This window comes from Nicotiana tabacum, chromosome 3 (assembly GCF_000715075.1).
Source record: "Nicotiana tabacum cultivar K326 chromosome 3, ASM71507v2, whole genome shotgun sequence".
NCBI lineage: Eukaryota > Viridiplantae > Streptophyta > Magnoliopsida > Solanales > Solanaceae > Nicotiana > Nicotiana tabacum.
This window is the reverse complement of record NC_134082.1, coordinates 132,154,397-132,226,485: the sequence shown is the minus strand read 5'-3', so window position 1 is coordinate 132,226,485 and position 72,089 is coordinate 132,154,397. Positions and strand designations below refer to the sequence as shown.

The 72,089-nt window shown below is 39.1% G+C and overlaps 2 protein-coding genes across 2 annotated transcripts; one reads left to right on the top strand and one right to left on the bottom strand.

Annotated features, from left to right (window-relative positions):
* Positions 1–44,902: 44,902 nt before the first annotated feature.
* Positions 44,903–47,860, top strand: LOC107821203 (lipid phosphate phosphatase epsilon 2, chloroplastic-like). The gene is made up of 4 exons (XM_075249943.1): positions 44,903–45,474; positions 46,329–46,554; positions 47,368–47,441; positions 47,551–47,860. The coding sequence occupies exons 1-4, from the start codon at positions 45,193–45,195 to the stop codon at positions 47,641–47,643; spliced, it is 675 nt and encodes a 224-aa protein (XP_075106044.1). The 5' UTR covers positions 44,903–45,192; the 3' UTR covers positions 47,644–47,860.
* Positions 47,861–49,874: 2,014 nt separating this feature from the next.
* LOC107821202 (galactinol synthase 2) lies at positions 49,875–51,097 on the bottom strand. Its single transcript, NM_001326075.1, has 3 exons — positions 50,768–51,097; positions 50,363–50,683; positions 49,875–50,225 (listed from the first exon to the last, which is right to left on the bottom strand). Exons 1-3 carry the CDS (start codon positions 51,095–51,097, stop codon positions 49,875–49,877), a joined length of 1,002 nt encoding a protein of 333 aa, NP_001313004.1.
* Positions 51,098–72,089: the final 20,992 nt, after the last annotated feature.

Below are 72,089 nucleotides of genomic sequence, written 5' to 3'. Positions count from 1 at the left end.
ATTCTTCCAATCAACAACAATGGAGACCCTAAGGCAATTGGGGCAATCAACAACAACAAAGGAATAGTAATTGGGGGAACAACAACCAAAATTCCAATTGGGGCAATCAGAACAATCAGGGTGGTTGGAACAATGGCAATCAAAGAAATCGGGGGCAAGGCTTTCAAAGGCCCCCAATGTATCAACAACCAAACAATCCACCCCCATTTCCATCCCAAGGTCCTAGTTCTTCCAACAATGAAATGGTGATAATTGAAATGATGTTTGAATAGATGATGAAAAAGAATGCAGACTCTGATGCTCAGTTGGCTTCCCATAATACTTCAATCAGAAACTTGGAGGTTCAATTAGGACAAATCTCACAATCCTTGAATACTCACCCTAAGGGGGCTCTACAGAGTGATACGGTAGTTAACCCGAAGGGTGGGAACAATCATGTTATGGCGGTAACTACAAGAAGTGGAAGAGGCGGTGATGTGAATCCCTCCAACCAAAAAGAAATTTTGAGTGATGAAGTTGAGTTGCAAGAAGATGAGATTCCTTTGGTGGTTGAAAATGTGATTGATGAGAACGTGAATGAGGAAATGAGGATTGATATTTAAGATGCCGAGGTGGAGACTCAGAAGCAGAAAAATGATAATTAATTTAAGAAGTTTATTGACATGATGAAGAGCTTATCCATTAATGTGCCTTTGGTGGAGGCTCTAGAGCAAATACCGGGTTATGCTAAATTTATGAAGGACTTGGTGACAAAGAAAAGATCCATGGATTGTGAAATTATCAAGATGACCCACCAAGTTAGTGCAATAGTGCACTCAATGGCCCCGAAGCTAGAAGATCTCGGTGCTTCCAACATTCCTTGCACCATTGGGAGTGCAGACTTTGCAAAAGCTCTATGTGATTTGGGGAAAAGTATCAACTTGATGCCCTACTCAGTTTTCAAGACTTTGGGTATTACGCAACGAGGCCGACTTCCAAGAGATTGCAAATGGCGGATAGAACTATGAAGAGACCATTGGGTATCATTGATGATGTTCTTATCCGGGTGGACAAATTTATCTTCCCAGCTAATTTTGTGATCTTGGACTATGAGGTAGATTATGAGGTTCCAATCATATTGGAAAGACCTTTCCTTGCTACTAGGAAGGCCTTGGTTGATGTAGAAGTAGGGGGACTCACCTTCTAGGTGGGTGATGAGAAAGTGGTCTTTAATATGTGCAAGTCAATGAAGTAGCCCAACAGTTCTGAGGTGTGCTCCTTTGTGGACCTTGTCACAGCAGTGACAGTTGATGACACTAGTGCAATGATCAATGTGGAGGACCCTCTAGAGGCAGTATTGTTGAATCTTGATATAAATGAGGATGAAGGCCGAGTGGAGTGTGTGAATGCTTTACGTGGAATGGGCTCTTACTCTTAGGAGCCTAGAAAACACTCTTTGGATCTTGAGAATAGGAAGACGCTACCAACAAAACCTTCAATCGAGGAACCTCCAGTGTTGGAGTTGAAGCTGTTGCCTCCACACCTCAGGTATGAATTCTTAGGCCCTAGTTCAACTTTGCCAGTTATTCTTTCTTCTTCTCTTACTAACATGCAGGTTGATGCCACATTGGTGGTGCTTCAAAAGTGGAAGAAGGAAATTGGATGGACCTTAGCTAATATTCGGGGGATAAGCCCTGCCTTCTGTATGCACAAGATTATTTTGGAAGATGATGCAAAACCCTCCTTGGAACATCAAAGAAGGTTGAATGAGGCAATGCGAGAAGTTGTGAAAAAGGAGGTGATTAAGTGGTTGGATGTCGGGGTTGTGTACCTCATCTCTGATAGCTCTTAGACTTAGCCGGTGTAATATGTGCCAAAGAAGGGTGGCATGACCATGGTTGCAAATTCACAAAATGAGTTGATTCCCACCAGGACCGTCACCAGGTGGAGGGTGTGCATGGACTATCACAAGTTGAATAAAGTGACCCGCAAGGATCACTTTCCATTGCCTTTTCTTGATCAGATGTTAGGTCGACTTGCTGGGCGTGCCTTCTACTATTTCTTGGATGGGTATTCTGGATACAACCAAATCTTGATTGCTCCGGAAGATCAGGAAAAGACCACATTCACTTGTCCATATGGCACCTTTGCCTTTTCTAGGATGCCTTTTAGGTTGTGTAATGCACTGACTACATTCCAGCGGTGTATGATGGCCATTTTAACCGATATGGTGGAAGATATCTTGGAGGTGTTCATGGACGACTTTAGTGTTGTGGGTGATTCGTTTGATCGATGTTTGAAAAATCTTGATAGAATGTTGGCCCATTGTGAAGAAACTAATCTTGTTCTTAATTAGGAGAAATGCCACTTCATGGTTGAGGAGGGCATAGTTCTTGGGCATAAAATTTCAAATCATGGTATAGAGGTGGACAAAGCAAAAATTGATGTGATTTCAATGCACCCTCCCCCTACTTCTGTCAAGGGAGTTAGAAGTTTTCTTGGGCATGCGGGGTTCTACCGGAGATTTATCAAAGACTTTTCGAAGGTAGTGAATCCTTATGCAAGTTATTGGAAAAAGATGTCAAGTTCATGTTCGATGAGAAATGTATGCAAGCCTTTGAACTTCTCAAGCATAAGTTGACCACCACTCCTATTATTACTGCACCCAATTGCAGCTTGCCTTTCGAGCTCATGTGTGATGAGAGCGATGTTGCGGTTGGGGCAGTTTTGGGTCAAAGAGTGAATAAAATGTTTCATCCGGTGTACTATGCAAGCAAGACAATGAATGATGCTCAAGTGAACTACACGATAACTGAAAAAGAGCTTTTGGCTATTGTGTTCGCGATGGAGAAATTTTGGCTATATCTCATGGGTGCCAAGGTCATAGTTCATACCGATCATGTCGTACTTCGGTACTTGATGACGAAGAAGGATTCCAAAGCTAGACTGATGCGATGGGTCTTGTTACTTCAACAGTTTGATTTAGATATTGTGGATCGGAAGGGTAGTGAAAACCAAGTGGCGGACCACTTGTCTCGCTTGGAGGAGGAGGGGAGGCCTCGTGATGGTCTAGAGATCAATGATTCATTTCCCGACGAACAACTCCTTTTTGTGTCGATGCATGTTATGCCATAGTTTGCTAACGTTGCTAATTTCCTTATGACTGGTATAATCCTGTGTGAGCTCTCTTCTAACTAAAAGAAGAAGCTCAAACGGGATAGTTTGGATTTCTATTGGGATGAGTCGTGCTTGTTCAAGATCTGTACAGATGGTGTGATCCAAAGGTGTGTCCCGGAGGAGGAGCAATTGAGTATCTTAGAGACTTGTCATTCCTCTCCCTATGGTGGCCATCATGGCGGGGTGAGAACAGCTTCAAAAGTTCTTAGTTGTGGGTTTTATTGGCCAACTTTGTACGAAGATGCAAGTGAACTTGTGAAGAGATATGACGAATGTCAAAGAGCGGGTGGAATTTTGAAGAAAGATGAGATGCCTCTCAATACCATTCTTGAAGTTGATATTTTTGATGTAAGGGGCATTGATTTTATAGGCCCATTTGTTAGCTCGTGCGGGAACACATACATTCTTGTGGCGGTTGACTATGTTTCAAAGTGGGTTAAAGACGTGGCTTTACCCAACAATGAGGCCCCGAGTGTTGTTGCATTTCTCAAGAAGAGCATTTTTATATGGTTTGGCACTACTCGTGCAATCATAAGTGATGGGGGTCTCATTTTTGTAATAGAGCTTTTGACACTTTGCTTACAAAGTATGGTGTCAATCACAAAGTTTCTACTCCTTATCATCCTCAAGCGAGTGGCCAAGTTGAAGTCTCAAACAGGGAAATCAAGAGTATATTGTCAAAGATGTTCAATGCAAATAGGACTGATTAGTCAAACAACTTGGATAATTCTCTATGGGCTTATAGGACTGCTTACAAAACTCTGATTGGTATGTCTCTGTATCGGTTGGTGTTTAGTAAAGCTTGTCATCTACCGGTTGAGTTAGAGCACAAGGCCATGTGGGTTTTGAGGAAGTTTAATCTTGAATGGGATGTGGCAGCAAATCTTCGTGTGGAGCAGCTTAATGAACTTGATGAATTCCGATTCCATGCCCACTCCAGTTCATCCTTGTACAAGGACAAGATGAACTACCTTCATGATAAATATGCTCGTGGCAAGGAGTTTAAAGTGGGTGATTTGGTTCTCTTGTTCAACTCTCGGTTACGTCTGTTTCCGAAAAAGCTTAAGTCGAAATGGAGTGGACCTTTTGAAGTGGTGTTTGTGACTCAGTTTGGTGCACTTGACTTGAAAAACAAAAATGGGGATATTTTCAGAGTTAATGGGCATAGGGTCAAGCACTATCTGGGCAAGATTGATGACAGCCACGTGGTAGCACTGCTCCATCTAAGGTGATTTGATGGTAACCTGCGTTGTGCTGCGACATTAAATCAAGCGCTTCTTGGGAGGCAACCCATATGTCTTTCATTTTGTTTTTCTTTGCTTTTATTTGTAGTAGACCATTTGCTTTTAGACTAACTGGTTGTGAGATGTTGTAGGATTATTTTGATGCAATGCAGGACTAAGTTGGAAAAAATGCACACTCTTTGAAGTTTGCACTACGGCCGCATTGTATTTTGTGCGGCCGCAAAGGCCTTAGTGTGGGGGCAACAATTCAATGTGGACCGCAGAGTTAATTGGTCAAAAATGAGGAGTCTCTGAAGTTTGCCACCGCGGCCGCAATGCATTTTGTGAGGTCCGCGGTGGACCACTGCGGCCCGCATTGCATTTCTTGCGGTCCGCAGTGGACATCTCCCAGTGCCTCTTGATTCTGAGTACCACGGGCCGCGGTGCCATTTTGTGCGGTCCGCGGTGGGTAGGTGAAGTGGGCCCCAAGTTCTTTTTCTATAAATAGGGCCTCAGGGCTTCATTTTGAACTTTTCGCTCTTTTGTGCACTAAATAGAAAAAAAATCATTGTTCATCACTCATACCTACTTGAATTCAACTGCTAAGTCTCATTAATCTACATTGCATCTCACTTCTAGTAATTTTAATTTTTTCCTTAGTTGTTAAACTTTGTTATTTTCTTTTAACTTTTATTTTTCTTAGTTTTTCCTCTTTTTCTTCCCGTTTTCTTTCAATTCTGTATCGTAGGTTTGTTTAATCATGCTTAGATTAGGGTTAATTAGTGACAACTAATGATTATACACCTAAGGAATTAATGATATATGATTTTAGGCTTAAATTGATCAAATATTTGAAACCCTAGGATTGGTATTACTATGTTGGGCTTACCGCGGTCCGCGGTGCTTCTCCGCAGTCCGCAATACCATTTTGTGTGGACCGCAGTGGTATCACTTCAGAAAGGTTGTAAGTTGAGGACTGCGGCCGCGGTGGATTTTGTGCGGACCTGCCTCAATGCGGACCGCAATACCATTTTGTGTGGTCCGCGGAGGCCTTTATTAGAGAGTGGGTAGTCTGACCCCTACCTCAGTGCGGACTGCAATGCATTTTGTGCGGTCTGCGGTAGCTTCTTTGTGTCCGCACTTCATTTTGTGCAGTTCGTGTTCTGCAATTCTGCTTTTCATATTCAACTGCCTACAATCTTATTCTACATTGCTTCATCTGATACTGGGATACTAACAAGAACAGAATTCATTCTCCTTGTAGATAATGGTGAAATCACGAGGCAAAGGCGATAAACAGACAGGGAAAGAAGAGTCCTCCTGGGGTAGGGGATGAGGCATGATTAGATTGACCCCACAAGCCTCGCAAGACATCAAGGATACCAGAAAAATCATAAGGGCTGCTGATAGAGTTGTTTCCCAGTCGGGAAGTGAGTATATGCCCTCCCGGGAGGCATCCGACTTCGACTCTGTGCAAGAATATGTTCCTGACTGGCCGAAGACGCCTAGATACCCTACTGCCCAAGAATCAGTTCATATTTTGTTTGAGTCGTCTAAGGGCTCAGCTGCGGGCAGTGACAATGCATATTCTACCTCACTTACAGCTTCACTATCCAGTGAGGATCTCGTAGAAAAAGAAGGAGGGGGTAAGCCCCAAGTAGGAGGGGTGGAGAGAACTAGGAACTCGGAGGCATGGAAAGACAGGTTTGTGAGTGAAGTGCCTACCACAAGTTCAGAGAATGGTGGTCGAAGAGGAAGTTAATACCTGAGCGGAAATTCATCACAAAAGACCTTTTGCCTCATAACCCCAATGTACTGAGGCAGTTCAGAGAAAGAGCATGATGGGACTATTTCATAGGCCACGTGGAGGAAGCAAATGAGCACTTGGTGAAGTAGTTTTACACGAATGTTGCCCACATCAAAAAGGGCACCACAGTGACCAAGGTGTGAAATTTGAAAGTAAAATTTGATGAAAAAACGATCAATGACTACCTGGGCTTCCCGAAGGAGAATGAGGCATTGTACTTAGAAAAGGTGGCATTGGGTGAGGCTACTCTTCCTTCTTAGTAGAGTACTTGGCAATCCCAGGTACACCCCAGCTTGGTTGACCGCGAGAGTAAAAATTCAGAGAAGGACCCTGAACATCGAAGCAAAAGGGTGGGGGACATTTGTTTGTAGCATGATAGACCTCACCACTCACGACAACTCTCTTCCTATCTCCCGGGCTATATTGGTGGCATCTATCATAGTGGGGTACCCTATCAACATCGGGAATATGATGTCCTGGGTGATTACTCGGGTGGTGAACGAAGGTGATAGATCCTACCCCTTCCCAAGTTTCCTGACCATGTATTTTGAGGATCTAGATGTAGAGAACAGAAGATTTGATGTGAAAGTGAAAGCCAAGGCACCTTTCTCCTGGTACAGCACCAAGGGTCCTGATAACCCTAAGGACCCTAAAGGCAAAGCCACTACTTCAACTGGCCAGTCTGAAGAGCCAGTAGTAGTAGTGGCTCCTACTCAGCCTTCTTCAACCATACCAGACATGGCCCCAGGACCCTCTACTTCTACAGTTCCAAATATCCCCTCATCCGCAGCATATCCTTTGACTACCCACTGCCTGAGCCAGACCCTTGCCAGTATCAACAACTGGATGCAGACAGCCACTTCTAAGCTGTCTGTACTTTCTACTTCGGTGGTAAGCCAGTCTGCACCTCCTCATCCACAAGTCCCACAGTCAGTGTAGGACACTCTCAAGGAGCTTCTAGAGAACCAGAAGAAGCTCCTAGAGAACCAGCATTTAATATTGGATGTTGTGGGTTCACACGGAAAAGCTTTGAAGGATTTGGCCAAAGAAGCGAAGAAATAGGAAGACTAAGGCATCCAAGGAGTCGGTGAAAGAGTTGAGAGTGGAGGTGGAGAGGTTGAAGGCGGATCACTTGCCTTTGGACCTTCTATTGCATAACCCGGCTCCAGCAGCCCAGCCTGAGCCAGAGTAGGAGAAAGAGAGGCCAGCCAAGAGGAAAAGGGTGATTCCCCGTACTGATGATGTTATAGAGTTGGAGGACCCGCAGGGAGGTTCCTCTAGCCAGCCCCAGATTCTAGTATAGCCCAGGACTTAGTACAGGCCCAGGTCCTAGTGGAGACACAGATTACGGGGAGCCAGTCACAGGTTCCCAAGCAGACCGAGGACCTAGGGACCCAGACTCAGGATCATATGCAGACGGAGGGCCAATAGGGAGTTTTCTTTTACTCTCTATCTTTTCTTGTGCTTATTTTGGTTAGTTAGTATTAAGGACACTGCTAGCTTTCATTTGAGGGAATAGCCCTATTTGGATGACTGTATATATGACATTACCCTTTTCTTTATGCTTTCTTTTTACTTTTGGTATGTACATAATTTTATCATTTTATTGCACTTTCCGTACTTTTTACTTTTGATTTGTATATAAAGTTACATTCTAATGTATATATTTATTCTCCCTTATGTATATTCGACTAAATCGCCTCTTGTATATATTCATTTTACTTTCCGCATTTTTTCTTTCATAGCTTCTTATTTTATTTTCGTAGCTCTTGTTTTGAATTTTTGCGTGCAATAAGCCTTTGGTTTTCTTAATGTCACGGTTGTTTCCAAAGGTGGAATTTGTGTGAACCGGGTAGCTCTTCCCGATGATGGATGGAATGACAACATTCTTAAGGGTTTGAATCTGTTTTCTTTTTGCTTTTTGTGTAAATAGTAGCTAGTGGGTAATGGTGCCTCAGGCAAAGCTTCACTTGGGCCTAACACATTTGCCTTTGATCCTATGGTCAAAAACAAATTGTTGTGTATATGATGGTGAAAGTTGTGACCTTGAGACTCTTATGTTGGCCGATAATCATCAAGTGGTTTTTCGGGACCATTGTGTTGCTCAAATCTTAGCTAAGGTTGTTGTGGGTCCTCGACTCTGTCTCTTTAGCAATCCTATAGCACTTGTGTGGTGAGAATTTGAATTGCAAGTCCAAGTCCCGAGCCATTAGTCTAGAACTTGCCCTGAATATTTGTCTAGGCGAAATCCTAAGTGTAATTTGACTTGGGATGTGATTATAGGCTCTCCTTGATCCGAATGATGTCTTGAATACTTCTATAGTCTACCAATGATAATATCCCTAGTCAACCCTTTTGAGTCATAGACCATTTTCTTTTAAAAACTACGATACAAGCCTCTACCCGTTCTAAAATACCCTCTCTTGGCACTAGCTCTTTCCTTAGTACAAGGTAAAAGCATAAGTTTGGGGGGGAGACACGAGGAATGCAACAAAGTGGTAAAAGGTACAAAATGAAGAAAAGGAATGGGCAATGAAAAAAATCAAAAAGACAAAAAGAATGATCAATGTAGAAAAAAATGAAGGGATTCCACAAAAGTAAAGAGATGAAAGGTGTGAAAAGTTGAGAAAGGAGAAAAAGGTTTGAAATGAACAAGAAAGAGTGACAGTGTGTCTCTGTAACCCCTAAGAAAGGAGTTAATGACTCAAAAAGTCAAGAGAATGTGTGCCAAAATGAAGCAAATGAAGTGCTAAAGGGAATATGGAACCTACTTAGACCAAATATTTCCTACCCCGAACCAAAAGCCTTCGCTAATTCTCCACAAAAGCCCTATATGATCTTGAGTTGAATGAAGCTTACATTAGTGGTGACTCACATAAGGGGCAAGCTTATGGTACTTAGAGCCGGACTTGTGACCTTTCTTTGAGAGAGATGAGCCTGTTTCCATTATCCTCGTTCTGAGTGCTACAATATTAAAGTGAGGTTTGCTTAGAGAGAGTTGAGGATGTATGAGTTGGGTTCCATAATGACCAAAGTAGTAGAAAAAGTTTATTTGATAGGTTGAGTCAACTCTTGATGCTCTTGTATCGCACTAAATCCATGGTGTTTAGAAGGTCGAATGTTGTTACTGATTCATTTGAATTGAGGGCAATTGTTAGTCCCAATTGATGCTAGGTGAGGTCACTTTAGGTCAGCTGAATTTTCTTGGATTTACTCTTAAGGAGGTGGGTCTTATTTTGTTTGCTTGAGGACAAGCAAAAGCTTAAGTTTGGGGGAGTTGATAAATAGGGATTATGGTTCATTTTACACTCCTTTTTACTTGAGTTTTGATTAAAAATGTATACAAAATAGTCTCAAAGGCTTACATGTTGTACTTGTTTGCAGGGTTTGGTCAAAAAGGTGACAATTAGTCAAAACCGGCTCAAAAAGGAGTGAAACGTGCACAAGTACCAAGAACAAGTACAAGCACAGTGCAACAGATCTATTGCGGCCGCATTCCATTTAGTGCAGTCCGCAGTGATGAGATTCAGAGAGTGCATATTTTGGAAACTCAAGCATTGCGGCCGCAAGGCATTTTGTGCGGACCGCAATGGCCTCATCGCGGCCGCAATCAAAATTGTGCGGTCTGCAAAGAAGGAGTTCAGAGAGTTGGGACTTTGAAGCATTAATGCTAATGCGGTTCGCGGTCTTTTTTGTACGGACCACAATTGAAGCCACCGCGGCCGCAGTGCATTTTATGCGGCCCGCGGTGGCCAAGTTCAGAGAACAGAGACCGGAAGCCAAAAAGCCTCACCACAGCCGCACTCGATTTTGTGCGGACCGCACTACCCCCGCAGGGGTATTTTTGTCCAGAAAATTCGGCCTAGTATAAATACTTTCTTTTTCCATTTTTAGGTCATCTTTTGTAATCTGACTTTGGGCTGAGCACGTGAACGGCTTTTCTTAACCATTTTGAGTAATTTTATAGTGGTTTTATCATTAAATCTTCAATTATTAGCTTGTAATTCAATCTTATGAGTTTTTCTTCATCTATTTCTTTGTTTTCTTTCATTATTACGAGTAGCTAGTCTCATTAGCTAGGGTTGTGTCTCAACCCTAGTGTGGATATTTGATGGGTCTTGAGTCTTAAGGCTTGAATGTCTATGGGTGTTTGATATTTGGACTAATTTATATTTTTCATGTTGAATTAGTGGTTGCAAACACTAATTTGTGCCTTTTTGACTTGGGTTCTTCTTGAGAAAGAGAGCTTGAGTCTAGAAAAATTAGTCCAACAAGGAATTGGGGCATATTCAAGAGATTGATAGTCCCAATTAAAGGGTTAAACCTAGAGATAGTAATACCTGACTTGAACCTAAATTGATTGCACAAATTAACATACCCAATTGGTCTTGAAAAAGTCAATTAGCGCAAAATCACTCAAACTACCGAGATGTATAGAGTGAGAAGTTTAGTGCATTGATTATATCGTAATCCCCAACATGACAACCTTGCCTTAGATTCGAGAACCCGTCAAGTAATCACCTAGGAGAAAGTCACTTCCCTAGTGCCTCTTTAACTATTTAGAACACCCTACAAGCAATCATTCGTAGTTTAATTTAGCATCTTATTAGCATAATATTAGAAGTAATCAAAAGACCAACTATGATTGAAAGTGCAATTAAGAGCAATTACGCATATCTAGTTTAGATAGAAATCCAATTCCCACTTCCAGGTACTTCGACTCAGTCCTTCCACCATTGAGGCGAGGCGACTTTCCCAGAGACTTCGAGGTATATTTGCCGCATCTGCAGACCGAGGAGTCCCTTTTCTATTCTCTCTTTAAGTATTAGCCCTTCTGTATTTTCTTTTGTTTAGACACTCTGGAGTTAGATACTTGTAGACATTCAAAGGCTTATGGTTTCATGAGATTTCGGGTTTTGGGAAATGTTGTTAGTTTCGAGAGTTGTATTGTATATACCGAGGGACATTTTAAATATTGTTTCATTTGGTTATTTTAGTTTTTAATTATTTCTTCCGCAAATTATTTATTTTCCGCATTGTTAGGCTTACCTAGTCATAAAGACTAGGTGTCATCACGACAGTTCACGGAGGGCGAACTGGGGTCGTGACAGATCACTTATTTTTTGACTATCATATCATTAGGGGTATTTGGAGAAGATTGATAAATTGAAAATGGATAAATGATTATATCTTCTTCTTTTTTGAAATGTAAAATTATCCATGTTAGAACTGGTAATTACAACAGACAATGGTAATATTTAAATTGTAAAGTCTACTCAAATCTCACGCCATGTCACTATGACAATATTTACTTAACAAATTATATTTTTTTCTTTTTGTCGGTTCTTGGAGGAGTTTTAAAGTAAAAATGGTATTAATGAAAAAACATTATGTAAAAAGTCACGAGCATAATAAGCTGATACAGACAATCTTTAGGACTATACTAAAGACCTTCATCAAAGCTTGTAATTTTTTTTATTTTAAATTTTTATTACTCATTCTATAGATGCTTTAATATATTATCTATATCATTCTAAATAAATTTATTTTAATTTTTATGGGACACACGTGTAACAAACTTGTACAGAAACTAGTGCATATATAAGAAGAAAAAAATTTGACACGTCGAGTGGTTTATTCTTTTGTCTACGCCAAATTGGACTTCGCCAGGATATCAACTGATTTAATGTAGCTCTAATTAGTTGGAAGATTTTGCAATCTCTATTGTTTGATTGATACTGAGAACTTCTGCTTGCTCCTTCACTGTCTCCTTCCCAAAAGAAAAGGACAAAAAGAGACATTTCGTCGTGTCACAAACAATCTGTACACTGCAGCGATAAAAGAAAGTGGAGGTAAAAATATATGGAAAAAAAAGCCAAAATTGTTGCTATACTATCGAAAATCAGTCACGTTTATATTCATTTCTACTTTCGATCCAAATATATGTCTACCGTTAGTAAAGTATATAAAATCGTCCTAACTCTAACAGATTTTCAACGTAGCAGTAAGACCCCTCACTTAATGTGGCAATTGGGCAAGTACCAACCCGAATTATAGAGACCCATACTCATTTTTTTTACCCATGCCCATTTCTTTGACCCCTCTCTTCCCGTTTACCTTCTTCTTGTAAAGAGGTGAAGATCAGAAAAATGAATAAACAGAAGAAAAGAAATCGATGCCTAAAAGTATCTCAAATCTGTAAACATGAACATAAAGAACTTGAGGATTTATATATTGTTGGACTTTAAGCCATTGGGCTTTAAAAGAGAAGAAGTGTGAATTGGAAATGGAAGGAAATAAAATGGAGGGAAAATGAAAATTTGAAGAAGTGAACTTTTTTCTTGCACTTTGTTCCTCATTGGTGAGGGACAATCACATTTATGTGCTTATATATAGATTCACTTCTTAAAGCTCTTAAAAGGAGTTGAAGAGAATAAACCCTCGCGCCGTCGTCGTCGCTCGCTCGGCTCGGCTTTGGCTTTGGATTTGGATTTGGATTTGGATTTGGATTTGTCAAATGATCGATAAGATTGAACGTTCAGAGGGCCTCACTGGCCGCGGTTCTGCCGCGACCGCGGTAGAATCGCGGCAGTCAGATTCAGAGAAGCTCTCTGGCCGCGGTTCGGCCGCGATCGCGGTAGAACCGCGGCAGGCCACGTATTTTCTGAAAAGGTACCTTTCCAGACACCTCTTCTGATATTTGCCTATAAATTCTGAGGCATGGCTGCATCTTCTGAACACGAAAAACACTCCAGAACTTCTTTCTTTCTGAATATACTGCATCCTAATTCGCAGTCTCTCTCTCAAATTCGTAAGTGTGATTTTGCTCCGTTCTTTGAGTTCGTTGGTATCCTGCAGTTTGTATTGCCACTGTTGCAGGAAGGTTTATTCCGTTTTATCCTGGGAGGATTTAATCTATTACCTTGGCAACGTGTGAGGGGATTAAAATTCCTTAAGGACGCACAAGAAAATTGTGGACTCGGAATATTTCTGATTCTTTACTATTTTATATATTTCATTATTCTTCTAACAGTTTCCTGAATTTTGTTTTAACTCAGTAACGTTCACAAGCTTAAGGAATTTTAATTTTTACTAATGTTTCTGTGTTGATTATTAAATTATTTTCTTTATACTTTGTTGGAGACTAAAGCCTTGTTGCTTTCTACTCCTATAATTGTTTCTGTCCAGTTTAAAGTACATAAAAACTTTGCCGGAATAATAAACGTACGGGTTTGAAGTATATAAAAACTTCACCATTGTTACGTGTTGTATGGTTGGTTTGGTATTCAGTTTGAAGATATCAAAAACTTCACTGATTAACAAGTTCTGTATTGTTTTCAACTTTACAGAAATATGACGAATGAAAACCAAACTAATGGAAGTGTTGCGGGAACGGTTGCTGCTGTTACAAGCCGTTCTACTCCTACTCATGCTATGGAACCTGCAGAAAAACCTGGAAAGTTTTCCGGGATTGACTTCAAACGTTGGCAAATGAAGATGCTCTTCTATCTTACTACGTTGAGTTTGCAACGTTTCATCAAGGAGGATCCTCCGGTCATGGCTGATAATACTCCAGATGATGAACGACTTGTTGTAACTGAAGCATGGAAACATTCTGATTTCTTGTGCAAAAACTACATATTGAGTTGTTTGGAAGATGGCTTGTACAATGTCTATAGTGTCATGGAAACTTCAAAAGCATTATGGAATGCACTAGAGAAGAAGTACAAGACTGAGGATGTCGGACTTAAGAAGTTCGTGGCTGCAAGGTTTTTGGATTTCAAGATGATTGACACTAGGTCCGTCATAACTCAAGTCCAAGAATTACAAGTCATTGTGCATGACCTCCTTGCTGAAAGTATGACCCGAATTAATAATTTTATTAATAAGATTTATCTTATTATTAATTATGAATTTATTATTGAAGGTATGGTCATAAATGAGGCCTTTCAAGTCGCTGCTTTCATTGAAAAGTTACCTCCGTTGTGGAAGGATTTTAAGAACTATCTTAAACACAAGCGGAAGGAGATGACACTAGAAGACTTGATTGTTCGTCTGAGGATAGAAGAAGACAACAAAAATTCTGAAAAGAAGTCACGTGGAAACTCGACAATAATGGGGGCAAACGTTGTTGAGGAGGCGCCACAAAATAAGAAGAGGAAGAAGGCTTCCGGACCAAAGAATTACCCAAGCAGGAAAAAGTTCAAGGGTAATTGCCACAACTGTGGAAGATCTGGGCATAAGGCCGTGGATTTTCGTGCGCCCAAGAATGATAAGAAGAAAAAGAATCAAGCTAACATGGTTGAAGATGAAATGGAAGACTTATGTGCCATGTTGTTTGAATGCAATTTGGTAGGAAATCCAAAAGAATGATGGATAGATTCTGGAGCCACCCGCCATGTTTGTGCTAACAAGGAGTTATTTTCTTCTTATGCCCCCGCAGGACCCGACGAGACAATCTTCATGGGAAATTCATCTACGGCCAAAATTGAAGGAGTTGGCAAGATTGCGTTGAAGATGACGTCGGGAAAAATAGTGACTCTAAATCAAGTCCTCCATGTTCCAGAAATTCGCAAGAATCTTGTGTCTACCTCACTTCTTGTCAAGAATGGATTCAAATGTATTTTTGTTTCTAATAGTGTTGTACTTAGTAAGAACGATGTATATGTAGGAAAAGGTTACCTAAATGAGGGCCTTTTAAGCTAAATGTAATAGCAGTTCCTATCAATAAAGTGAATATTTCTTCTTACTTACTTGAGTCAAACACTTTATGGCATTCGCGTTTAGGTCACGTAAACTTCAAAACATTGCGGAAGATGATAAATCTAGAAGTATTGCCAAAATTTGATTGCATTAATTCCAAATGTCAAATATGTGTGGAATCAAAGTATGTTAAGCATCCTTATAAGTCCGTTGAAAGGAATTAAAGTCCTTTAGACTTAATTCACACAGATATTTGCGACATGAAGTCAACACCATCTCGCGGTGGGAAAAAGTATTTTATTACTTTTATTGACGATAGCACGAGATACTGCTATGTTAATTTACTTAATAGTAAAGATGAGGCAATTAATGCTTTCAAGCAATACAAGAGTGAAGTTGAAACGCAACTAAACAAAAAAATCAAAATGATAAGAAGTGATAGGGGTGGCGAATATGAATCTCCTTTTGAAGAAATTTGTTTGGAAAATGGCATTATTCACCAAACAACTGCCCCTTACTCTCCACAATCTAATGGAATTGCGGAGAGGAAGAATCGAACATTGAAGGAGATGATGAATGCATTGCTAATAAGTTCTGGCTTACCATCGAACTTGTGGGGGAAGCTATACTTACAGCTAACCGGATAATCAATCGTGTACCTCATAGTAAAACACAGTCCATTCCTTATGAAAAGTGGAAAGGAAGGAAGCCTAGCTTGAAATACTTCAAAGTGTGGGGGTGTTTAGCTAAGGTACAAGTTCCTAAACCTAAAAGAGTTAAGATAGGTCCAAAAACGGTTGATTGTGTGTTTATTGGATATGTAACCAATAGCAAGGCATATCGTTTTCTGGTTCATAAATCAGAAAATCCTGAGATTCACATTAATACGATAATAGAATCAGATAATGCTGAATTCTTTGAAACTATTTATCCGTATAAAAAGGAAAGTGAAGTGACCTGCCAAAAGTCAAAACGACCTCGGGAGGAAATAACAGATGGTATGTCTAATGAAGAAAATCCAAGAAGAAGTAAACGTCAAAGGATATCTACTTCATTCGGTCCAGATTTTCTGACTTTTCTGTTAGAAAATGAGCCTCGTACCTTCAAGGAAGCAATGTCTTCCTCAGAAGCACAATATTGGAAAGAAGCTGTCAATAGTGAAATAGAATCCATATTGAGCAACCATACCTGGGAGTTGGCTGATCTTCCTCCGGGTAATAAAACGTTGGGTTCTAAATGGATTTTCAAGAAGAAAATGAAAGAAGATGGTACTATTGACAAATACAAGGCAAGACTTGTTGTCAAAGGATTTAGACAACGAGAAGGTCTTGACTATTTTGACACATACTCGCCGGTAACAAGAATTACATCTATTCGGATGCTAATAGCGTTATCCGCCTTGTATGGTCTTCAAATCCATCAAATGGATGTAAAAACAGCCTTCTTAAATGGTGATCTTGAGGAAGAAATTTACATGAACCAACCTGAAGGGTTTGTGGTTCCGGGAAAAGAAAAGAAGATGTGTAGACTTGTTAAGTCTCTTTATGGATTAAAACAAGCACCCAAACAATGGCATGCGAAATTTGACCAAACAATGTTGTCAAATGGTTTTAAGATTAATGAATGGGATAAGTGTGTTTACATTAAGAACGTTCAAAATCATGTAGTCATTGTTTGCTTATATGTTGATGATATGCTAATAATGAGCAAAGACATTGCCGACATTCAAGCTACTAAGCGTATGCTTGCTAGTAAGTTTGATATGAAAGACTTAGGAGTTGCCGATGTAATTCTAGGAATTAAAATCCAGAGGACTCCTCAAGGTCTAGCTTTGTCTCAATCACATTACGTGAAAATGGTACTTGAAAAATTCAAACACTTGGAATTTAGAAGTGCAAGGACTCCAATTGACTTAAATCAACATCTTATGAAGAATAAAGGCGAAAGTACGTCTCAATTGGAGTATGCTCGTGTGTTGGGAAGTCTAATGTACATCATGAACTGTACCCGACCTGATATAGCTTGTGCAATAAGTAAACTTAGTCGATTCACAAGTAATCCCAACAAGCATCACTGGGTGGCTATGAAACGAGTTCTGGGATATTTGGAGTATACCCAAGACTACGCTTTGCACTACAATAACTATCATGCGGTTATTGAAGGATATAGTGATGCTAATTGGATAACCGGTTCATCAGAAATAAAGTCCACAAGTGGATACGTGTTTACTGTTGGTGGAGGAGCAGTATCTTGGAAGTCTTCCAAACAGACATGTATCGCTCGCTCTACAATGGAATCAGAGTTTATAGCATTGGATAAAGCCGGTGAAGAAGCTGAATGGCTTCGGAATTTTTCAGAAGACATTCTGTTCTGGCTAAAACCTTTGGCTCCTATTTGCATACATTGCGATAGTGAGGCTGCAATAGGACGGGCAGGGAGCGTTATGTATAACGGAAAGTCTCGTCATATACGACGAAGACATAATACTGTTAGACAACTACTTTCTAGTGGAATTATCACTATTGATTATGTAAGATCAAAGGATAATGTTGCGGATCCACTTACAAAAGGCTTAACTAGAGAGGGAGTTGAGAAATTATCTAAGGGAATGGGACTATGGCCGAGGACAAGTCAACATGGCGGTAACTCTACCTAAAATTTTGGATGTTCCGAGATCTAGGTTCAATGAGCTCAAACAAAGTTGTGATTGACCGGTTCAACATTGTCAAAACAAAATCTTTGGTCCATTCTCGTGATGAAGACAATGTTCAGTAACAAGGATAGAACTTTACACGTTCTTTAATGATTACCTAAGTTTGATAAGGTATTTATCAAATAATGTCAATCTAAAAGATTACACGTTTAGGAATCACCTATGTAAGTGTGAAGAAGAAGTCGCTTCAATGAGAATTTTGTAAGGCCAATTCTCTACGCACTTATAATACCAGGCGGTGTTCATGGCTAAAACGAACACAACAATGAGAACCAAAAGACGGTTAAGGGTTGGTTGTGTGACATATGGCTGTCTAGGTATACACTAAAAGTTCGACGGTTCAAAGATATCAAATCTACCGATTGACCGAGTATATCCGACATATGTTCACTACGGAAAGTTCAAAGGGAAACCTACTTATCCAGATGCAATTAATCCTTACTTGCAAAATCACATAGCTTTCATCTATGATATTTCTTGATACAGCCATTCCCATTCATGTGGGGGATTGTTGGACTTTAAGCCATTGGACTTTAAAAGAGAAGAAGTGTGAATTGGAAATGGAAGGAAATAAAATGGAGAGAAAATGAAAATTTGAAGAAGTGAACTTTTGTCTTGCACTTTGTCCCTCATTGGTGAGGGACAATCACATTTGTGTGCTTATATATAGATTCACTTCTTAAAGCTCTTAAAAGGAGTTGAAGAGAATGAACCCTCGCGCCGTCGCCGTCGCTCGCTCGGCTCGGCTTCGGCTTCGGCTTCGGCTTCGGCTTCGGATTCGGATTTGTCAAATGATCGATAAGATTATTTTTGGACAAAATTTATTTAATTAATTAAATGCCAAAATCACTGCTGAACGTTCAGAGGGCCTCACTGGCCGCGGTTCTGTCGCGACCGCGGTAGAATCGCGGCAGTCAGATTCAGAAAAGCTCTCTGGCCGCGGTTCGCCGCGATCGCGGCAGGCCGCGGTAGAACCGCGGCAGGCCGCGTATTTTCTGAAAAGGCACCTTTCCAGACACCTCTTCTGATATTTGCCTATAAATTATGAGGCAAGGCTGCATCTTCCATATACGAAAAACACTCCAGAACTTCTTTCTTTCTGAATATACTGCATCCTAATTCGCAGTCTCTCTCTCAAATTCGTAAGTGTGATTTTGCTCCGTTCTTTGAGTTCGTTGGTATCCTGCAGTTTGTATTGCCACTGTTGCAGGAAGGTTTATTCCGTTTTATCCTGGGAGGATTTAATCCATTACCTTGGCAACGTGTGAGGGGATTAAAATTCCTTAAAGACGCACAAGAAAATTGTGGACTCGGAATATTTCGGATTCTTTACTATTTTATATATTTCATTATTCTTCTAACAGTTTCCTGAATTTTGTTTTAACTCCGTTCACATATATATCTAATGATGAACCATGTAAAAAGTCGCAACCACAGCCTACCCAACCCCCCGCCGGTGGCCGCCTCCTTCACCTTCATCAAAATAACCGCCGTTTCACCAGTCCACCACCTTCTTTCACCAAAGCCATCACAAATTTTAAAGCTGATCATCACCTCACTTCATCCCACCATAAAAAAGTTCTATTGCCCACTGCTCTTATTCACCATCTCCAATGGAGGCCCACCATGAAATTCAATCAAAAATCACCAGTTTCACCACTATTATATCTGCTATCAAAATCCACCATAATCTACGGAACAAAAGCACTGCGATAGACTGTAAATTGAAGATAAATTTCCAATAGATGTTGGAACAGAAAAGAGGGGTGGGGTCATTTTGAAACAGAAAAGAAAAAAAATGAGAAAATAACATGAATGGGGATGGGGTCATCCGAGTTTTGTCACTGTCCAGAGGGATGTTTCGGTGGTTGGCATTCTTAGATATTTTCTCAGCTAGAAGCTAACAGTATCGCCAAGATCCTGCAATCAAGAATCACAAAAAAATGCCAAATATTCTCACTGAACTTTTTGTACATAAGATAAGAAACCAAAAAACCATGGTTATCTTATCATCAGCCATAATTTCCCAGCTCCAAAATGAAAGAGGAAAAAAAAAACAAAGGAAGAACAAGAACCGGAAAAGAAGAACTGAGGAAGAAGAAGAAAAGTCGTCGGTTCCAGTATTTATGGATTAGTGTCATACAAACTACCATATGACTATGAGAGTAAGGTATATAAAGTGAATTAAAAGTAATTAGTATTTTAAGTAATTTGAGATAATTTTTAATTACATGGATAATTGGTTAATTATTGATTTTTAATGAGAGATTTGAATTAAGAGAAAGAGGTGGGACCCATAAAGTAGTTGGATGGTTGGGTCAAAAGAATGAAATTTGGCTTGGTATTTGCTCAGTTGGCAAATTATTATGGGTCCCGATGCCACATTGAAAATCAGTTGGGGTTAGAGACGATTTTGTATACTTTAGTAATGGTAGGCGTATATTTGGAACGAAAGTAGAAATGAGTATAAACATAACTAATTTTTTACAGTATATGGACAATTTTGGACCTTTTCCTAAAATATATTGGCATTGGGTGTTTGTGCGACACTAATAAATACATAAAATGTAGGATTTGCTAATATACATTTTTCACTTGACCGAAGTTAATTAATACTCTTTGTCCCAATTTATGTGGCACTTTTTTCTTTTTAGTTAGTGCCAAAAAAAATTAACTCTTTTTATATTTAGTTACAATTCACTGAGATGACATATAACATATGTTCAACCAAAAATGAGCACACATTGTCAAATAATTTGGAGTTTTCGTCAAAAAAATGCATTCGTGGTCATCTTTGGTAACTATATTTTCCAAATTCATCTGATTCAAACCCCATAATCATGTTCTTCATCTTTACCCAAATGCCATAGATGGCCTTTTTCTTCTTCTCATTCTTCTCCTTCTCCTTCTCCTCCTTCTCCTTCTCACTATAGATAGGCAATTTTCTTAATTTATTCAAGCTGTCATTCGTGAAATGGCATCTATCTGTGTTATGCAGGAAATGGGTTTCGTCCTTAAAAATTGCAATCCTCTTTTCAAAATCATCGTAGACATATTTATTTCTTACGTTACTGATAGTCGAGGAAATATTAAAGTAACAATTCAAAAAAGTTAGCTCAATAGCTTGATAGAACTTAAAATAAATTTTAATATCTGAAAATTATAACATCTTCGATAAATAATGTTATTGATAAAAGTTATTGAAGCTTAATGCGAAAAATTGGAATGAAAGGAATCAGAGAAAATAATGCTTCTCTCTATATAGGATAGTTGAATAAAATTCAGATTCTGTGATTGTCTCCAACTTGTTAAAACATCGATGATCTATTGTTTGTCATAAAGCAATACTTACTAAAAATTTGAATAGTAAATGATTGCACAAGATGAATTTGTTTTGAGCGCTTGGGAATATTATTTAGTTAATTCTATTTTATAATCCATGTATTGGAGGAGGAGAAAGAAAAAGTTACTTTTTCTACTTAATTGATGTTTAAAAGGTTTTAAATTTTATGATTTTGCAACTAATTATTTGCAATTATTTTTACTAAGAAAAATTTATAATTTCTTCATAACTATTAACCTTCAAATTTATCACGGTGAATATATTTTTCTGTCTTCATTCCTACATAGGAACTACATTTACCTCAAACATGTTCTAGGTATCAAGTTTTGCATAGAGAAGAGTCTTGCTTCATGTATTAACGGGAAAAATATTTTATTTTGACTTTTTTTTATTTATTAAATTGTAAAAATCCCAGCATAGAGATCGACAAATATAATATGCCTATGCAATCGAATTCACTGTCCTGACATACAATATATATGATCAATATACATTATTTTTTTAGGAATTTACTCTTTTTTTATTAATTTGTATTTTATAAATCAAAACATAGTTTCATGTATTACTTGTGTGAGTTTTAAAACTTTTATTCCTAACTGATAAGGGGTTTATGAGCAATGCGTGTGTCCTCGAAGAGTATCGTCCTGCAGACAAATGTCCCTCCTAGATTCACATTTATACTCTAGTTGGCTGCTCATAATAGGCTCGCCACAGTGGACGGGTTGAAGAGGATTAGGATACAAGTTCCTTAAGACTATTCATTCTTTAATATGGCAATTGAAATCTTTGATCACTTGTTTTTTGACTGTTATATTATTAGGGGTGTTTGGAGAAGATTGATCAATGATAATAGAGAAATGATGATATTCAAATTAAAATTTATGTACAAGTATCTTCTTCTTTTTTGAGATATAGAATTATCCATGTTAGAACTAGTAACTACGATAGACAATGGTAATATTTAAAGTTTAAAGTCTACTCAAATCTCAGATCATGTTACTAGGACAATATTTACTTAAAAATTATATTTTTTTCTTTTTGTCGGTTCTTGGAGGAGTTTTAAAGTAAAAAATGGTATTAAAGAGAAAAAAATATATAAAAAGTCACGAGCATGATAAGCTGATACAGACAACTTTTTGGGCTATACTGAAGACCTTCATCAAAGCTTGTAATTTTAAAAAAAAAATAATAATTATTACTCATTATATAGATGCTTTAATATATTATCTATATCGTTCTATAAAAATCTATTCTAATTTTTATTGGATATGCGTGTAACAAACTTGTACAAAAACTAGTGCATATATAAGAAGAAAAAATTTTGACAAGTCGAATGGTCTATTCTTTTGTCTACGCCAAATTGGACTTCGCCAGTTATCAGGATATCAACTGATTTAATGTAGCTCTAATTAGTTGGAAGATTTTGCAATCTCTATTGTTTGATTGATACTGAGAACTTATGCTTGTTTCTTCACTGTCTCATTCCCAAAAGAAAAGGACAAAAGAAAGAAATTTTGCCGTGTCACAAACAATTCGTACACTGCAGCGATAGAAAGAAAGGAGGTAAAAATATATGGGAAAAAGTCAAAATTATCCCTATACTATCGAAAATTAGTCGTGTTTCAACTTTTGATCCAAATTACACCTACAGTTAATACATTATATAAAATCGTCCTTAACCCTAACATATTTTCATCGTAGCAGTATGGACCCCTCACTTAATGTGCCAATTGAGCAAATATCAACCCCAATTATAGAGACCCATGCCCATTTCTTTGACCCCTCCCTTCCTTGTTTACACTCTTCTTGTAAAGAGTTGAAGATTAGAAAAATGAATAAACAGAAGAAAAGGAATCAAAGCCTAAAAGTATCTCAGATCTGTAAACATGAACATAAAGAACTTGAGGATTTATATATTTAATGATGAACCGTGTAAAAAAATTGTAGCCAAAACCTACCCAACTCCCGTTGGCAGCCTTCGGTGCCTTCACCTTCATAAAAAAAACCGCCATTTCACCAGTCCACCACCTTCTTTCACCAAAGCCATCACAAATTTTATAGCTGATCATCACTTCACTTCATCCCAATATAAAAAAGTTCTATTGCCCACTTCTCTTATTCACCATCTCCAATAGATACCCATCATGAAATTCAATCAAAAACCACCAATTCACCGCTATTACAGCTTCTATCAAAATCCACCATAATCTAGGGAACAAAAGTACTACGGTAGACTATAAATTGCAGATAGATTTCTAATAGATGTTGGAACAGAAAAGAGGGGTGGGGTAATGTTGAAACAGAAAAGAAAAAGAATGAGAAAAATAACATGAATGGGGATGGGGTCATCCGAGTTTTGTCACTGTCCAAAGGGATTTTCCGGTAGTCGGCATTCTCAAATATTTTCTCCACTAGAAGCTAACACTATCGCCAAGATCCTGCAATCAAGAATCACAAAAGAAAAGGCCAAATATTCCCATTAAACTTTTTGTACATAAGATAAGAAACCAAAAAACCATGGTTATCTTATCATCAGTCATAATTTCCCAGTTCCGTTTGGTTGTATGTTCTTACTTGCTGTATTTGTAAATAATAATTCTGGAGAAAAGAAAGTTAGAGTATAAACGTAAATATAAATAAAATAGTAATTAATTCGAACCCACTAAATTCACAGTGTTTTCTTAAGCAATTTAATCCTCTTCTAGTACTCAAGATTATGGATTATATCCTCCCACGATAGAACTAATTACACACTGGTGTAGCGGTACTTCAAACCCCAGTGTTTCAGCAACATAAAGTTCGGTAGCAAATCACACTTACGGTTGCTTTGTTTTTTAAGTTTAAAAACAATGCAAAATAAAGGAGGAGAACTCAGAAGTCGAATGAAAATTCTGAGAGGAAGGACTGCAATTTATAGCCAACGTTGAGTTTTAATTGAAGAAGAGATCAACAACAGGTAGATTGCTCTCAATTTTTTTTCTGTCCGTTCGTATATTTTCAGCAAGCTGCTACACATATTTATAGTGCAACCAGCTGATGAGAAATGGACCTGCTGCCATTCATTTGCCCATGGTGGAGCATGTACTAGGCTGCTATTGGAGCAATCACTTGGAGCACTTGCTATTATGGAGCAGGCACTTGGCCATGGTGGGAGAAGCACTAGGCTGCTGGAACACTTGGATTATATCCACGGATTGGAAAACATCCGTTACAAACACGGATAGAATTGTGTTAATATTCACTATTAACAAATAAGTTTGGTCCAAAAAATTAATCAATCAATCGATCATTTGACCAAATCCAAATCCAAATCCGAAGCCGAAGCCGAGCTGAGCGAGCGACGACGGCTTGCATTCTTCTTAAATCCTTAAGAGCTACAAGAAGAGCAATTGTATATATACCCACCAAAAGCCTTTTTCTCTTCCAATATGGGACAATATCTCATTGTCAAGATAGGGAAACTTAAAATTTCACTCAAAAATTCATTTTCCCTCTATTTCCCATTCACCCTCTTTTTTAGACTTTTTCTTCTTAAAAAAAAACTCAACAATCCCCCACATGAATGGGGAGTGGCTATATCATGGAAGTATGCATGAAAAACTTGTGTGATTTGCAAGCAAGGATTAATTGCATCTGGATAAGTAGGTTTCCCTTTGAACTTTCCGTAGTGAACTTATGTCGGATATACTCGGTCAATCGTTAGATTTGATATCTTTGAACTGACAAACTTTAGTGTATACCTAGACAATCATAAGTCACACAATCAACCCTTAACCGTCTTTGGTTCTCATTGTTGTATTCGTTTCAGCCATGAACACCGCCTGATTTCATAAGTGCGTAGAGAATTGGCCTTAGAAAATTCTCCTTGAAGCGGCTAACACTTCACACTTGCATAGGTGATTCCTAAACGTGTCATCCCGTAAATACACTATATATACCCCGTATCAAATTTAGAAATCATTAAAAAGCCTTAATGCTTTATCCTTGGTACTGAACATTGTCTCATCACGAGAATGGACCAAAATTTTTGGTGACAATGTTGAACCGTCATTAATGACTTTGTTTGATCTCCTTGAACCTAGATCTTGGGATCTCCAGTCTTCTAGGAAGAGTTATGATAACTAGGGATTTTGACGTGTTTCATGCTCCTTCTTGCTTACGCTTTGATTATAAATTCTTACAAAATAGTCTCAAAAGGCTCATAAGTTGTGCTTGATTGCAGGTTTGATCAACAAAGTGACGAGACGTCAAAGATCGGCTCAAAAGAAGTAAGACCTGCAGAAGTATCAAAGACAAGACAACTCAGGACAAACAGGCCTAGTGCGGCCGCACTACACTTTGTGCAGTCCGCACTAGGGAGATTCAGAGAGCTGGATTTGAAGGCATCAAAGTAGTGCGGCCGCAGTACATATTATGTAGCCCGCACTGAAGACACTGCGGTCCGCACAACCATTTTATGTGGTCTGCGGAAGCAAACTTCAGAGAGATGTCAAGTGCTAAGGTTCAAGCCTGTTCGATCCGCAGTCCATTATGCGCGGAAGGCATTGGAAGCCTCCGCGACCGCGGTCCATTCTGCGCGGTCCACGGAGCCTGGGTTCAAAGAATTGAAATTTCAGAGCCAAGAGCCTAATGCGTCCGCACACCATTTTGTGCGGTCTGCACTGACCCCGTAGGGGCATTTTTGTCCAGTTTTTTTAGCTTAGTATAAATAGAACATTTTTCCATTTTTAGGGTATCAGCTATTCTCTGAACTGAGTTGCGCTCGTGAGAAGACCATTTGTAGCCATTTTGGGCATTTTTACTTAGTTTTTATCATTGAATCTTTGTATTTACCTTAGCAATTAATTAATATGTCTTTATCTTCATCTATTTCTCTGTTTTTCTCTTCAAGCATGAGTAGCTAGACCCATTAGCTAGGGTTGTGGTCAACCTTAGTGTGGGTAATTGATGGGTATTGTGATTTAGGGCTAGATTGACTACGGGTGTTTGTTATTTGAGTCAATTTTATGGTTTAATTTATGAATTGGTGGTTGCAAACACTGGTTTGTGCTAAGTTGACTTGGCTCTTCTTGAGAAAGAGAGCCTAAGTCTCCAAAATTAACACAACAAGGAATCGGTATGGACTCAACAGGATGGATAGACCCAATTAAAGGGTTAAACCTCAAGAGAGTAATTACTCGACTTCCACCCTAGTTGCTTGAGCAAATTTGCCTACCCATTTGGTCTTGAGAAAGTCAATTGGGAAAAATCACTCTCTCTACTGAGAGGTGTGAGAGTGGGTAAAATCGTGCAGCGGTTATAACATATTTCCCCAATCATGTCAACCGTGCCTTAGAAGCAATTACCCGTCAATTTGTCACCTAGGAGGATGCCACTACCCTAGTGCCTTTTTATCCATTAGATACAACTTTTAGCAATTCTCGTTTAGCATAATCTAGTTGTATTTATAACTAGTAGTTGATAATAGTAGTTTATTAAAGAAAAACCAAAAATGATTGGAAGTGATATTTGGAACAATTACACGATCCCAATCTAAATAGATACTCGACTCCATTCCTAGCTCCCTCAGGAAATCGATCCCGACCCACAAATCAGGTAAAAGCTATTATGACCCTCTCTTCCTACTTTTTAGTAGTGCGGAGTAGGTAGCGATCACTTCTGGCGCCGTTGCCGGGGAGCTAACGGTTTTGGCTATCTATTTAGTTAGTTTTGTGTATTGTTCTTCTTTCCTTCTTTGTTACTTATTTGTTTGTGTCATTACCCAGGTACCAATATGGCTTTAAACAACGCTAATGACCCTCTTGGAAATGTGATAGCAGGGGAGGAGGTAGATGATCTTGAGCAAGATGAGGTTCCTCTTGCACCTCAAGGTCAATGGAGAGGCCGGAATACCAATGCTAATCCAAATGAAAATATTCCAGACCCTCCCATGGTTCCTCCAAGAGTGGCTCCCAGAGTATTACCGAACTAGGGCTATGCAAGTGCTATTGTCCCACCCCAAATCCGGGAGGGTAACTTTTAGATAACCAATGTGATGTTGACCTTACTTGAGCAGCGTGGGTACTTCACGGGCGCTGCAAATCAAAATGCCTACAAACATCTCAAGGGGTTCGTAGATACATGCTGGGGAAGCAAACAGACGAATGTGTCCGAGGATGCGTTGAGATTGAGACTTTTCCCGTTCTCACTTCGGGGAAAGGCATTAGATTGGCTCGAGAGACTCCCCAACCATTCCATCACAACTTGGGATGAGTTGGCGGATAAGTTTATTGCCAAATTCTTCTCACCAAGTCATATGGCGGCACTTCGGGATGAAATATTGGCCTTCAAGCAAGAGCCAACACAACCTTTGCATGAAATTTGGGAGCGGCATAGGACGATGGTGAAGGAATTCCCAAATAATGATATGACCGAGGCCATGATCCAACAAACCTTCTATTGGGGCATAAATACTACAAATCAATACATTGTGAACCAATTGGCCAGGGGCAATTTTATGAAGCTTTCTTATGATGAGGCATGTGAAGTACTTGATGAAATGGCGGACACTTCTTCATCATGGCAGAGTAGAGCAAATGTGCCTCAAGATGACCCTACGGTTATCCATTTGCACAAGGAATTACATGATCATGGGCAAGCGATAACTGAGCTTACTACTACTATGAACCAATTGGCTAAGGCATAGTTGCAACAAGTTCAGAATCCTCGCCAAGAGAATGCCATAGAGGGTGCTAGTATGCTTGTCAACAAGAGAAGGCAAAGGAGGCAACAAAATCATGGAAATTCTGAGCAATTTGTTAATGAATATGATGGGTGTCAAAATGATGGTTATGATGACCAAAGTGAAGAGGTACAATATGTCAACAACTATCAAGGCAATAGTGGCAACTCTTCAAACCAACAATGGAGACCCCAAGAAAATTGGGGCAATCAACAACAAAGTGGTGGCAATTGGAACAACAACAACCAAAACAACAATTGGGGTAATCAAAACAACAAGCAAGGCAATTAGAATGGAAATAACAACAATTGGGGCAACAACAACAATCAAGGCGGGTGGAACAACAATGGAAACCAAGGCAACCAGGGACAAGACTTTCAAAGGCCTCTAATGTACCAACAACTGAACAATCCACCCCATTTCCCTTCTCAAGGTCCTAGTTCTTCTGATAATGATATGGGCAGAATTGAAATGATGTTTGAGTAGATGATGAAGAGGAATGCGGATTCGGATGCACAGTTAGCTTCTCACAACACCTCTATCCGAAACTTGGAGGTGCAATTAGGCCAAATTTTTCAGTCATTGAATACTCGCCCGAAGGGTGCTCTACCAAGTGATACGGTAGTGAACCAAAAGGGTGGGAACAATCATGTTATGGCGGTAAAAACAAGAAGTGGGAGAGGTTGTGATGTGAATGCCTCTAAGCAAAACAAGTTGTGGATGAAAATGTTGAGTTGCAAGATGACGAAGTCCCTTTGGTAGTTGAAGATGTGGTTGATGAAAATGTGAACAATGAAGTGAGGATTGATATTCAAGAAGTCGAGGTGGAAACCCAAAATGATGTGAACCCGTCTAGGGAACACATAATTGACATTCCGAAGCCGGTTATGCCAAAAACCAAGGCTCCTTTGCCAAGGCCACCGCCACGTTATCCTCAAAGGCTCGCAAAGTAGAAGAATGATAATCAGTATAAAAAGTTCTTTGACATGATGAAGAGCTTATCTATTAATGTTCCTTTGGTGGAGGTATTTGAACAAATGTCGGGTTATGCAAAATTTATGAAAGACTTTATTACAAAGAAGCGTTCTATGGATTGTAAAACTATAAAGATGACTTACCAAGTTAGTGCTATAGTGCATTCAATGGACCCGAAGCTTGAAGATCCCGGTGCTTTCACCATTCCTTGCACCATTGGGAGTGCGGATTTTGCCAAGGCTCTATGTGACTTGGGAGCTAGGATCAATTTAATGCCCTACTCGGTTTTCAAAACTTTGGGTATCGGGCAACCTAGGTCAACCTCAATGAGACTTCAAATGGCGGATTGATTGATGAAGCGACCTTTGGGCATTATTGATGATGTGTTTGTCCGGGTAGAAAAATTCATTTTGCCAGCTGACTTTGTCATTTTGGATTGTGAAGTGGACTATGAGGTTCATATTATCTTGGGTAGAACTTTCCTTGCAACGGGGAAGGCATTGGTTGATGTTGAAGCGGGTGAGCTCACTTTCTGAGTGGGAGATGAAAAGGTCATTTTCCATGTTTGTAAATCTATAAAGCAACCAAATAGCACCAAGGTGTGCTCATTTGTAGACCTTGTCATAGTTGTGATTGTGGATGATACCAGTGCCATGATCAATGTGGAGGATCCTCTTGAGGCTATGCTATTAAATCTTGATATCAATGAGGATGCAAGTAGAGTGGAGTGCGTGAATGCCTTACATGGGATAGGCTCTTATTCCTATGAGCCTAGAAAATTGTCTTTGGATCTTGAAAATCGAAAAACTCCACCAACAAAACCATCAATTGAGGAGCCACCGGTGTTGGAGTTGAAACCACTTCCTCCACACCTCAGGTATGAATTCTTGGGCTCAAACTCTACTTTACTAGTTATTCTTTCTTCTTGCCTTACTAACAAGTAGGTTGAGGCCACTTTGGTGGTGCTTCAAAAGTGGAAAAGGGCAATTAGATGGACTCTAGCTGACATTCGGGAATAAGCCCCGCATTTTATATGCAAAAAATTATCTTGGAAGATGATGCAAAGCCTTTCTTGGAGCATCAAAGAAGATTGAACGAGGCTATGCAAGAAGTGGTGAAGAAAGAGGTGATCAAATGGTTGGACGTCGGGGTTGTGTACCCCATTTCTAATAGCTTGTGGACTTCTCCGGTGCAATGTGTACCAAAGAAGGGTGGCATGACTGTAGTGACCAATAACAACAATGAACTTATTCCTACTCGGACAGTCACAGGTTGGAGGGTATGTATGGATTACCGGAAGCTAAACAAGGTGACCCGAAAGGACCATTTCCCATTGCCATTCCTTGACCAAATGCTTGATCGTCTCGGGGGCATGCTTTTTATTGCTTTTTAGATGGATACTCAGGGTATAATCAAATCTTAATTGCCCTGGAAGACCAAGAGAAGACCACCTTTACTTATCCGTATGGAACCTTCGCTTTCTCTCGGATGTCGTTCGGATTGTGTAATGCTCCAACAACATTCCAAAGATGCATGATGGATATTTTCACCGACATGGTGGAAGATACATTGGAGGTATTCATGGATGATTTCAACGTGATTGGTGATTCCTTTAAAGAGTGTTTGGATAATTTGGATAGAGTGTTGGCCCTGTGTGAATACACAAACCTCGTACTTAATTGGGAAAAATGTCATTTCATGGTTGAAGAGGGTATAGTGTTGGGTCACAAAATCTCAAAGCATGGAATTGAAGTTGACAAAGCCAAGATAGAGGTGATTTCAAGGCTTCCTCCCCCCATTTCTATCAAAGGGGTGAGGAGTTTTCTTGGGCACGCGGGTTTTTACCGGAGGTTTATAAAAGATTTTTCAAAAGTGGTACACCCCTTGTGCAAGTTGCTAGAAAAGGATGCAAAGTTTGTGTTCCATGAGGGATGTATGCAAGCATTAGAGCTTCGCAAGCTTAAGTTGACCACTACCCCTATCATTACCGCACCAAATTGGAGCTTACTTTTCGAGCTCATGTGTGACACAAGTGACGTAGCTGTTGGGGCTATTTTGGGTCAAAGGTTTAACAAGATGTTTCATCTGGTGTACTATGCAAGCAAGACATGAATGAGGCTCAAAGGAACTATACAGTCACTGAGAAAGAGTTGTTGGCTATAGTGTTTGCAATAGAAAAGTTTCGACCATATCTTATGGGGGCCAAAGCTATAGTGCACACCGATCATGTCGCCCTTAGGTACTTGATGACAAAGAAATACTCCAAGTCAAGATTGATGAGATGGGCGTTACTACTTCAAGAGTTTGATTTAGAAATTGTGGACCGGAAAGGTAGTGAAAATCAATTGGCGGACCAATTGTCCCGTTTGAAGGAGGAGGGGAGGCCTTGTGATGTCCTTGAGATCAATGATTCATTTCCCGACGAACAACTCCTTGCGGTGTCAATGAATGATATGCCATGGTTTGTTGATATTGCCAATTACCTTGTGACTGGAGTAATCCTGTGTGAGCTCTTTTCTAACCAAAGGAAGAAGCTCAAGCGGGATAGTTTGGATTTCTATTGGGATGAACCATACTTGTTCAAGATTTACACGGATGGTATGATTCGTAGATGTATCCCGGAGGAAGAACAATTGAGTATCTTAGAGGCTTGCCATTCTTAACCCAATGGTGGCCATCATGGTGGGGTGAGGACCGCCTCGAAAGTTCTTAGTTGCGGATTCTATTGGCCCACCTTGTTCAAAGATGCGGGTGATTTTTTGAAAAGGTGTGATGATTGCCAAAGAGCGGGCGGAATTTCAAAAAGGGATGAGATGCCTCTCAATACCATTCTTGAGGTGGATATCTTTGATGTTTGGGGCATCGATTTAATGGGTCCATTTGTTAGCTCTTGTAGGAATACTTACATTCTCATGGCGGTTGACTATGTCTCAAAATGGGTTGAACCCGTGGCTTTGCCTAACAGTGAAGCCCGGAGTGTTGTTGCATTTCTTAAAAAGAGCATCTTCACAAGGTTTGGCACTCCTCGTGCGATTATTAGTGATGGGGGGTCTCACTTTTGCAATAAAGCTTTCGACACATTGCTTTCCAAGTACGGTGTCAATCATAAGGTTTCTACCCCTTATCATCCTCAAGCTAGTGGTCAAGTGGAAGTCTCCAACAGAGAAATCAAAAGTATCTTGTTAAAGACGGTCAATGCAAATAGGATCGATTGGTCGAAGAAGTTAGATGACGCTCTATGGGCTTATCGGACAGCTTACAAAACTCTGATTGGGATGTCTCCGTATAGGTTGGTGTTTGGGAAAGCATTCCATCTTCCGGTTGAGTTGGAGCACAAGGCCATGTGGGCTTTGAGGAATTTGAATCTTGAATGGGATGTTGCAGCTAATCTTCGTGTTGAACAGCTCAATGAACTCGATGAATTTAGATTCCATGCCTACTCCAGTTCATCCTTGTATAAGGACAAGATGAAGTACCTTCATGACAAATATGCTCATGGAAAGGAGTTCAACGTAGGTGATTTGGTTCTCTTGTTCAACTCCCGATTACGTCTATTTCCGGAAAAGCTCAAATCCAAATGGAGTGGACCGTTGAAGTTGTGTTTGTGACCCATTTTGGTGCTCTTGATTTGAAAAACAAAAATGGTGAAGTCCTCAGAGTTAATGGGCACCGGGTCAAGCATTATCTTGGAAATTTTGATGACAGCCATGTGGTGGCGCTCCTTCATCTCAAGTGATGTGGTGGTAACATGCGTCGTGCCGCGACGTTAAATCAGGTGTTGCTTGGGAGGAAACCCATATGTTTTTTCTTCTTGTTTTCTTTGATTTTCTTTGTTGTATAGGACTGATTTTTGGGCTGACTGGTTGTGAGATGTTGCAGGGATTGTGTTGAGGCAGTGCAAGACATAGTAAGAAAATGTTCAGTCTCTGAAGTTGCCAGTGCGGCCGCACTACACTCTATGTGGCCCACACTGGTGAAGGCCAAAGTGATACCTATCTGAATTTGGCCACTGCAGCCGCACTACACTTTGTGCAGTCCGCAGTGGACTACTGTGGCCGCGGTCTATTTTGTGCAGACCGCAGTGGGATACTAGGCCAATCTTGATCATAACAGCCTAGTGCGGATCGCGGTCCATTTTCTGCGGTCCGCACTGGTAGGTGAGGCTGGGCCCTAGGGGCTTATCTATAAATAGACCCTGGGGACCCCCTTTTTACTCTTTTCACAAAAATTAAATCTTAGAGCATATTATTATTGTTCCTTCCCTGATATTGATCGTGAAAACTTGCTTAGCATTGATTAACTTCACTCCACCTCATAATCTGGTAACATTACACTCAATTTTTCCATGATTAATTTTGTAATTTTGCCCTATTTTCATTTTCCTTTTCTTAACTTATACTTCTTCTTCTTCCTTCTGTAATTAGTTCAACTCTAGGATTAGATTAGTTTAAAGGTTGATTTTTGTAGACTTAGTAGTTTTATGGACTGGGTAAATCGTTTAGGGACAATAATTTAGTGGAAAATTGGACTTTAAGGCAAAATCTAAGAATCCTAACTCAGTGCCACTTCTAGGCACGTTGTGCGAACCGTGGTCGTTTTTATGTGGTCCGTGGTGCCCTAGTGCGGTCTGCAGCACCACTTTGTGCAGACCACACAAATGATCTTGTATCAAGGTGACCCTTGCCCTGTACGGCCGCACTACATTTTGTGTTGTCCGCACTGAATGTAGTGCAGTTGCAGTACCATTTAGTGTGGGCCGCACTGGTCAGATTCATAGGAAGGGTAGTCTGAACCCCACCCTGTGCAGACTGCGGTCGTTATTGTGCGGTCCACGATGGTCCCTCTGCGGCCGCACTCCATTCTATGCGGTTCGCACTGGGCTGTTTCTGCAACATGCCTGTAACTATTCAATTCTTTCTGCAGAAATGTTACTCACTGCTTCTATTGATACTAACAATGTGAGATGACTGTGTTTGCAGATAATGGTTAAACAAAGAGGTAAAGGCTTCAAACAACCCGACAGAGGCGATTCCTCCCGGGTAAGGAAGTAGAGATTAGTTAAACTCACTCCCCAGGCTCGTCAAAACATAAAGAAGATGAGAAAGGCAATTAAGGCAACTGATAGAGCCTGTGATCTGTCGGGGTGTGAGTATCTGCCCTCCCAAGATATCTCTTCAAACTCAGTACCAACACATTTCTACTCAAGTTTCAGATTGACAGATAACACTCCTCCGCCATCACCCACTACCCCAGTACCAGGGCATGTTTCTACTGAGTCATCTGAGGGCTCGACAGCTGGCAGTGGTGAATACTCTACCTCCCCTATAGCTTCATTATCTGGGGAGGGTGCAAACAGAGGTAAAGAAGAAGTGCAAGGGGATGAGGAGGTAGCTGAGGGTGGTGAGCCTCAAGTTGGGGGCATTGCCCGAACTAGAAAATTTGAAGTTTAGGAGGATAGGTTCGTGAGCCAGGTGGCGTACCACAAATTTAGGGAGTGGTGGCCAGTGAGAAAATTGATATCGGAGCGGAGTTTCATTGACATAGATCTTTTACCCCACAACCCTGATGTGCATAGATAGTTCAGAATGAGAGTGGGTTGGGAGCACTTTTTAGATGACTGTGTGGATGCCAATGAACACTTAGTCAAAGAGTTCTACTGTAATGTATCCCACATCATAAAGGGTTCCAAAGTGACTAAGGTTTGGAACCTCAAGGTATTGTTTGACAGGAAGTCGTTCAACGAATACCTGCGTTTCAATGAGGAAGATGAGTCTCTTTACATGGCAAAGCTGGAGACGGGTGAGGAGGTCAGTCCATGGTTATCTCAGTACTTGGAAATCCCAGGTGCCGTTCCAGAGTGGTTGACTGTTAGGGTCAAGATACTATGGAGGACCCTAAACTTTGAGGCGAGGAGCTGGGAGACATTTGTGTGCAGTCGGTTAGAGCCTAATACCCATGGCCAGATACTTCCTCTCCACCGGGCTGTTTTGGTTGCTTCCATTATGGCGGGGTATCCCATCAACATGGGGAAGGTGATGTCCCGGATCATTTCTATAGTGGGTGTCGAGAGCGAATGGAACTATCCCTTCCCCAACACCCTTACTATGTACTTCCGGGACTTGCAAGTGGACAAGAGACCATACGACATCAAGGTCAAGGCAATAGCCCCGTTCTCCTGGTACAGCTTGAAGGGGAATGACAACCCCAAGGACAAGAACCACAAAGCCCCTGCTTCTACCCCAACTGGCCAGTCTGAAGAGCCAGTTGTGGTAGAGACCCCAGCTAAGCCTGCCTCTACTCATACTAAGATGCCTCCCGGACCTTCCACATCAGCAGGCCCGGAGATCCCATCTACCCGAGCCCATCCTATCACTGCCCACCGGCTGAGCCAGGTAAACAATTGGATGCAGACTGCCTCATCCAAGTTGTCCACATTGACTACCACAGTAGAGGTTCAGTCGGCTCCTCCAGCCCTACAGGTGCCCCATTTGATAGAAGATGTTTTTAAAGAGACACTTGAGAACCAGAAGAAAATCCTCACTACTCAGGAGACATTGACCAAGGCAGTCGATCACACAACAAGGCTCTCAAGGAGCTTGCTCGGGAGTATAAGAAGCTTAGGAAGACACGGGCCTCCAAGGAGTCTGTGAAGGCTCTGAGGGCAGATGTAGATAGACTGAAGGCAGACCAGCTACCTTTGGACCTGTTGCTCGATGACCTAGTCTCAGCAGCTCATCCACAGCCGGAGCAGCCCCATAGGCCTCATCCATAGAGCAGATGATGCCATCATCCAGTTGGCGGACCCACCAGAAGCTTCCTCTAGTCAGCCACGGGATGTACCAGTTCCACAGCCTGTCGAGGTTCAGGCCCAGGTCCAGGTCCCAGTAGTAGTAGAGCAGACCACTGGGAACTAGTTAGAGATTCCCGAGCACACAGAGGACCCAGGGACCACCCATGAGCATATGCAGATAGACATGGCTTAGGGAGTCTTCATAACCTTTTTCTATTATTTTTTATGCTTATTTGGACTAGTTACTTTTATCGCATTTTTTATCTTTCTTTGGGTATGTATACAAAGTTACATCATTGTATATATTCATCCCCGTTATATATTCAAATCCCCTATTGTACATATTCGTTCTATTTTCGCAAAAAAAATACATTTTAGCCTCTTATTTATGTTCGTAGCTTTTGTTTTGTTTTGGACGTTTTCAAGAAGCCTTTGGTTTTCTTAATGCCACGGTTCTTTCCAAAGGTGGAGTGTTGTGTGAATCGGGTGGCTCTTCCCAATGATGGATGGCGTGACAACCTTATTAAGGGTTTGAGACCGTTTTTGTTTTTGTTCTTAGTTGTTTATAGTTAAGGATACCTCAAGCAAAGCTTCACTTGGGCCTAGCACATTTGCCTTTGATCCCATGGTCGAAGACAAGATGTTGTGTTTAGGATGGTGAAAGTCGTGACCTTGAGACTCTTGTGTTGACCGATAATCATCAAGTGATTTTTCGGGACCATTGGGTGCTCAAATTGTATCTAAGGTCGTTGTGGGCCCCCGACTCTATGTCTTTAGCAATCCTTTAGCTTGTGTGGTGAGAAATCAAATTGCGAGTCCAAGTCCCGAGCCACTGGTTTAGAACTTGCCCTGAATGTTTGTTGAGGCGAAATCTTAAGTGAAATGTTTCTTGAGACGTGATTATAAGCCCTCCTAGACCCAATAATATCTTGAAAAATTCCATAGCCTACCAATGATATGATCCCTAGTTAACCTTTTTGAGCCTTAGACCTTTTTCTTTCAAGAACCATGAGACAAGCCTATACCCATTCTAAAAGATACCCTCTCTTGGCACCCGATCTTTCCTTGAGCACATGGAAAAAGTATAATTTTGGGGGGAGAGACGAGGGTGGAAACAAAGTGATAAAAGGCACAAAAATGAAAAAAAGGAAAGGCAATGAAATAGAAAGAAAATCAAAAGACAAAAAGAATGCTCAATGTGAAAAAGAATAAAAAGAGATTCAAGAAAAGCAAAAGAATGAAAGGTGTGGAAAGTTGAAAAAGGAGAAACGGTTTGAATTGCATAAGAAAGAGTGACAGCGTGTCCCTCTAACCCCTTAGAAATAAGTGAGATGACTCAAAGAGTCAAGAGAATGTGTGTCAAATAAATCAAAAGAAGTGCTTAAGGGAAGATGGAACCCACTTAGATCAAAACATTTCCTACTCTGAACCAAAAGCCTTCACAATGACTCCACAAAAGCCCTATATGATCTTGAGTTGAATGAAGCTTACATTAGTGGATACTTACATAAGGGGCAAGCATATGGTACTTAGAGCCGGACTTGTGATATTTTCTTGAGAGAGATGAGTGAATTCTCATTAACCTCGATTTGTGTGCCACTATTCTAAAAGGTGAGGTTTGCTTAGTAAGAGCTGAGGATGTGTGAGTTTGGGTTCCACAATGACCAAAGTAGTTGATAGAGTTCTTTGATGTAATGAGTCAACTCTTGATGCTTTTGTGTCATACTTGATCCATGATTTTTCAAAGGTTAAATGTTGTTAATGATTTATTTGTATTGAGGGCAATTGTTAGTCCTAATTGATGCTAGTTGAGGTTACTTTAGGATATCTGAAAATTCTTGGATTTTCCCTTAAGGGGTGAGTCTTATTTTGTTTGCTTGAGGACAAGCAAAAGCTTAAGTTTGGGGGAGTTGATAACTAGGGATTTTGACGTGTTTCATGCTCCTTCTTGCTTACGCTTTGATTATAAATTCTTACAAAATAGACCCAAAAGGCTCATAAGTTGTGCTTGATTGCAGGTTTGATCAACAAAGTGACGAGACGTCAAATATTGGCTCAAAAGGAGTGAAACCTGCACAAGTATCAAAGACAAGACAACTCAGGACAAACAGGCCTAGTTCCGTCACACTACACTTTGTGCGGTCCACACTAGGGAGATTTAGAGAGATGGATTTAAAGGAATCAAAGCAGTACGGCCGCAGTACATATTGTGCGGCCCGCACTGAAGACACCGCGGTCCGCACAACCATTTTATGCGGTCCGCGAAAGCAAACTTCAGAGAGATGTAAAGTGCCAAGGTTCAAGCATGTGCGGTCCGTAGTCCATTCTGCGTGGAGCGCATTGGAAGCCTCCGCCGCCGCGGTCCATTCTGTGCGGTCCACGGATCCTGGGTTTAGAGAGTTGAAATTTCAGAGCCAAGAGCCTAGTGCGGCTGCACACCATTTTGTACAGTCCGCACTGACCCTGCAGGAATATTTTTGTACAGTTTTTCCAGCTTAGTATAAATAGAACCTTTTTCCATTTTTAGGGTATCAGCTATTCTCTAAACTGAGTTGCGCTCGTGAGAAGAGAATCTATAGCCATTTTGGGCATTTTTACTTAGTTTTTATCATTGAATCTTTGTATTTACCTTAGCAATTAATTAATATGTCTTTATCTTCATCTATTTCTCTGTTTTTCTCTTCAAGCATGAGTAGCTAGACCCATTAACTAGGGTTGTAGCTTAACCCTAGTATGGGTAATTGATGGGTATTGTGATTTAGGGCTATATTGACTATGGGTGTTTGTTATTTGAGTCAATTTTATGGTTTAATTTATGAATTGGTGGTTGCAAACACTGGTTTGTGCTAAGTTGACTTGGCTCTTCTTGAGAAAGAGAGCCTAAGTCTCCAAAATTGACACAACAAGGAATTAGGATGGACTCAAGAGAATTGATAATCCCAATTAAAGGGTTAAACCTCGAGAGAGTAATTACCCGACTTAAACCCTAGTTGCTTGAGAGAATTTGCCTACCCATTTGGTCTTGAGAAAGTCAATTGGGCAAAATCACTCTCTCTACCGAGAGATGTGAGAGTGGGTAAAATTGTGCAGCGGTTATAGCATATTTCTCCAATCATGTCAATCGTGCCTTAGAAGCAATTACCCGTCAATTGGCCACCTAGAAGGATGCCACTACCTTAGTGCCTTTTTATCCATTAGATACAACTTTTAGCAATTCTCGTTTAGCATTATCTAGTTGCATTTATAATTAGTAGTTGATAATAGTAGTTTGTTAAAGAAAAACCAAAAATGATTGGAAGTGATATTTGGAACAACTACACGATCCCAATCTAAATAGATACTCGACTCCATTCCTAGCTCCCTGAGGAAATCGATCCCGACCCACAAATCGAGTAAAAGCTATTGCGACCCTCTCTTCCTACTTTTTAGTAGTGCGGAGTAGGTAGCGATCAAGTTACCGCCACAATGACTTGTTCTCGGCCATAGTCCCATTCCCCTCGATGATTTCTCAACTACCTCTCTAGTTAGGCCTTTTGTACGTGGATCCAACACATTATCACTTGACTTTACATAGTCAATCATGATAATTCCTCTAGAGAGTAGTTGCCTAACTGTTTTATGTCTTCGTCGTATATGACGAGATTTACCGTTATATATAATGCTCACAGCCCTTCCAATTGTCGTTTGGCTATCACAATGTATGCTTATGCCAATAGTTTGGGCCAAAATGGAATGTCTTCCAAGAAATTCTGGAGTCATTCAGCTTCTTCACCGGCTTTATCTAAGGCTATGAACTCAGCCTCCATTGTAGAGCGGGCAATACAAGTTTGTTTGGATGACTTCCAAGATACCGCTCCTCCACCAATAGTGAATACATATCCACTTGTGGACTTCAAATCAGTTGAACCGGTAACCCAATTTGCATCACAATATCCTTCAATCACCGCAGGATATTTACTGTAGTGCAAATCAAAGTTTTGGGTATGTTCTAAATATCCCAAAACTCGTTTCATTGCAATCCAATGAGATTGACCTGGATTGCTCGTGTATCAACTCAGTTTACTTATAGCACAAGCTATAATTGGTCGTGTACAATTCATGACGTACATTAGCATCCAAACACACGAGCATAATCCAAGTGTGATATGCTTTTTGTTCTTTGCTAATGCAAGATTCACGTTAATTGGAATCTTTGCAACTTTAAATCTTAAGTGCTTGAATTTTTTAAGTACTGTCTTAATATAATGAGATTGTGACAATGCCAGACCTTGAGGAATCTTTTGGATCTTAATCCTCAGTACTAAATCCGCAACTCTCAAGTTCTTCATATCAAACTTGCTAGTTAGCATACGCTTAGTCGCATTTATGTTGGAAATGTCATTATTCATCATCAGCATATCATCCACATATAGGCAAACAATGAATATGTGATTTGGAAAATTTTTAATGTACACCCATTTATCACATTCATTTATCTTAAAACCATTTGCCAACATTGTTTGGTCAAATTTTGCATGCCATTGTTTGGGTGCTTGTTTTAGTCCGTAGAGGGACTTAACAAGTCTACATACCTTCTTTTCTTTACCTTGAACCACAAACCCTTTAGGTTGTTCCATGTAGATTTCTTCCTCCAAATCTCCCTTTAAGAAGGTTGTCTTTACGTCCATTTGATGAATTTCAAGACCATAAACTGCAGCTATAGCTACTAGCATTCGTATAGACGTAATTGTCGTCACTGGAGAATATGTATCAAAGTAGTCAAGACCTTTTCGTTGTCTATACCCTTTGACAATAAGTCTTGCCTTAAATTTATCAATAGTGCCATCATCTTTCATTTTTCTTTTAAAAATCCATTTAGAACCCAAAGGTTTATTTCTAGGAGGAAGATCAACCAATTCCCATGTATGGTTGTTCAATATAAATTCTATTTCACTATTGACTGCCTCTTTCCAGAACAATAATTCCAAAGAAGACATAGCTTCTTTAAATGTTTGATGCTCATTTTCCAATAAAAAAGTCACAAAATTTGGTCCAAACGAAGTAGACGTTCTTTGACGTTTACTACGCCTTGGATCCTCCTGATTAAATTTACTTTCTTTTGTTTCTTCCCGAGGTCGTTTAGATCCTTCACCAAACGACTCACATTCCTTTTTATACGGATATATATTTTCAAAGAACTTAGCATTATCTTATTCTATAATCGTATTATTGTGAATGTCGGGATTTTCTGATTTATGAATCAGAAATCGATATGCTTTATTATTGGTCGCATATCCTATGAAAACACAATCAACTGTTTTCGGTTTTATTTTTACCCTTTTGGGTTTAGGAACTTGCACTTTTGCCAAACACCCCCACACTTTCAAATAATTCAAGTTTGGCTTCCTTCCTTTCCATTTTTCATATAGAATGGATTGTGTTTTGCTATGAGGTACTCGATTTAGTATCCGGATAGCCGTAAGAACGGCTTCCCCCCACAAGTTCGGTGGCAAACCAGAACTTATCAACAATGTGTTCATCATCTCCTTTAATGAACGATTCTTTCTTTCCGCAATCCCATTGGATTGGGGCATGTAAAGGGCTGTTGTTTGATGAATAATTCCATATTCTAGACATATTTCTTCAAAAGGAGATTCATATTCACCACCCCAATCACTTCATTTTGACTTTCTTGTTAAGTTGTGTTTCAACTTCATTTTTATATTGCCTGAATGCGTCTATTGCTTCATCTTTACTATTAAGTAAGTAAACATAGCAACATCGAGTATTGTCGTCAATAAAAGTTATGAAATACTTCTTTCCACCGCAAGTTGATATTGACTTCATGTCACAAATATCTATGTGAATTAAGTCTAACGGATTTGAATTCCTTTCAACCGACTTATAAGGATGTTTAACATACTTAGATTCCACACATATTTGACATTTGATTTTTCCCATTCAAACTTAGGTAATATTTTCAAGTTAATCATTTTTCGCAAGGTTTTATAATTGACATGACCCAAACGTACATGTCATAAATCATTTGACTCCAGTAAGTAAGAAGAAGCTGATGTTTTATTATTATTATTGACAACTATTACATTCAGCTTGAAAAGGCCCTCAGTAAGGTAACCTTTTCCTACAAACATTTCGTTCTCACTTATCACCACCTTGTCGGATACAAAAACGCACTTGAAACTGTGCTTTATAAAAAGTCCAGTAGAGACTATGTTCTTCCTAATTTAGGGAACATGAATGGCGTTGTTCAAAGTCATGACCTTGCTAAAAGTCATTTTGAGAAATATCTTCTCATATCCTTCAATTTCTGTTGTTGCAGCATTTCCTATAGAAAGCGTCTCTTCGGGTCCAACAGAAGCATATGTAGAAAATACTTTCCTCACAGCACAAACATGGCGAGTGGCTCCAGAATCAATCCACCACTTCATAGCACACAAGTCATCAATGTCTACGTGTTTTTCAATCATGTTTGCTTGACCCTTCTTCAGAAACCATGTCGATGCATTGGCAGTCACCATCAGACCAGTTTGGTTTCCGTTGTCATTCATCTTTTTTCTGTAAAAGAATGACAAAAACAAACGTTTAAACTTGGAGTGAAAAAATCACGTAGATTTTAATCTCCAACAAACCACCACGAAGGTTTTTAAACTGGAGTAAAAATCACGTAGATTTTAATCTCCAACAAACCGCCACGAAAGCTTTAAAACTGGAGTAAAAAATCACGTAGATTTTAATCTTAAACAAAACGCCACTGAGGCTTTAATCTCCAAAATGGGAGTAGACGAAACCACAAAGGTTTTAGTCTTCATAATTGTAATTCTCCAACAAAACGCCATGAAGAATTTAATCTCCAAAAATGGGAGTAGACAAAACCACAAAGATTTTAGCCTCTACAGCAGTAAGTATACCACAAATACAGAAATAAAGATTAAATTCCTTAAGCTTGTTAGTTGTATCTTCTTACTTGTTGTATCTGTAAATAATAATTCTGGAGAAAAGAAAGTTAGCATATAAACGTAAATATAAATAAAACAGTAATTAATTCGAGTTCACTGAATTCACAGTATTTCCTTAAGGAATTTAATCACCTCCTCGTACCCAAGGTTATGGATTATTTCCTCCCAGGATAGAACGAATTACACACTGGTGTAGCGGTACTTCAAACCCTAGTGTTTCAGTGAACACAAAGTTCGGTAGCAAATCACACTTACGGTTGCTTTGTTTTTGAAGTTTAAAAACAATGCAAAACAAAGGAGGAGAACTCAGAAGTCGAATGGAAATTCTGAGAGGAAGGACTGCAATTTATAGACAACGTTGAGTTTTAACTGAAGAGGAGATCAACAACAGGCAGATTGCTCTCAATTCCATTTCTGTCCATTCGTATATTTTCAACAAGCTGCTACACATATTTATAGTGCAACCAGCTGATGAGAAACGGACCTGATATCATTCATTTGCCCATGGTGGAGCATGCACTAGGCTGCTATTGGAGCAATCACTTGGAGCACTTGCTATTATGGAGCAAATACTTGGCCATGGTGGGAGAAGCACTAGGCTGCTGGAACACTTAGTTATATCCACGGATTGGAAAACATCTGTTACAAACACGAATAATATTATGTTAATATTCACTATTAACAAATAAATTTGGTCCAAAAAATTAATCAATAGATCGATCATTTGACCAAATCCGAATCCGAATCCGAATCCGAAGCCGTAGCCGTAGCTGAAGCCGAGCCGAGCGAGCGAGACGATGATGGCGCGAGGTTTGCCTTCTTCTTAACTCTTTAAGAGATACAAGAAGAGCAATTGTATATATACTCACCAAAAGCCTTTTCATCTTCCAATATGGGACAATGTCTCATTGTCAAGAGAGCGAAACTTAACATTTCACTCAAAAATTTTATTTTCCCTCCATTTCTCATTCACCCTCTTTTTAAGACTTTTTCATCTTAAAAAGAAACTCAACAGCTCCAAAATGAAAGAGGAAAAAAAAAAAGAAAAAACAAAGGAAGAACAAGAACCGGAAAAGAAAAACTGAGGAGGAAGAAGAAATGTTGTCGGTTGAATTAAGAGAGAGAGAGAGGTGGGACCCATAAAGTAGTTGGATAGTTGGGTCAAAAAAATGAAATTCGGGTAGGTATTTGCCCGGTTGGCAAATTATTATGGGTCCCGATGCCACGTTGAAAATCTGTTAGGGTTGGGGACGATTTTGTACACTTTAATAACGATAGGTGTATATTTGGACCGAAAGTAGAAACGTATATAAACATGACTAATTTTCGATAGTATAGGGACAATTTTGGTCTTTTTTCCCAAAATATATTGGCATTGGGTGTTTATTCAACACTAATAAATACATAAAATGTAGTATTTGCTAATATACTTCTTTCACTTGACCGAAGTTAATTAATATTCAATTTATCTCAATTTATGTGATATTTTTTTCTTTTTAGTTCGTACAAAAAGAACTACTTACATTTTTTTTATGTTTAGTTACAATTCGCTGAGATGACATATAACATATGTTCAACCAAAAATGGAGCACACATTGCCAAATAATTTGGAATTCTCGTCAAAATAATGCATTTGGGGTCATCTTTGGTAACTATTATTTCCAAATTCTGATTCAAACCACATAATCATGTTCTTCACCTTTACCCAAATGCCATAGATGGTCATTCTTCTTTCTTTCTTCTCCTCCTCCTCCTCCTCCTGCTCCTCCTCACTATAGATAGTCAATTTTCATAATTTATTTAAACGCCATCCATGAAATGGCATCTATCTGTGTTATGCAAGAAATGGGTTTCGACCTTAAAAATTGCAATCCTCTTTTCAATATTATCGTAGACATATTTATTTCTTGCGTTATTGACAGTCGAGGAAATATTAAAGTAACAATTCAAAAAAGTTAGCTTAATAGCTTGATAGAACTTAAAATAAATTTTAATATCTGAAAATTATAACATCTTCGATAAATAATGTTATTGATAAAAGTTATTGAAGCTTAATGCGAAAAATTGGAATGAAAGGAATCAGAGAAAATAATTAGAATAGTCCCTTAAATTTAAGGAGTAAACCACTCTCGTCCCTCAATTATATATTCCACTTAACAGAAAGCTTGTTAGAAGGCTTAATGGCGACTTATTCGGACGTGAAAATTGCAAGAGCACTTCATTATTGAAATGATCGTGACTTTCCAATTTTGCATCGTCTGTAAACATATGGTACACTTTGTTTATGTCTTTTTCTTTTTCACTTATTCGGACCTGAGTTTGGTGAATTTGCAGTATTGAGTTGGAAAATGGAAGCCATGTCTGAGACTAGAGTCATCCAATGTCACCACCATGTTTCCAACTTTGAAGGAAACCCCCTTAAGTTTTACGCATGTCGTTAGCTTTGGACCATAATTGCCCCAATATCACATATTTGGAGGATGTTGTATGTTAAGTAGAGTATTTGAGGGATGAGAATATATTTACCTCTAAACTTAGAAGACCCTTGTGATTTTTTTTTCCTAATATCTCACGTACGACGGGATGCTGCGACATAAGATCCGGTTAGGCAGTGAGATGCATTACTTGTCTTGCGCCAACTAAGACCGCCAGCCACTAAAGTCAAAATAATAGTGAAAGTGAATTTTAAACTTCATTGCTCACTTCTTACACCTCCTTCAAATTACATGTCTCTGCTCAACATGATTATAAGAGTCTTGTCTCCTTAATTAAAAAGCAGAGAAAGATAGAAGCGCAGCTACCAAAATGTCTGCTGCTACTAACCTTGTATATCGACCTATACTAGTTACCCAACGTCAATTTCCCAGACTCAATAGATTTTCCACTTTCAAATTGGATTTCTCACGCAAATTCTTATCTCGAACATCCATTTCTCATTCTACAAGGTACCCACTTCCCCCTATGATGGATTCAGTCAAGAACCAAGGCGCTGCCGGTGATGAAGGTGTTACTCTTGGTGGTTTAGAACAAGAAGCTCTGTCCATGAATATTGGTTCGGGTGGAATAGAAGCTGCTCTCAATAGCCTGGTTAGTCAACCTTTGACATGCTCCGTACGTTTTACCATTGCTTCATGTTTATGTATCATTCCTTTAATTTGACATTTTATAAAAGAGAGAGGATGTTTGAATTTTCTATGTGCAACTGTGTGCTGGAATGGTTGTCATATATATGTAAGATAAAATCAAAAAAGAGGAATTGTTGGAGCGGAAAGCTAATTTGCTAGGGGAATAACTTGCTAGTCTATTGGCTGTACGGGAATGATTACGGGAAAAAATTTATATATATCTTATGTAAAACTTGATTTATAATAGCTAACGCCAAGCTCCACGTTTACTTTACAGATTGTTTGTTGTAATTTTTCAATTTTTATGTCCTGCTTAGTTGGAACTGATAAATTGTTGCATTTGCAGAAATCTTGTTATTCATTTTCACTGCAAGTCCCTGGTTCTCAAAAGAGAGCTACTTATACTGATTTTTAATGAAGATAAATAATGAATGTTTGAATTTCCATCTGCGAGTGCTCTGGTTAAACTCATTTTTTTCAAGTTATCTTCCTCTCTGTTTCGGTTTAAACAAAAAATATTAGCTTCCACAAGTATTGTAATTTTGTTGTATAACTATATATCAAAATTGAAAAGTTTGGATAGTGCTATTTCTATTTAACACCCCTTTTTTTTTCTCTCAATCTGATTAGTGGAGGAAATACTTCCTCACAATATCATGTTGGTCCAGCAGACCTGAATGTTTTGCGACTTGCGCTGTACATTATTTGATCAAATTTATTAGCAAAGTCTGTCACTAGTTATGTCCAGCTCTTTGAATTGCTTTTGAAGTCTTGGTGTTGTTAAGATTTCTAATGCTTAGTAGGCCTAAAGTACAGAGTAAGTGGCTGATTGCTGCAGTTTTCGGTATTATCTTCTTTTGGAAGCATGACATGGAAGCAGTATGGGCTACTTCAGGTGGAATTATCAATATTTGTCTCTCAATTGTACTGAAGAGGATACTTAACCAAGAACGCCCTGTTTCAACATTAAGATCAGACCCTGGAATGCCTTCTTCACATGCCCACTACATCTTCTACACACTCACATTCTGTATCCACTCAAGTAAGCTTCTCATACTAATTGATCAAATGCATAAATTTACTTTGTCTTTTGATGATTCTTCATCCGTGTGAATATATATCGTTCCAGTTCCACCATTATTGGTTCTCTTGAATCATTGCTTTCAAATTTGAATATGTAACTAAAAAACTAAAGGACTACCACTAAAACCTGAAGATGTCAGCTAAAAGAGTAAAATTAATTACTGTTACCTCTTGTGGTTATATGTATATTTGTATGGCTTAACGATACACTAGGGAAAGGGCTAAGAAAGTGAAAGAGGCACAAGCTAAAGAAGTAGTTGCTGCAGTTGTTTTTCAACTTTTGTTTTGTATTTTAAATGTGAAGAGTATATCGGAAGTAAATCTCTTTGTAATTAATCGTCTAATATCAATAAGATGCTAAGATTTTTTTGTTGACCATGAGAAACGCATGGCTTGAAAAGAACAGGTAGCCTGCTCAAGTTTCACTCTTTTTCTTCCCTTATAAATGTGATATTTGTATGTTATCATGATGAGGAATTGATGTACTAAGATTACTTTTTTGGACGTTCTTGAATAATCAGCCTAGTATTACTCGTGTGTTCATTTTCTCAAGTGCTCTGGTTGGAAGATTCAGTTATCATATAATCTACTTACATGTATCATCAAACAATATTGTTGTCGGCACAATAAAGGAGAACGTACATTGGTAATCTAGCTAGGCCTTGTTATATTTTGAGTTTTCTCGTCATCTCTTCTTGGATTTCCTGTAGAATTACGGTTTTGAGCTTACGAGATAATTCATTTTTTGTTCTCACTTTGTTGTTTGACGCAGTGATTCAATATTTCGGATTGAATGGAATAACTGCAGTTGTTAGTGCGTTTATCTTAGTAATGGGCTCGTACTTTGTAAGTGTGGATCGAGTTGCACCTTTTAGCGATTTTTCTGCATATATGGCTGTTCAATCTAAAAATGGTGTTGAAAATAACACAAGTTTCCTTGTCTTTCACTTTACAGTCGTGGCTACGAGTTTCACAACAACTTCACACATTAAACCAAGTAGCAGTGGGTGCTGTAATAGGATTCTGTTTTTCCATTTTCTGGCTCTAGTTGTGGAATGTCGTAGTCATGAAAGCATTTATAGCCCACTTTTGGGTTCGGTTTGTAGTTGTTGGGGCTACTGTTTTTTGTATTGCTTTTCTCCTATACGTTATTCGAAATTAGGGTCTTGACGATAACACTGAATATTCTTTATAGACGATCATACTAATACAGAACACAGAATATATATGGTCGTATAGTAATTGACAATAGTTTTTTTTTGCTAGTATACAAAAAATCTTCTCAAACTTTACCTGTCATTATTTTGCAGGTATTCAAAAAATCTTCTCAAACTCTACCTGTCACTATTTTGCATATTACATCATGTGTTTGCTCTCGTACGGATTAAATTCTGTTTATATTACGCCTTTTTTTAACAAGAATTACTCCGTATATCATAGTACCTAGATAAAAACTTTAAGCAATTACTAAAATATTTTTTCATTAACCTTAGAAAGACAAGTATTGTAATGTTGAAATCACATCCAAACCCATTGGGACCATTGTTATCGTCGATTTTCCTTGATATTAAAAATACTGCAAAGAAGATGTTACTCCACGCATTCTCATCATGGACAAGATCGATCAGCTCCATACAAGTGATGTCGCATGAAACGAGGAGTAGATTTGTGTTAATAAAACTTATATCTAATTATTAAGACGACGCAGGATAGTTTTTAGAAATTTTATCATGTGAAATTATTAGTCTTTTGCCGAGAAATTGAAATAAGACCATGTAAATGTCATATCTAAGTTTTATTTATGAGCGAAATTGAAGAATGATTACTGAAAATTTTTCAATAAAAAAATTCACATCCACTTAAATAAGTTTAGGCGTAGAAACATTCCCCAAATTGATGACAGAAACATCGTTTCAATATTTCAATTTGATTTTCAGGTATATTCTAACAAATAATTCTTGTCTCAAACTTAAGTTTGACTTCTATTGTCCTGTACTCTAAATTTGGCTAAATTATTGTGTCCTTTTATAAAAATATGGATTTTACTTTGATAATTCAACTATTTGATGGACGAGAGAACACAGTCAACACGAAACCTTAAAATTAAAGTACGTTTTTTTTCTACCGTTATTTACAATAAAGTTATTGAATTAAGTTACATTCCGTTTAGAGTAAAGGTTGGAGAATTTTAGTCCTTGGGATGAGATCATCACTCCAATTCACATAGAGAGAAACACCCTTCTTACATAAAGAGTTTAGAAAGGAATGAAAATAATCAAAAGAAAAAAAAGGTAACCCATTCAGATGACCATAAAGATCATGAACATGCTTAAGCATGAAAAATTGAGCCTTCCAAGTTGCAAAGTTTTGAATGCTATGTAATTTTATTGGCAATTGTGATGTAGGATTAAATTGGATGACCATCGCACCAATATTCTTATCAGCATTAACAACTCTAGCAGTCTTGACCATTTGTGGAGGGTGAGTGGGAGAGAAAAAACTATAGGATCTTGCTCGCTAGAGTTTGTTAAGACTCTGATACCAGAGTAAAGCACAAAAAGCTAATTTGTTTATTGAATCAATGCAACCTTTAAATACAAGAGTGAAAAATCAATTTCCTAAACTAACTCCTCGAGAAGGACTAAACTACTTGCTGAACAAATTAGGAGATTTATTTGAGAAAATAAAGGACTAACAAAATCTTAACTACTAGCTAAAAGAAGTGGTCAAAGCATAGTTAGTTAACTTGTGCTCTAATAAACAACATCACCACCTTAAGAAAATATTTTGGATAAATGTATAAAAATTACCACATAAAAGTTAAAATGAAAATGAATCCATAAACCTGTAAGGAAAGATATCTCATTCGAGAGAACAAGAATTCTGTACAAAGTCAATATCATTTCTTTTACTACTCTTTCATCAAGTAACATGAATTGATATCATATCAAAACAACATTGTTGCGAGGCCATTACTGAAACCGGTACCAAAATAAGTATTAAAGTAAATACGTATTTCATTTATGTACTTTTCCAACATCGACGAAAACAAAAGAAGAATAAAAAAGACACTCAAAACCCGCAAGTTGTAGAAGAACTTCACAAAATTCCCAGTTCTCCTATTCTGCAGACAACCTTTGTCTGTTGCAGGCGAAGAAAAGCAGTCTGTAAACCCCCGACCCTTATAATATATATCTCTATAACTTTCTTTCGACCCTGTGAAATACCCAAAGTTTAATAAACAAACAAAAAAGACTAAGACAACTTCAAAGCAATATACTAAGCGGCCGATGGGGCAGTTATATAGTGCACAACACCCGCCTTAGTAAGCGCTGCCTTAAATTTGTCAGCTTCAGCATCCACTGCAGTAACATTAGCATTCTTGTAATCCAATGACTCATCATTGTATATATCCCACCATTTCTTCACCAGCATCTTAATGTCTTCTCTGTCCATGTTCTCTTCCTCGCCAGTGTACCTCCACGGCTTTGACCCCGCCGCACAATAGTGAACAACTTTCACCTTCTCAAGTTCCACATTCTCTGGGTGACGCCACAACATAGCTAACACCAAGTTGTAATTGTTTGGAATTGGCTTGTATACATCTCTGAAGAACATGTTCAACAAATCCTACAAAATAAATCCAGCTATGTAAACATACGTAAAGAATTAAAATTGTATATATAATTATATTCTTATTTGAATTTTCACTGTTTCTAGATCCTGATCAGTTCCTTTTGACCGTGAAATTATTAAAGTATAATTACCTGCTCGGCAAAAGGAGTAGGAGGGGTAACTTTGAGGGTGGTCAGGAGATCATCGTAAGTGGATAGACTTGGCTCAAAGACAAACATGCCAGCATTAAAATAAAGTGGTGGCTTGGGACCCAAATCTTCAGTCCACTGGACCTCATCTGGGCACTGTTGGCAGTACCCAACCTTGTACTGTGGGGTGTGACTCCAAGTTTTCTCACAGAAACAATCCATCACCCCATAGAAATAGCCATCTGGCAAGTCAAAGAGGTGGTCTATGTTATCAAACACCTGGATATCTCCATCCAAGTATATCATCTTGCTATACTCCACAAACTGCAATTATTCATTTAACAAAAAAACATTTTAGCACCAAATATAAATAAAAGACCATAAGAGATGGAATGTTCTCGTATGTACCTCCCAAATACGGAGTTTGGAGTAGTTGATGACATAATAAGCCATAGCAAACTGAGTTTGGTTCTCTGGAGGATAAACTGGCTCGATCTCTCGGACTATACAACCTTGGTTTATGAGTATACGTCGATGTTCCTCTGGGACATCAGGCAAAATAGCCACAACAAGCGGATAAGCAGATTTTGCCTTTCTCAATCCTTTAGCCAAACCGACCACGCCTTTCACGTAGTCACCGTTACCTGCCAAGAACGTCACATAGGCACGGCTTGACAAACTTGCCGCCTTAGCCAAACCAGTAGCCTTGGTTGCTAGACCAACAACATTAGGAGCCATTTTTGGAACTTAGAAATGAGGATTCTTTGAGTGATTTGAGATGAGAAAAAAAGAAGCTAGCTCTTGAAAGTTTTGAATAAAGAGTGTTTTTTAGTATGTTATCAAGTGAAGATTTCTTTATGACTTTGATGTGTTTTGAGTGTTTCCGAGGATTAAGCTGGGGTTGTTTATATAGGCGTTGGATGGAATGTAAAAATATGTAAAAAATGAATTGTAACAGTACGATGTCGTATGATGTATATCATGGAAACGACGTCGTGCTACGGCATAGTTCTCCGCTTCCTTGAAGTAGCGCATTTTGGGCCCGTAAATCTGGTTCTGCTTAAGATCAACGGTTCAGTATTTTTGTTGCACAAATAGTGACGGTTACTTGTTGCTCGAGAGAAATCTCTCGAAAGTGGGCGGTGCTTTCAGTAATTAATTAAAGTTTCTTTTTTTATAGTAATTAATTAAAGTAGAAAACACTAGAATAATCTTTCTTTTTGGCCCACCGTTATCTCATCGCTTAAATTACCCACAAAAATAGAAACCTGGATCTCGCTTTCGATTGTGTCATTTATTTCGGATAAAGTTAATTACTTCAAACACTCTTTTATAATATGTACTCAATTTCATATACATCTTATGTTCCGAATCAAAAAGCCAAATCCCATAAAACAATTTTTTTTTACATATATAGCAATGCATCAAAATCAAATACGTAAACCAGCTATATATAGTGAAATCTTACACAAAATTAATTCGTCGATTGTAGATACGGGTTTCCTATATGATGACTACCCTACACAAATATAACGTGTTATTAACCTTGTAATTCTATATCAAACACCGAGCATTGTATGTATGAGGTAAAATTGGCCGATAACAGGTGGTCGAATGGTAAGATGACACGTGAAATTGAAGATAAGCAAAGGACTACATGGGAAACAATTAACGACGTGTGTGACCGGTATTGGGTGAATTCCGAAGGGAACATAGTCGGCAGTAAAAGTTCGAAGGTTTGCCATCAAACAACATTCAATGAGAGAATATTTGCTAGCGTTAAATGAGCAACCGTTACAGAGAATATTTGCATTCAAGGTCTGCTGTTATATATTCATCAATGACACTTTGATTCTCATTTATAGAAGATGCTTGATCATAGGATCTTGTTTCTCTAAGTTGAGCTATAAATAGTAAAGTTAACAGCCATTGTAGGGATATGAAACATTCTACACGCAAAAGTTATACTTTACTATTTTGCTCTCATGTTTTATTATTATAGCTCTCAATTTAACAACTCCATCATTGCCTTGTCTTTACTTTTACTTTTGCTCTCGGAAAGGCTGAGTTCGGAACTAGGCTTGTTACCTTCCTTTTTTTCAATTGTTAAATCCTAACTTTAGTCTTATTTTTTTATCGTTCTTGGATCAAATCAATTCGTTTGTCTATCAACCAACATTACAAATTCAACTGTACCATTTTACGGATAAATAATTTGGCGCCCACCGTGGGGCATAGACAACTGCGTAATCGCTTTGGTCCGTTCGTTTGTTAGTAACGAGTTTTGTTTCTTTCCTTAGTAAAATCCGGATATGGTAGCCAACGACGTCAACAACACACACAATGTTGAAGCAAGCGTTGAACGAGAAGAATTGTCCCAGCACGATGACTCAATTAGTGAGACTTGTAACGAAGGGGATGAGACGACCCCGGTTCGTGAAGAACAGTATTCCCGACATGTGCAGGAACCAACTCCTGATGATGCGGATAAGGAACATTGTTGCGACCAAAACACTCACGCAAGTGTACGCGATCGACAAGTAATATAGTAGTAAGTAAAGTATCGTTCCCACGAGGAATTATGATTAACTTCTCGACTGATGTAGACTCAAACAATTATCAATTCAAGCTAAATTATGACAAACTATATAAAGAACCAATTTACAATTTACTTAGTAATTAAATAATAATTCAATACAAAATTACTACACCAATTACACAATATTTTGATAATAATTTGGGTAAAGATATTCCAGGGTCATGGACTAGCTAGAGATCATGCTACTATTTTAGCTTAAGATTGATTTATTGAATTATCCGGGTTATTGATTATAGGGTTAATAATATTCATAAGAATCTTTCGAGTTCTTATGCATCTATTCAAGTTAAATTAATACCTATATGTCTATGGTATTAATATTAACTCAAATGCATTTACAAATCCTATTTCTCAACCAGGCAAGGCAATTAAGTATAGTTCTATCTTAATTGCGAATCTTTCACCCGATGCCCAGGATCCGGATCTTGCTCTATTTGATTCTATATGCAACCAAGAATTTCCTTTTTCAAGTTTAATTCAAGATTCGTAAATAATATTTCACTGTTAGCTATGCAGTAAAATAATTAGAAGCAGAATCAAATAAACAACCCATAACGATAGATTCAAGATCTTCAATCTAAGCTTCAAACAACAAGATCATCTAACATCCATGACCCAAGAATACTAGAGTTTTTAGCTACTCATAATCATACAAAAATCAACAATAAAAGTTTTAAACATAATATTAACAAGCAACAAGAAGAAAGTTTGAAAGAACTCTTTAAATCCTTCTCCAAGATGTTGTTCTTCTTCTCCTTTCTTAGCTCCAAGATGAAGCTCCTTCTTCACTTTCTCCCTCAAAGATGAATAGTATTTTTGCACTTACTCCCCCTCACAATCTGATCTTCTCCATAATGGAGTTCTTGCTTTATGTAAGTTGAGTGGGATTTAAGAAAGAATTCTGATTTTACCCCTAAATAAAGTCTTCTCCGGATAGGACCCGCGTGAACTATCGCGCGAAGTTTAAAAGTTCGCGCGATAGTTCGCGCGCTTCTCTTGGCTTCCAGGTAGAAACATTCGCGAACTATTGCGCGAAGTTTCAAACTTCGCGCGATAGTTCGCGCGCTTCAGTAGCTTGATTTTGTCCATTTTTTCCGTCTCGTCCTTGCACACACTCGACTCCTAGGGGTTGTTCTTGCTTATAAATCATTCCAATCTCCTCTTGAAAGCATCATTAGGCTTCTCATCCCGCAAGGTATACAACTTTTGAGTAGAGCCTGTTTTTCCATCAATTATCCATAATATGACATTGGAATATAATCAAGCAGAAGCATAAACAATAGCTAAATCACCCAGATTTCGCCTATTATCAATACCCCACACTTAATTCATTGCTAGTCCTCGAGCAATCAACTAGAGAATTCTTTACTTAAGTCTTTCCCTTAACGCCTTACACCTAGAACAATGTACATGTATTACGCTTAACAGTGAACAATTCTAGCCTCAAAGTCGACTCTCAAGTGCCATGCAATATTCACACTTCCTCAAAGTACTCTATATAGAAGTCAAGACTTGCTTTTCTATCACGAATCATATGCCCTCACAATTATATCAACAAAAACTGAGTTCAATCCATCACATTCAATTCATATGCCCACATATATCAAGGAAATCACTCAATCTCACAAAAGAGGTCACATGCATGCAATTGGTACCATAAGCTTGCCCTTAACGTAAATCTCTACTAGTGTAGGCTAGCTCGATCCAAAATCAATTAGGACTTTTTCATGGTTGTAATGTGGGCTAAGGGACGGGTAGGATGTATTTAGGAATAGTGACTCAACCCCTAAGCACTTTAGCACATCGCACGAACACTTTTCAGCATAAATTCTTCAACCCACTTCTCATTTATACACAATGTCATCCCACATATACACCTTTTTTCTGTAAGCACTCTATTAATTTATTCCCACTAGCTAGACCAAAATTCTTAGCTCCAAATTTTTCACTCAATTTCTGCTAGTGGTGTATTTGTTTACAACATAAGTGCACCTTTCATCCTTTTATTGGTTCCACTCAAAAGCCACCCCACACTTATTTCCTTCTTACTTCTTTCAGTGCTCTTCTCACAATTAAAGTGCTTTAAGAGGTAAAAGGATCAAAATAATGTCAATTAAGAACAAAAGGGTATAGGCTTGTAATGCGGGTGCCAAACTAAAAATCTGAAGGCTCAAAAGGGTTAACTAGGGACAAATTTTATTTTTTAATAAGCAATTAAGCTCAAAAAGGTCAAAGAAAGCCTAACATCATTTTTCAAACCGAGCATCACCTCAAATTTCGCTTCAACTCACATACCGGGCAAGTTCTAGACACAAGTACAATACATGGACTACACAAAAACTCACCACACATGGCCTATGACTCATTCCAGATCAGCTCATCAAGACGCTCCATTACGAGCATTCAATTCAGTACAAACATACAAATTAAGGCACTTTCAGTAAGGTTCAACAATTAGGACTAAGCGTTACACTCTAGGGTCTATTGTGTTCATGTGTGTCAACGCTATGGGTTCTCTTCTATAACTTGCATCCCTTTATTTAAAAAACAAAAATTCATTCTTGGAGCTAAAAACTCCTTAAAAAAATATTAGACCCACTACATATGCTCGGTTCAACATAAACCCTTGGAAAAGAACCATGGCTTAAAGAAAAACCAAGGGGGATTTGTTATACTACCTAAAAATAATAAAAAACATAAAAACAAAAATCTTTTTGTTGTTTTCAATAAGCTCAGTCCCTCAAGAACTCCTATCTAAAAGAATCCGTCATCGGGCCGCGCCAATATAACTATAAAAAAATTATATGTTTAAGAACAATTACTCCAACAATACTACAATTACTAACAATACTAAATCACCAAAACATTTAAAAACAAAAGTGAAATAATCACGCAATCCCAAAATATTATATTTCCAATAATCCAAAATAATTTAAACAACCTAAAAATTCATAATAATTACTACCATCCTTCCACCCCACACTTAAAGTGAGACATGTCCCCATGTCTTTCATTATAAACAAGAGATGAAGCAGAAGTACTTCCCTGATGAGTCACTCTTGATCGGACACAGTTTCGGGATTCACGTTGCACGCACGCCCCAAGGCTCGCAGCCAACCCATGAACTTCTTTTCCGACATGACTTGTCGGTCAGCTATTGTGTCCACACGAGTGTTCAAATCATGCATAGAAGTGCGTATATCGGCCACCTCTTGTTCCAATGTGGTGGATCGGGATACTCTGGCACTTCTTGAAGAGGATGCTGCGCGTGATAATGCTGCAGCTGATCTTCTGGGTGCTTGAGACAGTGCTTCTCCCTCCACATCCATATGCTCTTCCTCCTCCGAAGCGTTCGAACCACTTTCATTCTCTCTACCTATCTCTGCTGCTGGGGCTGCCTCCATGGTGTTCGGGCCAGGTCTTATCTTGTGCCTTTTTCTTACCAGCCCATCCACACGAATGTTTTCAGGCACCTGCACATTCCTGCAAAGTCTAGTCACCAAAGAAGGGAAAAAGAAACCATACTGGCATTGGGGACATCTGATGAACATCTCGTCATGTATCACTTTGGCCATGTCGAAGGGAAGGCCCTTGATGAAACACCAAAGCAACACAGCTCGGGGTCCATTCACCTCTATAGTATTTGTGGAGGGAATAAGTGGACTGTTGATCACGTACAGCCAATACTTCGCCTCTTGAGTTAAGACGGATGAATGGAACTTCTCTCCAAATTCTAGCCATTCTACCGTTTTCCCTGGTTCACAAATTTCATCAAAGAAGCGCTCCCACTTGGCATCGGTTGGATGGCGCCCATATTCATAGAAGTCTGAGTTCTCAGGTAGAGGGTCGGGCAGTTGATAAGCTGCGCGTATCGCCTCAATGGAGGCATCTACCTCCTTCTGGCTCACTGTGACCACCTGATGGACGTGCTCGGGTAAATTGGCATAAAATTCTCGTACCACCATTTCATTAGCCTCCCTGGCTCGTCAATGAAAGCTTGCAACCCCCGCTCCATCAACTCATTGAACATGTGGGGGCATCATTCCTTGACCTTGTTGATGTTGATGCCCCTTTCCGCAATTGCCTTCTTAACCGCCTTTGCTATAAAACGGTTATGAGCCTCAAGGGAGACAAATTTGGTGCTGTCATAAGAGCGCGTTGGAGCAGCCCTTTGGCGGCTTGATGATGGACATGTGGCTTGGCGCTTTTTCATTGGTGCCATAATACCTGCAAAACGTGGACATATTAACTCAACCCAACAAAACTATTATGACTTGCTGCGGTTACTCAGACTTCACACGCAAAATTGGTCATAACTACATAATCATGCTCATTGAGGCTTTTCCACAAACACCTTGTGGGCAGTAGGCTCTCACAGCTTTTTTCTAATGGTATTGCAACAATGGCTTCCCACAAAAGTTCATTCATCACCCAATTCAAGTACTATGCATCCCACACTTACAACAAACTAAACCCACAATATATTTTACCAAGTTTGAAACCCAAATAACAAGATACAACTATATTAATAGCTTAACATTCAACAAGAAACTTAAAATCTGAAAATAGCAAGAGAAAATCATAAAACTAAAGAAAACTAAAACTAGGGTTCATACCTTGTTAGAATTCGTGAGGTGGGGTGAAGCTGCTAATGATTTTAGGGAAGAAACCCTAAGTATTTTGAGATATGAGATGAGTGCTTGAAGTTATGAAAGTTAGGGGTTTTTGTTGGTTTGAAAGAGATGATTGTGTTTTGGGGGTTTTGGGTTTGGTTTTAATGGAAGGGGAAGGGGTATTATCTATTTATCTTACTAAAATAAAAGAAACAACAAAATAAAACAAACACAAAACAGAACATAAAATGCCTGAAAAGTTCCAGTCTTATAGGATCGTCCAGGCGCGCGAACTATCGCGCGTTTAGTGCTCTCAGGCAGAATGGTGCGCGATACTTCGCGCGTTTCAGTTACACCCGGTTTTTTTATGTAGTTTTTTTATAAATAACTCATAGCATCTGCCCTTGTTCACCTGCATTTATTAGTACATAAAAAAAATTATATATTCACAAATACCACAATCGTTGGTTTGCCTCCCAACCAGCGCCCTGTTTTACGTCGCGGCACGACGCCATATTGCATTAAACATCAGTTAAATCTACTGAGGTTTTGTGGCGTTGAATGTCACCGCCCCAATAGTGTTTAATTCATTGACCATTTACCAAGAACGTGCCTGTTGAATTAATGTTTCGCAATTCAACTGTTCCATGAGGAGTTACACTTACTACAACAAAAGGGTCTGCCCAACGGGACTTAAGCTTTCCTGGAAAAAGCTTTAGCCTTGAGTTGAACAAGAGAACTTCTTGACCCGGTTCAAACTCACGATGTTGGATGTGTTTGTCGTGCCACTTCTTGGTCTTTTCTTTATATAACTTGGCATTTTCATAAGCATGCAACCTAAACTCATCAAGTTCATTGAGTTGTAGCAGTCTTTTTTCTCCAGCTAAGTCCATATTCATATTTAGCTTTTTGATTGCCCAATAAGCTTTATGTTCTATCTCAACAAGCAAATGACATGCTTTTCCATAAACCAACCTGTATGGAGAAGTACCTATTGGAGTCTTGTATGCAGTTCGGTAAGCCCATAATGCATCTTCTAACTTACCGGACCAATCTTTCCTATTTGCGCTCACAGTTTTCTCCAAAATCTGTTTTACCTCCCTGTTTGACACTTCAACTTGACCACTCGTTTGAGGGTGATATGCAGTAGCAACCTTGTGTCTTACACCATATTTTGCTAGAACATTTTTCAATAATTTATTGCAAAAGTGTGTTCTTCCATCACTTATCAACACCCTCGGAGTTCCAAAGCGTGTGAAAATGTGCTTCTTCACAAAACTTACCACTACCTTTGCATCATTAGTAGGAAGAGCAATGGCCTCAACCCACTTAGACACATAATCCACTGCAACCAAAATATATCTGTGCCCATTAGAATACAGAAATGGTCCCATGAAATCTATTCCCCAGACATCAAAGAGCTCTATTGCCAAAATATTTTGTAAAGGCATCTCGTGCTTCTTCGTGATCGTTCCGGTTCTTTGGCACCTGTCACAATTTTTAACAAAAGCATGTGCATCTTTAAATAATTTTGGCCAGTAAAAACCTGATTGCAAAACCTTTTGTGCAGTTCTGGCTCCACCATGATGACCTCCATAAAGAGAGGAATGGCAGTCATGCAATATTGCATTCATCTCCTCCTCAGAGACACACCTTCTTACCAATTGATCTGCACATTGCTTGTATAGAAAAGGCTCGTCCCACATGTAGAATCTCACATCATGTAAGAACCTTCTTCTATGGTCAGTTGTGAATTCTGGTGGAGTCACCCCACTTGCAATGAATTCACATAATCAGCATACCACGGGGTTTCATCCAAAGTGATGGCTAGCAAATGTTCGTCAGGGAATGTTTCTTTGATTGATTCTCCTTCAGTGACATGGCCTCTATTTTCCAGCCTAGATAAATGATCTGCAACCTGATTCTCTTTTCCCTTTCGATCTCGAATCTCCAAATCAAATTCCTGCAAAAGAAGAACCCATCGAATTAACCTTGGCTTGGCATCTTTCTTTGCAAATAAATACCTTATAGCGGAGTGATCTGTGTAAACTATGACTTTTGTCCCCACTAGATAGGATCTAAACTTATCAAATGCCCATACTACTGCGAGCAACTCTTTTTCAGTAACAGTGTAATTCATTTGAGATGAATTAAGAGTTCTACTTGCATAGTGAATGGAACAAAATATTTTCTCTTTCCGCTGCCCCAGAACAGCTCCAATGGCTATATCAGTTGCATCACACATCAATTCAAAAGGAAGTTTCCAATCTGGAGAAATGATAATCGGTGCAGTAACTAATCTTCGTTTCAGCTCATCAAATGCTTTCAGACAAGCATCATCAAACTTGAAAGATGTATCTTTCTCAAGAAGCCTGCACAAAGGAGATGAGATTTTTGAAAAATCCTTGATGAAACGACGGTAAAAACCCGCATGGCCTAAGAAACTGCGAATGCCTCTAACTGATGTTGGTGGAGGTAATTTTTCAATTGCTTCCACCTTTGCTTTATCCACCTGCAATCCATTCTTGGACACTTTATGCAATAAGACTATGCCTTCTCGTACCATGAAATGGCATTTTTCCCAATTTAGTACCAAATTTGTTTCTTCGCACCTATCAAGGACTTTATCATGATTCATTAAACATTCATCAAAAGAACATCCAAATACAGAAAAATTATCCATAAATACTTCCACAAAACTTTCAACCATATCAGTGAAAATAGCCATCATACACCTTTGAAAAGACGCAGGTGCATTGCAAAGACCAAATGACATTCTTTTAAATGCATATGTCCCATAGGGACATGTAAATGTGGTCTTTTCTTGGTCTTCAGGGGCTATAACAATTTGATTATATCCCGAGTAGCCATCCAAAAAACAGTAGTATTCCTGCCGGCTAACCTATCAAGCATTTGGTCAATAAAGGGAAGGGGAAAATGGTCTTTTCGGGTGGCATTATTTAATTTTCTATAATCTATGCAAATCCTCCACCTAGTAACAGTTCTAATGGGAATCAAATCATTATTTTCATTTGTTACTACGGTCATTCCTCCTTTCTTTGGAACACATTGGACTGGACTTACCCATTTGCTATCAGATATTGGAAATACAATACCTGCATCAAGCCATTTAATCACTTCTTTTCTTACCACCTCTTTCATGTTCGGATTTAGGCGGCGTTGTTGTTCTATGCTTGGCTTGTGCTCTTCCTCCATGAGAATTTTATGCATGCAAAAAGCTGGACTAATACCTCTTATGTCGGACATTGTCCACCCAATTGCTCTTTTATGCTCACGTAGTACTCTTAACAATTTTTCCTCCTGCAATTTAGACAAGTCAACCAAAATAATAACAGGTAACGTTTCAGAACTACCCAAATAAGCATAATGAAGATGAGAAGGTAAAGGCTTTAATTCCAATTTGGGAGCTTCTTCAACTGAGGGCTTCAGAGGAGGACCATCTGGCCTGTTCAAAGGTTCAAAGGGATTAAAACCTTTTATATATTCACATGTTGCATTCAAAGTATGTTTCATCTCCTCAACCTCATCATTAATCTCCAAACTTTCAAATAGCACAATTGCTTTTTCTAAAGAATCCTGCAAATATACACTTGAGGCAACAAGTTGTTCATCAATCTCCATGACAGATATCATAGACAATTCTTCATACTGCCGAGGAAGTTGAATTGCTTTGTATACATTAAAAACAGCTTCCTCGTTGTCAACTCTCATGATCATTTTTCCTTCTCTTACTTTAATTATAGCATCACCTGTATCCAAGAGAGGTCTTCCTAATATAATAGGAACTTTTTCATCGGCCTAAAAATCCAAAATAATGAAATCAGCCGGGAAAATAAATTTCCCAATTTTCAGTAGCACATCCTCTATCACCCCTTCCGGGTAAGCTATGGACATGTCTGCTAGTTGCAACATCACAGTGGTGGGTTTTGGAGCTCCCAAACCCAATTGTTTGTACAAAGACAATGTCATCAAATTTATGCTTGCTCCCAAATCACAAAGTGCATGGCCTACATCAACATTGCCTATTCTCACAGGGATAGTAAAGCTGCCAGGGTCCTTAAGCTTTTGAGGAAGCTTATTTTGGACCCTTGAAGTGCACTCTTCAGTAAGTGTAACTGTTTCAAATTCAGTCAGTCTCCTCTTGTTAGCCACAATATCTTTTATGTATTTGGCATATTTTGGAATATCACTCATCGCATCTACCAACGAAATATTCAACTGAATCTGACTCAACATAGAGAGAAATTTGTTAAACATACGATCGTCATTCTTTTTCTGCAGCCTTTGTGGAAATGGTGGTGGTGGTTTTGGAATATTTACAGGTGCTGGAATTGTATCATCTTTCTTTTCCTCTTGTGCTTCTTTGGGAATTAATTCACCTTCAGGTATTTGCTTGTTCTTTTTCTTTGATGAAACTTCTTCTAACTCCCTTCCTGTTCTAAGTGTAATTGCATTCACTTGAGGATTTTTCTCTGTATCACCAGGAAGTGCCCCTGTAGGTCTAGTATTTTGATTTGCAGCCAGTTGTCCCATTTGCCTTTCAAGATTTCTGAAGTCCGTTCTGAGTTGTTGATTGTCTTGCAATAATTTTTTTAACAAATCATTTGTACTTTCTTCTGCTTGCTGTGGTGGCCTTTGAGGTTGATTAAAATTTCTTTGGGGTCTATATTGATTATGATTTGATTGATTTCCACCCCAAGAGAAATTAGGATAATTCCTCCAATTTGCATTGTAAGTGTTCCCATATTGTGCCTGTTGGTTCATCGGCCCTCTGCTTTGTTGCCCCACATAATAAATAGATTCAGGATTCGTTGGGCACATGTCACTTGTGTGATTATCTCCACACATTTCACAACAAACTGACATTTGTTGAACCTGCTGCATTGGTTGTGATGGTCCCATTGTCATTCTGGTCATTTGATTTGCCAATTTTGCTAAATCTGCTCTCATGGCGGAAATGTCATCCAGTTCAAGTAACCCTGCTTTCTGTTTCATTGCTCTCCTTGGTTCTCCTTCACCTTGCCAATTATGATCATTAGCAGTAAAGTTATTCAGCAGAAGTTGTATTTCACTGTATGGTTTTGCCATGCAACTACCTCCACAAGCTGAATCAAGATTCATTTTGGAAGTTTCGTCTAATCCATCAACAAAAGTATGGCCCAATACTTCATCAGTTTGACAATGATGAGGACAATCCCGAAGTAGTTTCTTGTATCTTTCCCAAGCTTGGCGAAGAGTTTCACCATCCCGTTGTTGAAACCCAAGAATCTGACTTCGCAAAAACTTTGTCTTTTTGGTGGGAAAAAACTTGATTAGGAATTTCTTTGCTAAATCATCCCAATTGTGGATTGAATTAGCTGGCTCTTTTTGCAACAATTATCTAGCATCCCCCAATAATGAAAAGGGAAATAAGGTCAGCCTGACATAATCCTTGGAAACATTTGGATAATTGTAAGTATCCGTTATTTCCAAAAAAATTTGAATGTGCCTTTGTGGATCTTCATGAGCTAGACCAACATATTGCCCAGTGGACTGTATCAGCTGCACCATGTATTGTTTAAGCTCAAAGTGACCGGTGATTTCAGGCTTCACAATGGCCTGAGTCATATTAGCAAGGTTTGGCCTTGCTGCTTCTATCACCGCACGTTCTTGATTACCTTCCATCACTGTTGGATGTGGTTGAACTTGAATGTCCAACTCTCTTTCTGTTTTGTTTCTAGCTTCCCACTCCTTCTTTGTTCTATGAATTGTTCGTTCAATTTCAGGATCAAAAGGGAAGAGGTTGTTTGTGCTTCTACTCCTCCGCATTCAAGAGAAGAGCCTGCGCAACACAAACAAAATAGATGGAAAATTTAGGTTTTTTATCAACACCTAATAAAATTTTAAAACAGTCAAGTAGCTAATTTCAACTCCCCGGCAACGGCGCCAAAAACTTGTTGCGACCAAAACACTCACGCAAGTGTACGCGATCGACAAGTAATATAGTAGTAAGTAAAGTATCGTTCCCACGAGGAATTGTGATCAACTTATCGACTGATGTAGACTCAAACAATTATCAATTCAAGCTAAATTATCACAAAATATATAAAGAACCAATTTACAATTTACTTAGTAATTAAACAATAATTCAATACAAAATTACTACACCAATTACACAATATTTTGATAACAATTTGGGTAAAGATATTCCAGGGTCATGGACTTGCTAGAGATCATGCTACTATTTTAGCTTAAGATTGATTTATTGAATTATCCGGGTTATTGATTATAGGGTTAATAATATTCATAAGAATCTTTCGAGTTCTTATGCATCTATTCAAGTTAAATTAATACCTATATGTCTATGGTATTAATATTAACTCAAATGCATTTACAAATCCTATTTCTCAACCAAGCAAGGCAATTAAGTATAGTTCTATCTTAATTACGAATCTTTCACCCGATGTCCAGGATCCGGATCTTGCTCTATTTGATTCTATATGCAACCAAGAATTTCCTTTTTCAACTTTAATTCAAGATTCGTAAATAATATTTCACTGTCAGCTACGCAGTAAAATAATTAGAAGCAGAATCAAATAAACAACCCATAACGATAGATTCAAGATCTTCAATCTAAGCTTCAAACAACAAGATCATCTAACATCTATGACCCAAGAATACTAGAGTTTTTAGCTACTCATAGTCATACAAAAATCAACAATAAAAGTTTTAAACATAATATTAACCAGCAACAAGAAGAAAGTTTGAAAGAACTCTTTAAATCCTTCTCCAAGATGTTCTTCTTCTTCTCCTCCTTTCTTAACTCCAAGATGAAGCTCCTTCTTCACTTTCTCTCTAAAAGATGAATAGTATTTTTGCACTTACTCCCCCTCAAAATCTGATCTTCTCCATAATGGAGTTCTTGCTTTATGTAAGTTGAGTGGGATTTAAGAAAGAATTCCGATTTTACCCCTAAATAAAGTCTTCTCCGGATAGGACACGGGCGAACTATCGTGCGAAGTTTAAAAGTTCGCGCGATAGTTCGCGCGCTTCTCTTGGCTTCCAGGCAGAAATATTCGTGAACTATTGCGCGAAGTTTCAAACTTCGCGCGATAGTTCGCGCGCTTCAGTAGCTCGATTTTGTCCATTTTTTCCGTCTCGTCCTTGCACACACTCGACTCCTAGGGGTTGTTCTTGCTCATAAATCATTCCAATCTCCTCTTGAAATCATCATTAGGCTTCTCATCCTGCAAGGTATACAGCTTTTGAGTAGAGCCTGTTTTTCCATCAATTATCCATAATATGACATTGGAATATAATCAAGCAGAAACATAAACAATAGGTAAATCACCCATATTTCGCCTATTATCAAACATGTTGTAGAAACGGGTCAAAATCCTGAGGGAACAGCAGAGAATAATCATGGATCACCTCTCAAGACAAGATCGGGTGATGACGGAATTAAAACAAGCATTGAGAGGTACTTCCAATAGTGTGAGCGGAAGGGGCTCGATTCCTCCTAGTGTTCCCGCAAATCAAACGGATCAGAGAATCGATAACAATATCCCAAGGGGCAAAGTCGATTTCGACGAAGCTGGAGGAACCTGTAACGGATCTGGGAATAATAATGGGGGTGATCCTTTCAAAACTGAGCTCATGAGATTCATGAGAGAGATGAATGAACGGATGGATCAGAATGTGAAAGAGTTTCACACTCAAATGGATCCAATTCCAAACACACCACCAGTGTTAAAAGGTCCAAATTCGAAAAACTACACACAATTGTTGTTTAAGCTGAGTGTAGAACTAGAGCTAATTCCGAAGAGATTCAAGACTTCGAACATATCAAAATACGATGGGACTTCGGATCCACTGGAGCACATTACAACCTACACCACAGCAGTGAAAGAAAACGCATTGGATCAACAAGAAATCGAGTCGGTTCTGTTGAAAAAGTTTGGTAAAACCCTCACAAAGGGGGCCCTGTCATGGTACTCTCTTTTACCCCAGCATTCAATTAATTCTATTAAAATGCTTGCAAACTCGTTCATTAAAGCTCATGCCGGAGCAAGGAACGTTCAGGCCAGAAAGGTAGATATATTTAGGATTGCGAGGCTGAATTCGAGCTGCTATCGGCGGTTCCAGATGAGTGGGCAACGGAGGCATTCACAAAGGATTTAAATCTACTGAGTTTCACTGCTGCCCAAAAATTGAAGGAGAGCCTACTCGAGTTTCAGGCAACCACATAGGATATGTCCATAATAGTTATGAGTCAAAACTAAGGATAGAAGACGATCAGCTTAGGTCTTCAATATCGACTAAGGGACGGGATCGAGACAAAAACCAAGACAAGTTTAAGAGCGATTTTGATGTGGGTCAGCGGTCCTCTAGAGGTCATTTTTTACTGTATGAGAGGACAGATGAGCGTGTCAGAAAAGGGTTATAGACATCGGATAAGGTCGCTCCCGACAAAAGAGCTGATTGTGGCTGAAATAGCAAGTCGTTGCAAGAAAAAAAGGTGCCACGAACCCGAGACTCTGCATATCCCAGGTTATCGGATTACAACTTCAACATCATCTTGGTAGAGTTGGTATCGGAAATGAGAAATATAAAAAAAGTGCGGTTCACGAAGCTAATCCAATTAGATCTTAGCCATAAGGATCCCATGTTATGGTGTGAATACCATGGAACTCACGGACACAGAACTGGGGACTGCTGACATCTTCGTGAAGAGATCGAGATATTGTTAAAGAATGGACATCTTAGGGAGTGTTTAAATTACCGTGCCAAAAACAATTATGGCCTAAGCCGGGACACTATAGATCCTTCAAAGATAGCATAAGGGTCACCTCAGATGACTATCAACATGATCTTTGGTGGAAGTGAAGTCAATGGTGTAGCCTTTGCAGTAGCAAAGATATCGGTAACTACAACAAGAGACTCTGGGAGCTTGCGGAAGATGATATCACCTTCATGGAGGAGGACATTGACAGACTTCTTCTACCATACAATGACGCTTTAGTAATCTCTCTCAATGTCTTAGATTTCAATTTTAAGCATGTTCAGGTTTATCTTGGGAGTTCAGCCAACATCAACCAATGGAGAGTTCTGGAACAAGCAAAGTTAACCAGTAGTATCGTTCTGCCGACAAAAATCTTAGTTGGCTTTAACTTGACAAGCGTGACAATCCGAGGAGAGATTTTGCTGCCCACACACACTGAATGAGTAACAAAGACCACTCTATTCAAAATGGTAGATAGCGATATGAGTTACAATGTAATCCTCGGAAGGCTGTGGATACACGAGATAAAGGTTGTACCCTCAACATATCACTAGTTGTTGATGTAAGCACGTGATTTTTGCTTCACGGACAATCGCTCCAAAAGAAAATAAAAATAGTGACAGATGACCCCGCGGTACAATTTTTCATGACATGTATTGCTAGTCATTTGTGGGTCTGTCCATTTTTTGCATTTAATCATTATCAAACAAAATACAAAAAATATGTGTCATTAAAAGAAAATTCAAAATATATATATGTGCATCGTTCGTTCTAGGTTGTGATTTAACTTACTTAAACATTTTAATTTGGTGTGATAATTATGTTGAAGTGCTACATTGTTATTTGTTTTAATTTATTTGTTTTATTATTTATTTTGTTATTTTTATTTTTTTATGTTGAAATTAGAAAACAAAGAAAAGAGGGATTAAAATCGATTTGGGCCCAGAAAATGAAACAAAAAAGGCCCAAAACCGGCACTCAGACCCAGTCCAAATCCGGCCTGCCCAAACGTTGATTCAAACGACGCCGTATCAACGTCCTTATTAGAGCCGTTGATCTGACTCAAACAAACGGTCTTGATCAAGCCACTCATTCAACCCCAAACGACGTCGTCTTAGGCATTTGATCTGAGCCGTTCAACCCCTTGATCCAACGGACCCCAGTTTTTCCCCTAAACCCGTCCAGTTTTGACCCGATCCAGCCTTACCCGGCCTCACCCACTACCAAAACCCAAACGACACCGTCTTCCCTAAGTGGATAGATCCTGGCCATAGATCTCATTTGATCCGACGGCCAGGATCTAAACCCCTAGACCATATATAAACTCAACCCTTCACCCCACGCCCCCTATCCGAACCCCACCCTTCACTCGTCTCCTTCCCCAAACACTGAAACCCCCAAACCCTAGCAAGCCGCCCTGATATCCCTTTCACCAGATCCCGGCGGCATGAACGCCGGTAACCACCCCCTTCACACCCCTGAAGCATCCAGCCACCCTGAACACGAATCCACTAACCTTGTACCTCGAATCACCTCCCATCGTCTCGAATCTGGATTTGAAGATTCGAGACAAAGCTCGATCTATACCAAACCACCCCATCTTCACACCAGACACTCCCCGGACCCTCCTCGTGACCAAACCAGACTTGGTTTGGTCCGAATCTACCCACAACTCCTAAAAAACCAGATCTGAAAATCCAGACCTTAGAACACATGCACCTGGGGAATCCGGCCGGTCTTGAGAGAGGTTTGAGGTTTAATGGATCTTAACCAAGGTGTTCTCATGTGAGAACACCCTGGTTAAAATTTGTTCGGCCTCAAATGGTCAAAGTTGAGTCAGATTTGGGTCATTTTGATTTCAAACTTTTTCGGTAAGTTTTCCTTTCTCTTTGTTTTAGTTCTAATTAAGTTGTCAGCATGTTTCGTTGTGTTTGTTTGTTATTTTGTTATTTTTCATTCGGATTTCTTCCATCTCTGTCAAAGGCTTTTTATTTGGTCAATTGTTTTCTGTTTGTGTTCTGAATGTACCCCATGATAAACATGATCGTCAATTAGATTAGTCGTCAAATGAGTTAATTCATATAGGCTCCCAGTAATTGAACAAAAGTTGTCTGATGCCCTTTAGGTCCCTGAACGTATTGTTTATATGAGCGACTGATTATTACCTGTTATAATTAGTATAGTCGACCTGATAAATGTCGTCGATTAATTTCCTACGACTGAATGTTCAAATATTCTAATATGTACAACCTCACTTGACTGAGTGGACCTGTATTGTGATTTGAGTGTTGGACATTATCTATGAATGCTAGTTTGTAACTACATTGTAAAAAACAATTAAAAGAATCAGGCTAGGGCAATTCTGAAATTGAACTTTCAGAAGTTCAAAAATGCCCTGATACTGCAATGGGCAGGGCAGTAATAATCAAGGGCTAACAAGGGTATTCTGGGGTGTTGAAAAGGACAAAACGATTAGTTTAAATGAGCTGACAAGTAGGGTACTAATTTGGGATTAAATTAATACCAATGGGGAACAAGACACAAGGGTATGAGGCTTAAAATGAATAATAAAATGAGCTCATAACTCTTGATTAAAGAAAATCAGGCGTGGGGAACCAATGGCTGGCATCAAAAGATGTTTAAGCATGGGTTTAATAGGTATGGGCAGACTGCAAGTGGGAGCATCCAGGTAGCTTAGCTGCACTGGGTCGTTTGGCTTATAAATAGGCCACTTCAGAACTTAAAAGGGGCTGGAATTTTTAGTCTGGAGAAAGGTCTTGGGAGTTTAAAGAAACAGACTGAAAACATAAGAAATTTCCAGTAAACACTGTAACCAAACACTGTCTGAAAGCTATATAAGAATCCATATTGGTCAAGCTGTCTGGGCCAAGTTCTGTTGTTTGCACTGACTGAGTTGTTTGTGATTGTCAAACTGTTGGTTTGCTGCATTGAACACTTTGTCCCTCATGCTGTTTCCTTACTCTTTCCTGGGATTTGTTTGTTTGGTACTCGATCATCTGCTGGTTATCCTTGTTCTGAGAATTATTGCTGCTTGTCTGTGGACTGTGGAAAACACTTGTGGTTTGGTTTGTTGCTGTGTTGTTGCTGTGCATCTGCTGCTGCTGTGTTTGTGGCATACTGCCCGACTGACCATTCCTCTCTTCTTTTTTGTTCTCTATACCAGGTACACACCTAATACACTGTCGGATGTAATGGGAAAATTGAGCATGAATACAAATGAAAAGACCTGGATAATGTCTTTCTATACATAGATTGTTGCATTAAATAGCATGTAATGTAGAATAATTTTATTCTTGTTTGGATGCTGGAAGTAGCTTGCACGCTTAGTAGATATCAATGCATGGTAATTGAATATCGGTTTGTGTATGTATGCTGCTAGTTAAAAGTATTCCCAATGCATTGGGTTGTATCTTAGACTCAGTCTAATCGTGTAGCATATTCTTTAATACATGCCAAGCATGAAGCTATCCATTGTTAGCTAAGTTCAGTTCTTTTGATAAACTGCCTTATTATAATTGATAAACCACACCTTTAAAACAAAGAACACAAATTCAGGGCCTCAACCTCATGAAGGTCGAGCCCAGGTCAAAACAGACCAGGCAGGCCCGCATCGAACAAGCAGTGGCCCAGGTCTGGCCTATCACGCATGGGCTGGATTTGGGCCCGTGATTATTTGTTCGGCTGACTGTGCACGCAGCCTCATTTCTGATTTTCAAGCTTTTCTGAATGTTGTTATAGATAACTTGCCAGCACATAATTAACTAGGACTATCTACTGTTTTCAATTAGTAGAGACAAACGCGACAAGAAATGTAGTTGCTATAGGATATCCTTTTAAAATAAGAACGAGATGAGCCTCGACAAAAATAAACAAAAATGTACACAGCTGCGGGGCCCTCTAACTGTACATATATTAAAACACTTAGAATTCGGGACAGGCCGTTTAGCGAATTTTTCGGCCTTCCCCAAAACAACAATACGCTAGTTGCTCTAGGCGCGTTTTAATAATTTATTCTCCTTAATCCGGGTGCACATTTATACGACCCAAATCCAAATCTCAACCGAGTCGAGATATGTCAACAACCACGGGTGCATTGATGTAACGTGGTTCGAGATATGTTTTCACGACGTTGCAAGTCTTATAAAATAATAGTAAATGATAAAAGCGGTTAAAAGTTAAATTTTGCACATAAGTTCACACTTGTATAAAATCAGATAATCAAGCCGAATATAACAATTGAGCGACCATGCTAGAACCACGAAACTCGGGAATGCCTAATACCTTCTCCAGGGTTAACAGAATTCCTTATCCGGATTTCTGGTACGCAGACTATAATATAGAGTCATTATTTTCCTCGATTCGGGATTAAAATTGGTGACTTGGGACACCCTAAATCTCCCAAGTGGCGACTCTGAAATAAATAAACAAATCCCGTTTCGATTGTCCTTTAATTGGAAAAAACTCCCCTCGCGCCCTTCGGGTGCGGAAAAAGGAGGTGTGACAGCTCTGGCGACTCTGCTGGGGATTTAACCCAGAACCACTGGTTCAGGGTTAAGAATTCGAGCTTAGAATAATTGTTTGTTATTTGGCTGTATTTATTATCTGATTTTTACATGATATATGCTTAATGTGCTAAATGATGCTTTACCGCTTTAATATTATCTGAATTGTGTATACACCTGTTACGAAACCCCCTTCTTTCTGAGTCTTCTGAATTTATGGTGTACACGTGCGCGTGACCCACCTTTCTGTTAAAGTCATACCAAATAAGACGGAGTTGTGACAAGTAACTAGGCCGGGCAGACTTTCGTGCTCCCGGTACGTTGCTCCCGCTTCGGCTCAAACTGTCTGTTTGGGTAAGCCAGGTTTAGAACAATCAACCTCAGGTTTTACACTTAGAATAACTCAGCCATGTACCGGATCCCTAGTAGGAACGTTTATTTGCATCACGTGCATTTGACTTAGGGGACTCAACACAGGGGTTGGGTCCGTCTAAGACAGGTGAACCCGAAATAAAAAGACCATCCTGATGCATCCTACTTGCTATACGTGCATTCATTTGCCTCGAACCTACTTGCTACCTGTGCATTCATTTGCCTCGAACATGCTTGTTGACCGGCTTAAATGAAATCATGGTAAGAACTGAGGAATAAAATGGGTTGTGTTTAAAAAATATATATATATATATATATATAAAATAAAAAATAAAAATAAAATATAGTTTCAAATCTTGAAATAAAGGTATTTAATCTTGAAAGGTATTTAATCTTGAAAGTAGTTTGAAAAATTTAGTTTTAAATCTTGAAAATAGTTTTGACTGAAAATGATTAGAGTATGTTTTCAAAATGAGTCTTGACTTTATTAAATTAAATTTCAGATACAAAATGAGCACCACACAAAACCCCGCCTCCGCAAATACAGAAGAGTTTCTGTTCCAGCTTCAAATGTGGTGGTGTGAATTAGGCGAAGATGGTCAAAAGTGGGTCATCAAGCATTTGGGAAATCTCCCGGACATTATGAAAGTTAAACCCCGTGATGATCTGATTGCGGCATTAGTAACTTTTTGGGACCCTATTCACAATGTCTTTCGTTTCTCTAACTTCGAGCTCACTCCTACATTAGAGGAGGTAGCTGGATATGTTGGTTTTGACGGAAGTTTAAGGAATCAAAGCTTGATATTCACGAAGGCTCCCTCGGTACATCGATTCTTCGGTC

Excerpts from the sequence above, each read along its gene's own strand:
- LOC107821202 (NM_001326075.1), bottom strand. The coding sequence starts at position 51,097 with ATGGCTCCTAATGTTGTTGGTCTAGCAACCAAGGCTACTGGTTTGGCT. Across the intron at positions 50,684-50,767 it reads CCAAACTCCGTATTTGGGAG|TTTGTGGAGTATAGCAAGAT; the intron begins GTACATACGAGA and ends GAATAATTGCAG. Across the intron at positions 50,226-50,362 it reads CTACTCCTTTTGCCGAGCAG|GATTTGTTGAACATGTTCTT; the intron begins GTAATTATACTT and ends TTTATTTTGTAG.
- LOC107821203 (XM_075249943.1), top strand. The coding sequence starts at position 45,193 with ATGTCTGCTGCTACTAACCTTGTATATCGACCTATACTAGTTACCCAA. Across the intron at positions 45,475-46,328 it reads AAGCTGCTCTCAATAGCCTG|AGTAAGTGGCTGATTGCTGC; the intron begins GTTAGTCAACCT and ends CCTAAAGTACAG. Across the intron at positions 47,442-47,550 it reads TAGTAATGGGCTCGTACTTT|TCGTGGCTACGAGTTTCACA; the intron begins GTAAGTGTGGAT and ends TTCACTTTACAG.